General features: G+C 40.7%; 2 protein-coding genes, 1 long non-coding RNA gene and 4 gene segments (V, D, J or C); 5 read left to right on the top strand and 2 right to left on the bottom strand.

Annotated features, from left to right (window-relative positions):
• The first annotated feature begins 478 nt into the window (after positions 1-478).
• LOC101169163 lies at positions 479-3,035 on the top strand. The segment is given in 3 exon segments: positions 479-533; positions 1,518-1,673; positions 2,597-3,035. Coding segments are annotated over 3 exon segments (522 nt in total).
• Positions 3,036-7,283: 4,248 nt separating this feature from the next.
• On the top strand, positions 7,284-9,580 carry LOC111948220. The segment is given in 3 exon segments: positions 7,284-7,302; positions 8,125-8,250; positions 9,136-9,580. Coding segments are annotated over 3 exon segments (474 nt in total).
• Positions 9,581-15,087: 5,507 nt separating this feature from the next.
• LOC101172746 lies at positions 15,088-17,341 on the top strand. The segment is given in 3 exon segments: positions 15,088-15,113; positions 15,883-15,989; positions 16,904-17,341. Coding segments are annotated over 3 exon segments (459 nt in total).
• A 2,017-nt stretch (positions 17,342-19,358) lies between these two features.
• Positions 19,359-26,790, bottom strand: LOC101172255. Its single transcript, XM_020707136.2, has 4 exons — positions 26,370-26,790; positions 25,936-26,264; positions 24,469-24,568; positions 19,359-19,789 (listed from the first exon to the last, which is right to left on the bottom strand). Exons 1-4 carry the CDS (start codon positions 26,419-26,421, stop codon positions 19,458-19,460), a joined length of 813 nt encoding a protein of 270 aa, XP_020562795.1. The 5' UTR covers positions 26,422-26,790; the 3' UTR covers positions 19,359-19,457.
• Positions 26,791-27,543: 753 nt separating this feature from the next.
• LOC101172002 lies at positions 27,544-29,015 on the top strand. The segment is given in 2 exon segments: positions 27,544-27,633; positions 28,588-29,015. A coding segment is annotated over 1 exon segment (273 nt).
• Positions 29,016-41,197: 12,182 nt separating this feature from the next.
• LOC110015842 lies at positions 41,198-41,868 on the bottom strand. Its single transcript, XR_002291102.2, has 3 exons — positions 41,767-41,868; positions 41,469-41,676; positions 41,198-41,340 (listed from the first exon to the last, which is right to left on the bottom strand). It is a non-coding gene; the product is annotated as an uncharacterized LOC110015842 (long non-coding RNA).
• An 11,513-nt stretch (positions 41,869-53,381) lies between these two features.
• LOC111948172 (CD209 antigen-like protein E) overlaps positions 53,382-60,948 on the top strand; it is an 8,493-nt gene continuing 926 nt past the window's right edge. The window contains exons 1-4 of the mRNA XM_023959765.1: positions 53,382-53,685; positions 54,443-54,556; positions 54,737-54,799; positions 60,439-60,581. Of these exons, the coding sequence (XP_023815533.1) occupies positions 53,523-53,685; positions 54,443-54,556; positions 54,737-54,799; positions 60,439-60,581 (483 nt within the window). The 5' untranslated portion in view covers positions 53,382-53,522. The remainder of the gene's footprint in view (positions 53,686-54,442; positions 54,557-54,736; positions 54,800-60,438; positions 60,582-60,948) is intronic.

Here is a 60,948-nt window from a genome sequence, read left to right as displayed (position 1 = left end):
ACTCTGATTCGGGACTTTCATAGGCGTCATCCGGACAAGCCCGGCGGTGCGCCCGGAGGCGCCCGTTGAGGAGGGGGTACTGTGAGGTATAGGAGCCAGGGTGAGAATGGGTTTTGTTTCAGCTTTTATTTTGTTACTTCCTGTATCTCACATGTCCTCTCATTTCAGTTGTCTTGACCTTCCCTCAGTGTGTTCACCTGCCCTCCCTGATGTGCGCACCTGTTTGTAATTGTTTAATCTATCCTCATGCTTATAGTCTGCGTCTCCCCTGCACTTGTTGCCAGATTGTTTTGTGCTGTTCACAGAGTTACATGAATCTTTTGGCTTAAGAGCAAATTGACGATTAAATTCGAGTTCTCATTGGAAGATCCTGCGTCCTGCAATTTTGTGTCTACCTCATATCCTGACACAACCAGAATGAGGGAGGTTTTTGTAAGACTGTTTTTCACTGTGTGAACAGATACTGACTGTTGATTTCATGATAACTCTGACAGTAATAAACTGCTGCATCTTCAGCCTGAATTCCACTGATGGTCAGATTGAAATCAGAGTTTGATCCACTGCCTGTAAAACGACTTGGAATCCCTGATTCTTGATAGGTAGCCCAGTAAATGAGTAGTTTAGGAGATTCTCCATCTTTCTGTTGGTACCAGGATAAAAAGTGATCGCCGCTTATAAGAGAAACATCAACATCCCGACTGGTCCTACATGAGATGGAGACATTTCGTCCTACAGCAGAGCTCAATGCTCCAAGCTGAGTCACTGTGACCTGTCCTCTGGACTCTGAGGAGACAGAGACAGAAACAGAAAGCAGCTTCATGCTTTTGTGGCCTTCATTTCAGAGGGACGGATGTTCATAAAGGAGAGGAGTTGGATTCTCTGGACTTTACCTGTGAAGCAGCAGCAGAGGAGAGTCCAGATGAGGACACACATCACACTCATGTTTTGGAGGAAGATGAGGAGGAGGAGGATTTCTGTGTCTTCTGCTGTGATGAAGGACAGCCGTCATTTTACATTATTCAACATGAAACTTAGCTTTGAACAAATCGCAACAAGAATTGTTCTTATCTTTTGTCTGGATATACAGACGAACATGACAAAGCAGCAGGATATTAAAGATTCACAATACTGAGTTTTTATATGAAAATATGAAACATTTAATCATAAATGCTGAAAGACAGATTGAACTCCAAAGATAATTCTACTTCAATGGACTGACTCAGCTGTTTATTGCATTGAAGTCAGAACTTCTGCTGATTAAATGTTGATTTTTGGAGTTTCTGCAGAGCAACATTTTAAACAAGTTGTTGGTTCAAACAAACTGCAGCCACATTTAAACTCATTCATTACATGCATGCTTTTATTTTGGATTCAGAAGAGATATTTAAACATTTTTGGGGGGATTTCTGTGTTTGTGTCATCATTTAATTTTAATGGAACACTATTTACAAGTTCTTGAGTAAGAACATCATTAAAAGAGTTTAATTACTGAGAACATTTAGAATTCTAAGACTAAGATGTGTTGTTTTCACGTTTTCTGTCATCAGTTGAGTTTGTTTGTTTCAGAGTCAGAGAGCGTGTCTCTGTACAGTCAGAGGTTTTTGTACGACGCTTCCATCAGTTTGGATCACTGTGGTGGACTTTTGGTGGAGGAACCAGACTGGAGTTTGGAAGTAAGTAGATCTTGTGGTTGATTTTTATGTTTTCATGTCTTGTTTCCTTTTTTAATTGATCCTGAGTTAATAGTAGTTCATTAAATGACATACTATTAATTTTGGTAAAATATATTTTCTATAAGCAGACTTAGCGTGAAACTTGAAAATACAAAATTGTGTCGCCTTAATATAAAATAAATCATAATTTCTAGTGGAATCAAGAAATTAGAAATATTTAGTTGATATTAAAACAGTTGGAAAGAGTCTCTGTAGAGTCAGAGGTTTTTGTAAAACAAATTAGTCAGTTTGTGTCAAAGTGGTGAACTTTTGGTGGAGGAACCAGAATGAAATACTTTTTAAAAAGTACCTGAAAAAAAATTTAGGTTAAGTTTCAGTTTCTATTAAGTAAATCGAAACTCTATTTTATTCAAATTAATTTTTTAATAACATAACATCCTATTAGGTGTATTTCTTTATAGCAATTATGTTATGTTAATGTGGTCATCGTGCATTAAAAGGCAGTTTTTACTCACAAAATTGATTTTTGAACATTTGATATTTCTGAACATTAATTGTTATTTCAAAAGTTTTTCTGACAGAAACCTGACATGATTGTTGTGTTTTTGTCCTAATTTGTACATTTCCTTCTTGTATGATCAAGCTTTTTAAAGACATTCAGACCAAACTTGTTTCATGAAAATGCATCTGCTCTTTTTCCAACCCAGTTGGACATTTTTCATTAGAAACTGAAGTTTCTCTTGTTGCTGATCTGCATGAGAGATTTCTTCAAGGAAGTGAAAGAATGTGTGAATCAATGACTGATGGAGCAGAAAAACACCTGAACACAAACCTTCCTACAACTGAAAGCACTCCATCCAATCAGAGCTTTTGGATTGACAGCTGTGTGCTTCCTGTCCTCTAAGCTGATTGGTGTCTCCTAGGTGATGCCCCGCCCTCCCTGACAGTGCTGGCCCCCTCCATGGAGAAGCTGCAGCAGGGGAAGGCCACACTCATGTGTGTGGCCAACAAGGGCTTCCCCTCAGACTGGACTCTGTCCTGGAAGGTGGTCGGCAGCAGCAGCAGGGAGGAGAGCAGGAGCCCCGGGGTGCTGCAGAAGGACGGCCTCTACAGCTGGAGCAGCACCCTGAGGCTCTCTGCAGACCAGTGGGAGAAGGTGACCTGTGAGGCCAAGAGAGGATCCCAGACTCCAGTCTCAGAGACTCTCAGGAGAGACCAGTGCTCCCAGTCCTGAACTCAGACACTGACAGAAATCTGCTTTCTGTGCACTTCTTCTTTATTCTCTTTCTTTAACTCTTCTTGACTTGTTACAGTTTAACTTTAAAGAAAAATCTGCTAATAAAAATGACATTTACCAACTGATTTCCACGAGTCTGTTTTTATGTCAAAAGAAAATTCTTACATTTTTCTCTGATATCACTTTTTCTGAGGAATAACATAAAAACAGCAACAAAAACATGAACTCTGTCAGTGTTTTTTCCTTTCAAGGTGACAGAAAGTAGGAGGAGTCCTGGATCACATGGACATTGTTCATTAACCATTTTCAGCATGAATGGCTCAAATAGTTTGTTACAAAGAACAAATTACATCAAATGTAAAGAAGAAGCTGGTCTTTAAACTCAGGAGGAGTTCAGAGGTTTTGCACTGACAGTAAACAATAAATAGCTGTCAAAAAGTGGGACACACTTGTCCATGAATGAACACACATGAACACACAGAAGAACTACAAAGTCTTCTATGACAGTTTATTAGGACCAACAAATCCTTCTTTTGGAGAGAAGTTTCTCAGGAAAACAGCCTGTCTCACTCTGACAGCATTAACAATTCTCAGCACTGATCTTCAGTCAAATCTGAGCAGCACAGTCCACTCAGGAAATGGTGCCACTTCTTAACTTTGATCTGACTGTGGTCTTCAAAGTCCTTTTTCAGACGGGATGCAAACACAGCTCCACACAGCTCAGATTTCACTGGTTTACCATTTTGATCAACAGGGGTTAATTATTTTTCTTGGTTGATGACTTTTTACAGGTGGCATTCTTTGCAACTCTTTCACTATTTTAATCGCAATAGCAGTTTGGTTCCCAAAGTAGTTCTCTAGAACTCAGAGTATTTCTCCTGCTGTGTTATAGGTATTCAGACGAAGAGTTCTTATGATTCTTTCGTCGAGGCTATCTAACAACTGGTACTTCTTTACTTCCCTTGAACCGGTTGGTTCACCCTGCTTCTGAAGGGCCTCCCATTCTTTCCTCCATCTGTGGAAGTCACGCTGATGTCCTCCAAACCTAGGGAGGTTCATGGGCTTCAATTTGAAACAGGCGTTGGAACATTTGTGGGAAAAACAATCCTTTGCTTTTCAGACTCTCTGATCTTTATTTTTATGAATTCTGCTTTTCTGGAAACTAACTTTGGGATCATCATGTCAAGCGTTTTGAGACGACTTTGGCCGACTCTTGGCCATATGATGGAACCCATCGTTTTCACTGATTGTACATGTCTTTTGCAGATTTGTTGTATCTTGAAGTAGAGCTTTGGTTTCTCTCAGCTTTGACTCACATTTATTTGCAGTTTTCGTTAAGTCGGCTCTTTGCTGTTCTGTTAAAACATCATCTTCAGTTTCCAGCCTTGCCTCTAACTCTGCAATGAGTCCCATCCCCACTTCATCATTTACATTCATGACTTTCTCAGCTTCTAGCATAAACTGATTGAAACTTTCCTTTAATTCCTCTTCAGTCATGTCTTTGTAATTTCGGAGTATAGTGTTGACGAGACTTGAGAAGGATCTTTTGGCTATCATCCTCTCAGCCTTCAGTTGTTCCACAGATTTCACTGTCCCAGACATTTTAGGTTTGCTTGTTGGGCTCTTTTAAGTTATTCAGAACACTTGTCTTCTTTTCACAAATCCAGTTCACAGTTTTTGGACTTCCATAGTTAGGTTTTCCATTGTCATCCGGTTTTTCACTGTCAAGTTATTATGCCCCACTTGAAAGGGGAAAGCATCCAGGAGTTTTACGATCAGGACTTCACACACCATCCAAACACACTTTGTTCTGCTTCATTCAATCCCTTGAAAGATTTCAACAGCAATGGCGAGGTGCTGGTTATGTATATATAGTTAAAAACCTAAACAAGACATAATATTTTATCAATTTACCACAATAAATATATAACATTAATGAACAGTTAAATTCATGATCCCATGATTAATTCAATTTACACAATTAATTTGTTAAAAATGTAACTTCATAATTGCGGGTATTCATTGAAAATACAGCAATAAATATATTTCATAAATAGCAGTGCTCGTATAAATGACATTCAATGATGGACTGAACAAACATTTGCGTTGACGTGGCAGCTGACGCTGAAGCGCAGCCGGAGCATAACGCACAGCAGATCACAATAACTATGCCCCGCATTATGACCGAATCTTACCGGCTGCCTCCGTGGTTTTGATGCCTTTAACCTGGTCTTTGTACTAGTTTTTTTTAGATGGATCGCGAGTTTTCTTATCACTCTTGAGCTCTGCCTGATCTGGCGCTACGCATGCACTTCATCCAAAACGGCTCCAGTGCGCACAGCTTGGATTAACACTGCGCCCACTACAGACTTAAACTTTCCTTTTTCCTCTTATTAATTTTTTAATTACTTATAATTAATTTTCTCTCAAATTTGACAGAACGTACTTTAATGCATTTTTACTTTAGATTTTTAGTTAATTTTTTTTCTGTGGGTTTTTTTTCTGTTTTTCTTTACTTTTAAAATAAAATCACTTGAAAAATCAGTTTCCTCAAGTTTGACTTAACCATTACTTTTGAGTTGTTAATTAACAGAATTATTTAAAAAAAAAAACTAATGAAATAGGGCTGGAGAAAAATGATGGTACCTCCATAAAAGACTGAGAACTAATTGCCCAGGGGGTCATGATGAACTCAGGTATGTCCTTTAAATGACATCACAGCTGTTTTCAAACCCATAATCAGTTTGCCTATTTAAAGGGAGACAAATAGTCACGTTGCTGTTTGGTGAAAAGGTGTGAACCACACTGAACATGGACAACAGAAAGAAGGAGAGAATTGTCCCAGGACATAAGAAACAAAATTATAGACAAACATGGTAAAGGTAAAGGATATAAGACCATCTCTAAGTAGCTTGAAGTTCCTGTGACCACAGTGGCACATATTATTCAGAAGTTTAAGACCCACAGGACAGTAGCCAACCTCCCTGGACGAAGGAAGAGGAACATTGATGACAAATTGAGGAGACGGATAGTTGGAACTGTATGCAACGAGCCCAGAACAACCTCCAAAGACATCACTGTTGAAAGGAAATCATAAAAAAGCCAGACTGGAATTTGCTAAAATGCATGTTGACATACCACAAAGCTTCTGGGAAAATGTCCTTTGGACAAATTAGATTAAACTGGAGCTTTTTGGTAAGAAACATCAGCTCTATGTTGGTAGACTCAAAAATGAAGCATCCAACCAAAAGAACACTGTCCCTACTGTGAAACATGGAGGAGGCTCAGTTCTGTTTTGGGCCTGCTTTGCTGCATCTGACACAGGGTGTCTTGAAGTTGTGAAGGTCAAATGAAATCTCCAGATTATCAAAGCATTCTGGGTAGAAATGTGCTGCGTAGTGTCAGAAAGCTTGGTCTCAGTCGCAGGTCATGGGTCTTCCAACAGGACAACCATCCAAAAAAGTGAAAAGTGCATTATGAATAATATTATTATTATTATGAACCAACAGATCTGATACCAGTTTCATTGATAAAATATGGGCGGGGGGGGGGGGGGGGGGTATTTATTTATGATATATTATGCTCTGATTATTGTGAACTGGATCATACGAATTTACAAATTATACTAAATCTGATTCAACATGGTGTCTATTGTGTTAGAATGGATGTTCAGTGAACTGTTTCAGTGTCTGCAGCATCTTCCAGCTGCAGCAGTCAGTTCAGTTTCTGTTCAGCCAGAATGAGGGAGGTTTTTGTACGACTGTTTTTCACTGTGTGAACACCCGCTGACTGTTGATGAAGTGAAAACTCTGACAGTAATAAACTGCTGCATCTTCAGCCTGAATTCCACTGATGGTCAGAGTGAAATCAGAGTTTGATCCACTGCCTGTAAAACGACTTGGAATCCCTGATTGTTGAGTGCTAGCAGAGTAAATGAGTTGTTTAGGAGATTCTCCATCTTTCTGTTGATACCAGGATAAACGGTGATAGCCGTTATAAACAAAAACATTCTCACTGGTCCTACATGAGATGGAGACAGATTCTCCCACAGCAAATCTCACTACTCCAGGCTGAGTCACTGTGAACTGTCCTCTGGACTCTGAGGAGACAGAGACAGAAACAGAAAGCAGCTTCATGCTTTTGTGGCCTTCATTTCAGAGGGACGGATGTTCATAGAGGAGAGGAGTTGGATTCTCTGGACTTTACCTGTGAAGCAGCAGCAGAGGAGAGTCCAGATGAGGACGCACATCACACTCATGTTTTGGAGGAAGATGAGGAGGAGGATTTCTGCGTCTTCTGCTGTGATGAAGGACAGCTGTTAGTCATCCAGTCTTCAACTGTCAGGACTATAAAGTCTCCCAGAGCACTGGAGCATGGAGCTGCTGATGCAAAGTGTCTCTATGGAAACCACTGACTCCAACAGGAACATGGATCATCATGTCGTTGTTTCTCTTTCGGCTTCTCCCATCAGGGGTCGCCACAGCGAAAGAGTCGCATGGTAAACTTGGCAATGTTTTACGCCGGATGCCCCTCCTGTCACAACCCTCTCAAAGCAACTGGACTTGGGACTGGCACAGAAGTAGAGAAGGGAACAGGGAGCAACCCGGATTCAAACCTTGGTTTCACGGACGGAAGGTGCCGCAAACCAGCTCGAGCTAAACCGGCTCCTTGGATCAACATCATCATCAGGATTATCAATAAACTGAATGTATTTGTTCAGAAAATAAATATTCAGCAGGGATTATTATGGCTTCTTCCTTTATCAATTTTCTAAATCTGCTTTATCTCTTTGGGGCTCATGGGGTTGCTGGAGCCCGTCCCAGCTGCTGCTGGGTAAGGCGGGGTATCCTGGACGGGTCACACGTCTGTTGCAGGACACACAATTACTCCCATACACACATGTAGGGACATTTTTTATTCATTCTGTGAGTCATTTTAGAAAAAATGAAGCTTTTCAATGTGATGTGAGGACATGAAATCATTTTATACTTTTATTTTTTTTATTTTGAAATTCTTCCAGTTTTATTGAGGTGAATAAAGATTTAAAATCCTCACTACTTTAATTTAAAATTTTCCTCTGATCATCAAGAAACTTAGCGTGTAAAGAATAAACACAACAATAACTATTTTTATTTATTATTGTTTATTGTTCTTTGCACCTTTACGAGACATTTCAATGTTTTTCTTGAGATTTGGTTTTTGTTCTGTCATCAGTTGAGTTTGTTTGTTTCAGAGTCAGAGAGCGTGTCTCTGTACAGTCAGAGGTTTTTGTACGACGCTTCCATCAGTTTGTATCACTGTGGTGGACTTTTGGTGGAGGAACCAGACTGGAAGTTGACTGTAAGTACTTTTGATTTCATTGAAAGTAAAAAATAAAAAAGCTGATTAATATTATGAAGAAAATCTTACAGTTTATGTTGATGTTATTAATGTTTTATTATTCTTATTTAAATAAATGTAGGGTTTTTCAACGACATTTTCTGAATGGAAATTAAATCTCAAAAATGTTATTTCTTACTTTAAGGTCCTTTAATATTCAGTCATGATCATAAATTATGAATTTATTTGTGTAAAAATATCATAAAAACGGAAGAAAAATAGTCATAGTTGTAATTATCTGTAACTTCCTCATCGTTCTTCTTTTTGTCTGATAGATCATTTCTGTCTGAATGTGTGAACACCTGAAAACATTTTTGTGTTTGTGTTGCAGAATTTCATGCCAACGCTGAGCCTTGTTGTCAGTTTGTCTGTCAGCATCTTCTAATGAGCTTTTAGTGACAATGATTGAAAATGAACAAAGCTGCACTTTGATGAATGACAGGGATCAGTTGGAACAGATTAGAGTTTCATTTGAATGTTCATTTCATTTGTTCATCACAGCATGAATTTGTAACAGAACTGATCAAGTCCTGCTGAAAACACAGAGAAAACATGTTAGACTGAGATATCTTTGCAGCTGTTAGTGCAGACTTAGGAAGAAGATGCTTTCATGCAAAAGAAAAGAAGATGGAGAAAAATGTTCCTGGAAGAAGAGTTGAAACATCAGACAAGAGTCACAATTGAAGAAAGGACTTTTGGATGGTTTGATCGTTAGCAGAGAAACTTCTGTTTGTGTGCTCCATCAGTGATGCCTGTCTGTTACCATGGTTACTGAGCTCAGAGAGGGAAGTGAAACACTCAGCAGTTTCATGTCAGCTCTAAAATGTTTCCTCTGTTTCTCTGCAGTGGGTCATGTGCCCCCCTCCCTGACAGTGCTGGCCCCCTCCATGGAGGAGCTGCAGCAGGGGGAGGCCACACTCATGTGTGTGGCCAACAAGGGCTTCCCCTCAGACTGGACTCTGTCCTGGAAGGTGGTCGGCAGCAGCAGCAGCAGCAGCAGCAGCAGGGAGGAGAGCAGGAGCCCCGGGGTGCTGCAGAAGGACGGCCTCTACAGCTGGAGCAGCACCCTGAGGCTCTCTGCAGACCAGTGGGAGAAGGTGACCTGTGAGGCCAAGAGAGGATCCCAGACTCCAGTCTCAGAGACTCTCAGGAGAGACCAGTGCTCCCAGTCCTGAACTCAGACATGCTGACAGAAATCTGCTTTCTGTGCACTTCTTCTTTATTCTCTTTCTCTTGTTACAGTTTAACTTTGAAGAAAAATCTACTAATAAAAAAGACATTTGCCAACTGATTTCCATGAGTCTGTGTCTATGTCAAAAGAAAATTCTTATATTTTCCTCTGATATCACTTTTTCTGAGGAATAACATAAAAACAGCAACAAAAACATGAACTCTGTCAGTGTTTTTTCCTTTCAAGGTGACAGAAAGTAGGAGGAGTCCTGGATCACATGGACATTGTTCATTAACCATTTTCAGCATGAATGGCTCAAATAGTTTGTTACAAAGAACAAATGACATCAAATGTAAAGAAGAAGCTGGTCTTTAAACTCAGGAGGAGTTCAGAGGTTTTGCACTGACAGTAAACAATAAATAGCTGTCAAAAAGTTGGACACACTTGTCCATGAATGAACACACATGAACACACACAGAAGAACTACAAAGTCTTCTATGACAGTTTATTAGGACCAACAAATCCTTCTTTTGGAGAGAAGTTTCACAGGAAAACAGCCTGTCTCACTCTGACAGCATCAACAATTCTCAGCACTGATCTTCAGTCAAATCTGAGCGGCACAGTCCACTCAGGAAATGGTGCCACTTCTTAACTTTGATCTGACTGTGGTCTTCAAAGTCCTTTTTCAGACGGGATGCAAACACAGCTCCACACAGCTCAGATTTCACTGGTTTACCATTTTGATCAACAGGGGTTAATTATTTTTCTTGGTTGATGACTTTTTACAGGTGGCATTCTTTGCAACTCTTTCACTATTTTAATCGCAATAGCAGTTTGGTTCCCAAAGTAGTTCTCTAGAACTCAGAGTATTTCTCCTGCTGTGTTATAGGTATTCAGACGAAGAGTTCTTATGATTCTTTCGTCGAGGCTATCTAACAACTGGTACTTCTTTACTTCCCTTGAACCGGTTGGTTCACCCTGCTTCTGAAGGGCCTCCCATTCTTTCCTCCATCTGTGGAAGTCACGCTGATGTCCTCCAAACCTAGGGAGGTTCATGGGCTTCAATTTGAAACAGGCGTTGGAACATTTGTGGGAAAAACAATCCTTTGCTTTTCAGACTCTCTGATCTTTATTTTTATGAATTCTGCTTTTCTGGAAACTAACTTTAGGATCATCATGTCAAGCGTTTTGAGACGACTTTGGCCGACTCTTGGCCATATGATGGAACCCATCGTTTTCACTGATTGTACATGTCTTTTGCAGATTTGTTGTATCTTGAAGTAGAGCTTTGGTTTCTCTCAGCTTTGACTCACATTTATTTGCAGTTTTCGTTAAGTCGGCTCTTTGCTGTTCTGTTAAAACATCATCTTCAGTTTCCAGCCTTGCCTCTAACTCTGCAATGAGTCCCATCCCCACTTCATCATTTACATCCATGACTTTCTCAGCTTCTAGCATAAACTGATTGAAACTTTCCTTTAATTCCTCTTCAGTCATGTCTTTGTAATTTCGGAGTATAGTGTTGACGAGACTTGAGAAGGATCTTTTGGCTATCATCCTCTCAGCCTTCAGTTGTTCCACAGATTTCACTGTCCCAGACATTTTAGGTTTGCTTGTTGGGCTCTTTTAAGTTATTCAGAACACTTGTCTTCTTTTCACAAAACCAGTTCACAGTTTTTGGACTTCCATAGTTAGGTTTTCCATTGTCATCCGGTTTTTCACTGTCAAGTTATTATGCCCCACTTGAAAGGGGAAAGCATCCAGGAGTTTTACGATCAGGACTTCACACACCATCCAAACACACTTTGTTCTGCTTCATTCAATCCCTTGAAAGATTTCAACAGCAATGGCGAGGGGCTGGTTATGTATATATGGTTAAAAACCTAAACAAGACATAATATTTTATCAATTTACCACAATAAATATATAACATTAATGAACAGTTAAATTCATGATCCCATGATTAATTCAATTTACACAATTAAGTTGTTAAAAATGTAACTTCATAATTACGGGTATTCATTGAAAATACAGCAATAAATATATTTCATAAATAGCAGTGCTCGTATAAATGACATTCAATGATGGACTGAACAAACATTTGCGTTGACGTGGCAGCTGACGCTGAAGCGCAGCCGGAGCATAACGCACAGCAGATCACAATAACTATGCCCCGCATTATGACCGAATCTTACCGGCTGCCTCCGTGGTTTTGATGCCTTTAACCTGGTCTTTGTACTAGTTTTTTTTAGATGGATCGCGAGTTTTCTTATCACTCTTGAGCTCTGCCTGATCTGGCGCTACGCATGCACTTCATCCAAAACGGCTCCAGTGCGCACAGCTTGGATTAACACTGCGCCCACTACAGACTTAAACTTTCCTTTTTCCTCTTATTAATTTTTTAATTACTTATAATTAATTTTCTCTCAAATTTGACAGAACGTACTTTAATGCATTTTTACTTTAGATTTTTAGTTAATTTTTTTTCTGTGGGTTTTTTTTCTGTTTTTCTTTACTTTTAAAATAAAATCACTTGAAAAATCAGTTTCCTCAAGTTTGACTTAACCATTACTTTTGAGTTGTTAATTAACAGAATTATTTAAAAAAAAAAACTAATGAAATAGGGCTGGAGAAAAATGATGGTACCTCCATAAAAGACTGAGAACTAATTGCCCAGGGGGTCATGATGAACTCAGGTATGTCCTTTAAATGACATCACAGCTGTTTTCAAACCCATAATCAGTTTGCCTATTTAAAGGGAGACAAATAGTCACGTTGCTGTTTGGTGAAAAGGTGTGAACCACACTGAACATGGACAACAGAAAGAAGGAGAGAATTGTCCCAGGACATAAGAAACAAAATTATAGACAAACAGGGTAAAGGTAAAAGCTAGAAAACCATCTCTGTGCAGCTTGAAGTTCCTGTGACCACAGTGGCACGTATTATTCAGAAGTTTAAGACCCACGGGACAGTAGACAACCTACAAAGAGGAAGAGGAAAATTGATGACGAATTGAGGAGACGGATTGTTGAAACTGTATCCAAAGAGCCCAGAACAACCTCCAAAGACATTAAAGGTGAACTCCTAGATCAAGGTACATCAGTGTCAGATCGCACCATTCGTCGTTGTTTGAGCCAGAGTGGACTTCATGGGAGACTACCAAGGAGGACACCACTGTTGAAAGGAAATCATAAAAAAGCCAAACTGGAATTTGCTAAAATGCATGTTGACAAGCCACAAAGCTTCTGGGAAAATGTCCTTTGGACAGATGAGACTAAACTGGAGCTTTTTGGTAAGAAACATCAGCTCTATGTTGGTAGACTCAAAAATGAAGCATCCAACCAAAAGAACACTGTCCCTACTGTGAAACATGGAGGAGGCTCAGTTCTGTTTTGGGGCTGCTTTGCTGCATCTGACACAGGGCGTCTTGAAGTTGTGCAAGGTAAAATGAAATCTCAAGATTATCAAGGCATTCTGGGTAGAAATGTGCTGCCTAGTGTCAGAAAGCTTGGTCTCAGTCGCAGGTCATGGGTCTTCCAACAGGACAACCATCCAAAACACACCGCCAAACCCCCCCCCCCCCAAGAATGGCTGAGACAAAAGCGTTGGACTATTCTGAAGTGGCCTTCTATGAGCCCAGATCTAAGTCCCATTGAACATCAGTGGAAGGAGCTGAAACATGCCATTTGGAGAAGACACCCATCAAACCTTAGACAACTGGAGCAGTTTGCTCATGAGGAGGGGGCCGAAATACCTGTGGACAGGTGTAGAAGGCTCATTGACAAATACAGAAACCGTTTCATTGAAGGGATTGCCTCAAAAGGTTGGGCAACAAAATATTAAGTTATGGGTACCATCATTTTGAAATAATTCTGTTAATTAACAACTCAAAAGTAATGGCTGATTTTGATTATTTAATTTTCAATACATTTTAATTTAATGTCACTATTCAATGTTTCAAGTCATTTCAGTGAGCATTGTGGACTTTCTTTCTTTAACTGAGGGGTACCAACAATTTGGTCCACCACTGTATCCTGTTGAACTTTGAGGTTTCATTTAATAAAAAATGCATTATAAATAAATGGTGTCATGGCTAGCGAGACTGTGGCAGACCCAGATGCTGGAACCCGGAAAAAATACTCGGCAGGCGAAGAGGATGAGTAGTAATGGATTTAATTTTGAGGAATGACAGAGTTCCAGGAGAGAACGTTTAGAGGATGGTTGGAGGGTCTTGGCGGCAAACACCGTTCTTCCCGGAGGATGTCCAGAGGGGCGACGAGGAGGGACCAGAGAGAAGGTGAGTCTGAGTCCAGAGCGTGACAGACGTGGACGTGATCCTAGGCAGGCAGAGACAAGGCAAGGTTAGGCGAGGCATACGAAGCATGAACAATAATCATGAACAGGGCCAGAGGATGCACCGTGGAGTACAACGAACTAGCGAGTACAGGTCCAGGTTCTCCTTATGAGTCCAGCCGCTGATGAGGAAAAGGCGGCACAGCTGGTGTCCGCAGGTGGACCTATCGAGGAGGAGGAGCTGGTTGGGGGTACCGTGACAAATGGTTTATTATTATTGTGGACAAACAGATCTGATACCAGTGTCATTGATAAAATATAGGGGGGGGGGGGGGGGATATATATATAATATAATATGTTCTGAATATTATAAACTGGATCACTAAAATTTACAAATTATACTAAATCTGATTCAACATGGTGTCTATTGTGTTAGAATGGATGTTCAGTGAACTGTTTCAGTGTCTGCAGCATCTTCCAGCTGCAGCAGTCAGTTCAGTTTCTGTTCAGCCATAATGAGGGAGGTTTTTGTACGACTGTTTTTCACTGTGTGAACACCCACTGACTGTTGATGAAGTGAAAACTCTGACAGTAATAAACTGCTGCATCTTCAGCCTGAATTTCACTGATGGTCAGAGTGAAATCAGAGTTTGATCCACTGCCTGTAAAACGACTTGGAATCCCAGATTCTCGAGTGCTAGCATAGTAAATGAGTAGTTTAGGAGATTCTCCATCTTTCTGTTGGTACCAGGCTAAAAGGTGATTGATTTTCTTATAAGTATTAACACCCCGACTGGTTGCACATGAGATGGAGACATTTCCTCCCACAGCTGAGCTCACTGCTCCAGGTTGAGTCACTGTGACCTGTCCTCTGGACTCTGAGGAGACAGAGACAGAAACAGAAAGCAGCTTCATGCTTTTGTGGCCTTCATTTCAGAGGGACGGATGTTCATAGAGGAGAGGAGTTGGATTCTCTGGACTTTACCTGTGAAGCAGCAGCAGAGGAGAGTCCAGATGAGGACGCACATCACACTCATGTTTTGGAGGAAGATGAGGAGGAGGAGGAGGATTTCTGTGTCTTCTGCTGTGATGAAGGACAGCTGTCAGTCATCCAGTCTTCAACTCTCAGGACTATAAAGTCTCCCAGAGCACTGGAGCATGGAGCTGCTGATGCAAAGTGTCTCTATGGAAACCACTGACTCCAACAGGAACACGGATCATCTTCATCACCATGATTATCAGAAAATTGGAAGTAATAATTTATGAAAAAATACATCTGTAGCATAAAATTTGCTTTCAGATGATAATGGATCCACTATTAGCCTTTTTGAAACATCATGACCATAAAGCTGTTCAATGTGATGTGAGGACATCTGAGTGTTTTACAATTGTTTCTGTTTTTTAGTTTCTGAAGTATTTTTATTTTGTTTTCCATTTTTCTTTAGGCGTATAAAGGTTTAAAATTCAAATCCGAGTGATTTTAAAAATCACCACTTGATATAAAAATAGTATCTAAAGGAAACACGTATTAACAGTTATTTATTGCATTTCTCTTCATGTTTAGAGAAACATGACAGCAGACAGAAGCAGCAGGACACTAGAAACCACAACATTGACTTTTTTACAGACATTTGGAAACATTTAATGATAAATGCTCAAAGGTAGATTTCTCTCTAAAGGAAGTTCCACTTAAACTGACTGACAGCTGTTTATTGTATTAAAGACAGAACTTCTGCTGATCAAAGAGTGGATTTTTATCAATGCATGATGGGAATTATTTGTTATTTAGAGTCAAACTGCTGCTATTATTGAAAAAATGTTTTTGCAGAGCAACATTTGAAACATGGACTTCAGTAAAGTTTTGGATCAATTTAACCTGCAGCCACATTTAAAAACTGTTCAACTTATTTTTACATGAATTCTAAATTTTTAGGAGAAATATTTAAACTTTTTTTTAGGATTTTGGTGGTTTTGCTGTCATTTAGTTTTTATCTGAGTAATAATTACATTAGTTACTGCAGTAAGAATATCAAAAAACAATCACTAGTTTAATTACAACTTAAGAAAATGTAATTTCTAGAACTTAGATGGATTATTTTTAGATGTTCTGTCATCAGTTGAGTTTGTTTCAGAGTCAGAGAGCGTGTCTTTGTACAGTCAGAGGTTTTTGTACGACGCTTCCATCAGTTTGAATCACTGTGGTGGACTTTTGGTGGAGGAACCAGACTGGAAGTTGACTGTAAGTACTTTTGATTCTTTCTAAAAACTAAAACTTTTGGTCTGATTAACATTAAAACATATTTTAATAATATTCAACTACATTTTTTTTTGGTAAGACAAACGAGTTTTAATAATTACTTTAGTTCTTATAAAGGACATCTTTATCTGTAAATGTAATTTAAATGTGATTATTGATGTTTTACTTTAACTTGAAGTTTCTGTTGTTAAACATTAAACTGTGATTCAGTCATGACGTCTGTAAATTATGAATTTAATTGTCTAAAAATGTCACAGAAACAGCAGGAATATATTCATAGTTTAAACATCTGTAACTTCCTCATCTTTCCATATATTTCTCAGAGAAATCATTTCTGTCCTAAAATGTGAATCAGAAGAACTTTTGGTGTTTGTGTTGCAGAATTTCATGCCAACGCTGAGCCTTGTTGTCAGTTTGTCTGTCAGCATCTTCTAATGAGCTTTTAGTGACAATGATTGAAAATGAACAAAGCTGCACTTTGATGAATGACAGGGATCAGTTGGAACAGATTAGAGTTTCATTTGAATGTTCATTTCATTTGTTCATCACAGCATGAATTTGTAACAGAACTGATCAAGTCCTGCTGAAAACACAGAGAAAACATGTTAGATTGAGATGTCTTTGCAGCTGTTAGTGCAGACTTAGGAAGAAGATGCTTTCATGCAAAAGAAAAGAAGATGGAGAAAAATGTTCCTGGAAGAAGAGTTGAAACATCAGACAAGAGTCACAATTGAAGAAAGGACTTTTGGATGGTTTGATCGTTAGCAGAGAAACTTCTGTTTGTGTGCTCCATCAGTGATGCCTGTCTGTTACCATGGTTACTGAGCTCAGAGAGGGAAGTGAAACACTCAGCAGTTTCATGTCAGCTCTAAAATGTTTCCTCTGTTTCTCTGCAGTGGGTCATGTGCCCCCCTCCCTGACAGTGCTGGCCCCCTCCATGGAGGAGCTGCAGCAGGGGGAGGCCACACTCATGTGTGTGGCCAACAAGGGCTTCCCCTCAGACTGGACTCTGTCCTGGAAGGTGGTCGGCAGCAGCAGCAGCAGCAGCAGCAGGGAGGAGAGCAGGAGCCCCGGGGTGCTGCAGAAGGACGGCCTCTACAGCTGGAGCAGCACCCTGAGGCTCTCTGCAGACCAGTGGGAGAAGGTGACCTGTGAGGCCAAGAGAGGATCCCAGACTCCAGTCTCAGAGACTCTCAGGAGAGATCAGTGCTCCCAGTCCTGAACTCACACACTGACAGAAATCTGCTTTCTGTGCACTTCTTCTATTCTCTTTCTCTTGTTAAAGTTTTACTTTGAAGAAAAATCTGCTAATAAAAATGACATTTACCAACTGATTTCCATGAGTCTGTTTTTATGTCAAAGAAATTTCTTACATTTTTCTCTGATATCACTTTTTCTGAGGAATAACATAAAAACAGCAACAACAACATGAACTCTGTCAGTGTTTTTTCCTTTCAAGGTGACAGAAAGTAGGAGGAGTCCTGGATCACATGGACATTGTTCATTAACCATTTTCTGCATGAATGGGTCAAATAGTTTGTTACATTGTTCATATATCAAGTCTCCAAAAACTGAAGAGCTCCACCTGAGGCTGCAAGTGGGCAAGATAGCAAGGAAGGAGTCATGAACCAACAGATCTGATACCAGTCTCATTGATGAAAAGAGGAATAAAAGATTTATTTATGATATAGTTTAATGTGATTTTTTTAAACTGGATCATTAGAATTTACAAATTATACTAAATCTAAATTCCAACAAGGTGGAATGAGAGGTGGGGGAGTCACCGCGGTCTTCAGGAGTCGTCTCCTCTGACGCTCTGTGAGCGTCGTTCACTTTTCTTCGTTCGAGCTTCAGGTTATCAAAGTCGTGGACAAGAACCCTCTGTGCTGTTGTCTACCGTCCACCTGGACCAAACAGCCTCTTTTTAAATGAGTTCAGCCACTTTTTATCCTCCACTATGAAGGTTGGTGATTTTAACATGCACATTAATGACGACTCTGTCATGATACTCAAGGGAGGAGGAACCCAGATGCTGTAACCCAGAAGGAAGACAGGTGAGTGATTTGGTGAGAAAAGATTTATTATTTCTCCTGAGGTGAATGTGGTAGAAGCTGAAGAGGGTCCGGGCTGGAACGTGGCTGTGGCGTGGCTGGAGGGCTTGATGCGGTTAGCGGGTGCCGAGGTCTTCAGGTTTCCAGAGCAGTTGAATGTTAGGTCCAGGCTGCTGTCACTCGTGAGAGGTTGGTTATCCTGAGACAAGGAGCATAAGATTAGCATGAGAACAAAGCTAAGGTCAGAACAACAGAGCATAACTTGGAACCAGGGTAGTCACCATAAGGGGCAACAAACTGGCGTTGAACAGTGGCGTTGGGTCTCCTTGAGTCAGCATAAGAGATGAGATGAGTGAAGGCAGCTGGTGGCAATCAGGATGAGCAGAGCTGAGCTGGAGGGGAGGAGACTGCCAGGCACCGTGACAGACTCTGAAGTCCCTGAGCCTTTCAAGAAACCTGCTGTCCTTCCTCTCCTTAAAAAACCTGGGCTTGACTCCTCCCTCTTGAGCAGTTACAGACCTATTTCTAATCTCCGATTCATGTCCAAAATTTTACAAAAAGTTATGGTTTGATCAGTTTCAGTCAGGTTTTGGCAGAGCTCCCTCCACTGAAACAGCCCTTCTCAGAGTCACTCATGACATCCTGATGCAGCAAGATGCAGGAAAATGCTCTGTGCTACTGTTACTGGACTTGACTGCAGCTTTTGTCACTGTTGACCATTGTGTCATCGTATCATCTTGATTACTGCAACTCCATCTTCACATGTTTGAGCAAAAAATCTCTGGAAAAGCTCCAGGTTGTCCAGAATGCTGCTGCAAGGCTTTTAACTAAATCATCCAAGTTTTCACACGTCCCCCCGTTGTTAATCCAGCTGCACTGGCTCCCCATCCGCTACAGAGTGCAATTTAAAATCCTAGTTTTAACAGACAAAGCTCTTAATAACCAAGCACCGGTCTACTAGAAGACCTTTTCCAGCCGTACACCCCCAGCAGGGCCCTGAGGTCATGGGACCGCAGGGTCTGCTGGTGGTTAAGAGAACCTGGTTAAAAACTAAAGGTGGCAGAGTCTTTGCAGCAGTGGCTCCATCCCTCTGGAACTCCCTTAATCTCAGCCTCAGATCTGCAGACTCTGTTTACTTTAAAAAAGCAGCTAAAAACCTATCTTTTTAAAATAGCTTTTTCTTAATTATTTTTTTTATCTTCTGTGTTTTACCGTGTTTTAACGTGAAGTACTTTGTGATTTTTATCTTGATAGGTGCAATAACAATAAAGTTTATTACTATTATTTGTTAGCATGGATGTTCAGTGAAGTGTTTCAGTGTCTGCAGCATCTTCCAGCTGCAGCAATCAGTTCAGTTTCTGTTCAGCCAGAATGAGGGAGGTTTTTGTACGACTGTTTTTCACTGTGTGAACACCCACTGACTGTTGATTTCATGATAACTCTGACAGTAATAAACTGCTGCATCTTCAGCCTGAATTCCACTGATGGTCAGAGTGAAATCAGACTTTGATCCACTGCCTGTAAAACGACTTGGAATCCCTGAAGCTCGAGTGCTAGCATAGTAAATGAGTAGTTTAGGAGATTCTCCATCTTTCTGTTGGTACCAGGCTAAACAGTGATTGCTTTTATAAACATAAACATCCTGACTGGTTATACATGAGATGGAGACATTTCCTCCCACAGCAGAGCTCACTGCTCCAGGCTGAGTCACTGTGACCTGTCCTCTGGACTCTGAGGAGACAGACAGAAACAGAAACAGCTTCATGCTTTTGTGGCCTTCATTTCAGAGGGACAAATGGACAATGGGTCAAATAGTTTGTTAAAAAAGAATAAATTACATCAAATGTAAAGAAGAAGCTGGTCTTTAAACTCAGGAGGAGTTCAGAGTTTTTGCACTGACAGTAAACAATAAATAGCTGTCAAAAAGTTGGACACACTTGTCCATGAATGAACACACATGAACACACACAGAAGAACTACAAAGTCTTTTATGACAGTTTATTAGGACCAACAAATCCTTCTTTTGGAGAGAAGTTTCTCAGGAAAACAGCCTGTCTTACTCTGACAGCATCAACAATTCTCAGCCCTGATCTTCAGTCAAATCTGAGCAGCACAGTCCACTCAGCCACCAAACTGAATGTATTTCAGTGTTATTGGAAAATACTGCTCCCATCTACACTGAACTATTTGATTTTCCCCAAAACAACGACCTACACAAAAAATATGATATGAAGCAAAATATCTGATACATTTGTATAAAAAAGAAGAAATATTTTCAGGAATTGCAATAATCTTGCAGTAAGTTGTTTGATTTTTTATCTTTCAAAAACCAAAATGATTTTCTATGGGTTTGTGCTGCAGATTGAATGGAATGAGACTTTTTAGGGAATAACAATTCACTTTTTTCTACCTGGACTACATTAAAGGCCTTTTCTCTGGCATCCTGACAATATAAATCTGTTATTAGAGTTTATTTCAGTGTTGTTTTTTTGTCTTACTTAGTCACAATGATCAGATGTATATGTATACATATTTGTGATGAATACATTAATTACAGAAACATGCATTTACTAAAGAAAAACGACAGCAAAACATTTGATCTGGTAACATAAGGTGTGTTGTGACCACAGCAGCCCTGGGGGGGTGGGGGGTCAACTTACATTAAAAACTTGTTGACTTCTCCTTTATCAAAAAAAGGTGTTTTATTCAAACTATAGAATTTTTTTTTTTTTTTTACTGTTTTTAGAAATACTTTTCCTCCTACCTCTCAAAGTCTCCAAAAACTAACAAAAAGCTCCACCTGAGGCTACAGGTGAGCAAGATAACAAGGAAGGAGTCATGAACCAACAGATCTGATACCAGTGTCCTTGATAAAAATAGGATTGATTCATGATATTGTAAGGCATTTACTTCAACATAGAATAACCCCCTTTTTGAGCCTATTCTTATTGGTTAAAGAAGTAACGCGATACTTGGAGTTCAGATTAAGTTGTGGGTAACGTGAAGAGATTTCAGTAGGTGCTCACGGTCATCACATGGACAGATCTCTCTGCTGTTCTGTGCCCGAGCAAGAGCCTGAGCAAATATTGCAAGCCTGTTGCTGTTAGAAGGCATTATCTGTACTTACCTGCTCAAGACGAGTAAAAGTTTACGAGCAAAGAGTTCTTGTCGTGTGCAGTGATTTCCCTCCCCACGCACGTCCTGAAGAGTTGCGCAATTGCCATCACCGGGAAACCACAGCACGACAAATAGTGTCAGAAGTGGGATCTTCAAGCTTTCAAAAATTGTGAGTAAAATACACCTCACCAAAGAAAGTAAAACCGACTGGTCCAACTTCACAAGAAAGAGAAAAGTGTTCCAAATGTTTACCTAAACTGACTTTGGAGTCCTGTCAGCAACGCATTCACTAGCGCCACCTTTTGGCCAGAGGCACAGCGTGGTCAAAGCTTGGTTTAAATGTTAACTTATAAATTGCATCCAAGTCCATTGACTGGGATGTGCACGTGGCCCCGATACGGGACTCTGTTCTTCTGAGACTGGATCTAATGAAGTGTCATGATGTTGCCAGTCATGCACATGGCAAAGTCTTTATTGATAATGAGCTTGTGCTCTCCAAAATAGTGAGGAGGATGGAACAGACTATTATGTTACCAGGGTGATGCTGAGTCAGACTACAGCCATACCACCATCATCTGAATGTGTAGTTTGGGGTGAAGTTGACGACCCAAGACCTGAAATACCAGCCGTATTGGAACCAATGAGCATCACTGAAGCTATAGCTTCAGAGGGTGTATTTACAACTATGAAAAAGAGAGTGCCAGTCAGGCTCTGCAACTTTTCAACTAGAAAATCAGCACTACCAAAAGGAGCTTGTCTTGGACTGCTGGTTGAAGCTGATGCTACATAGCTAGAATGTGCAGGAGAGCATCAAGTAGAACCTGACCTAAACATGGAAAGGAATAGCTCGTCAGTTGTTATGGGGAGAGTAGTCACATCTTCAGACTTCCCAGAGCATCTTCATGGCCTTGCACCAGCTGTCAATGAAACTTAAAGTGAGGAACAACAACAACATTTCATCCAGCTACTGCTGACATATTTATCTCCGTTTGCCAAGAATGACTCGGACTTGGGTTATCTGTCTGCTGTTACACACAGGATTGATACAAGATCTGCCAAGCCTGTTCGTCAACCAGTAAGGCTCTCACCTCTTGGATTTCAAGGTGAAGAGGAGGCACACCTTCAAGCTATGCCAAAAGCTGGAGTCATAACACCATCTTCATCTGAATGGGCTTCCCCTGTAGTGTTGGTACGGAAAAAAGATGGATTTCGGTGGTGTGTAGATTATCACCATCTCAACATGACCACCAAAGACGCATATCCTTTAGATTGAAGAGTGTCTGGATGTGCTTGGAGGAGCCACTGTGTTTTCAAGGCTTGATCTTCAGTCCGGATACTGGCAGATAGCTATGAATGGAAAAGATCGTCAGAAAACAGATTTCATCACTAGATGGGGTCTATATGAATATACACGCATGCCATTTGGCCTCTGTAATGCCCCAAGCACTTTCAGAGGGCAATGGAGTTAGTGCTCCATGGACTCCAGTGGGAAACATTGCTGATCTACCTAGACGATATTATTGTTCTGGGTTGGGGGTATATGAAAGTCTGGACAGGATGGCACAAGTTTGTAAATGTTTACACACCTATGGGCTCAAGTTAAAACCATCTAAGTGCCATTTACTTCAGGATGAGGTGCTTTTCATGGGCCACATTGTGAATGGTCAAAGAATTCAGCCAAACCCAGCACTGGTTAGTGATGTGCAGCTCTGGGAGCCACCCCAGAACCAACAGGTTCTACAAGCTTTTCTTGGGTTGTGTAACCATTATCGAAAGTTTGTTCCAGCTTTTGCAGAGTTAGCCAGTCCCCTTCACTGCCTCTTAAAAAAGGGGTTCCATTTCTTTGGACTGAAGAGCACCAAGATGCATTTGCACAGTTAAAAGTGAAGCTGACCACTGCACCAGTGCTTTGTTACCCCATTTCTGAGGGCAAGTTTATTCTTGATACAGATGCATCAAATCACAGCATTGGAGCTGTACTATCTAAACTCCAGTGGGAAGAAGAGTGAGTCTTGACATATGCCAGCAACCATCTCACAACAGTACAACAGAGATACTGTCTCACCAGAAGACAGCTGCTTGCTATTGTTCGCTACACACTGTAGTTTCGACTGCAGGAACAGTGGGAAAGGTTTAAAGATGATGTCGATGACATTGTACCTTTAGCAGTGAGGTGTTTCAACTCTGTTGTTTCTCTTTTGGCTTTTCCCATCAGGGGTTGACACAGTGAACGAGTCGCATGGTATACTTGGCAATGTTTTACGCCGGATGCCCTTCCTGACGCAACCCTCTCAAAGCAGCCGGGCTCGGGCTTGGGACTGGCACAGAAGTAGAGAAGCGAACAGGGAGCAGCCTGGATTCGAACCCTGGTTTCACAGACGGAAGGCGCCGCAAACCAGCACGAGCTAAACCGGCTCCCTGAGGTGTGTCAAGTCTGATGGCAGTAATTGTGAACAGCCAAGTGCAACATACCAGGTCAGTACAGAGTTTGAAGCTCCAGCAGCTAACTGGTTACAATCAGTCACACCTGAACAACTCCCTTCTCCATAAGTGGAAAGAGTCAGAGACACTACCTACTAAGGAGGAAGGGATGATGGAAAGTCCTGCTGTGAGGAAGTTTTGGCTCCGTTGGCCCCAAGTTCTGTTGTACAAAGGTGTCCTGAACTATGTTTGGGGTAAAACCAGGAACCGGGAAGTCAACCTTTCTAATACTTCTCCCAGCTTTCATGCAGAGAGACATTTTGCAGGGTTGCCATAATTCTGGTCACTTAGGTGAGGCAAAAACCCTGGAACGTGTGCGCCAGAGCTATCACTGGTATGGAATGGGGGGAGATGTCCACCTATTTGTGAAGAAATGTCAGTATTGCAATGCATGCAAGTCAGCACATTCCACAATAAAGGCCAGACTGCAAAATTATCAAGCAGGAGCCCCACTCGATCGGCTGCATCTAGACATTCTTGGCCCATTTCGAGCCTATAGCTCTGGAAACAAGTACATTTTGACCATTATTTCCTATACCAGGTGCAGAAACTACAGCAAAGAAACTGGTGTATGACTTCATTGCTTGTTTTGGGGCACCTCTTGAATTACATACAGATCAAGGCCGGAACTTTGAGAGTTTGCTGTTCCAGAATGTTTGCAAACTTCTGCAAATTACCAAGATGAGGACATCTCCTTACCATCCCGCATCCAATGGCCTAGTAGAAAGGTTCAATCAAACACTGCTCCAGATGATAAGGGGTTATGTGGACCAGAACCAGAAGAGCTGGGATAAGCACTTACCGCTGCTTACTTCGGCCTATCGCAGCTCTTAACATGCTGCCACTGGGTTTACATCTTATAGACTTGTACTTGGCAGAGAAGTCAGCCTCAAGAAGTGCAAACTGGCATCGCTGCAGTCAAATCTGACCGTATGGAAACACTGGAGTTCCTTCATCACCTGGATGAAGGAATTAAAAATGCCCATAACCTTGCAAGAAAACATCTCCGGATGGCACAGAAACGTCAGAAGAAGCTGCATGATGTTCAAGCAAGAGAGAACACATTCCAAGTTGGAGACCAGGTTTATGTAAAGGATGATACCAAAAAGAAAGGTCTGAGCCAAAAGCTTCAAGCCCCATGGAAGGGACCAATGATTGTATCTGCATGTCGTGGTCCTGTTCTTTATGAGATTCAGGGGCTGAAAGGCAGCAAGATAATGCATCATGATTGTCTGAAACCATACAATGGTGTCATCATTCCAGCCTGGGTTAAGCGTAGACGGAGTCAAGTCCTGCAGTGTGAAACAGATACAGGAGTACAAATAAGTAAGAGAAACCACTGGTACCAGAGCATTTTCTAATGGGACAATATGAAGAGGATCAAGTAAAAGGGAAACCACAAAGCATGGTGGATAAAGAGAAGAAAGAGACTCTGCGTGGGGAACAGAAGACCCAAGAGAGGATTTTAAAAAACCTCCAAGGGGCGTATAGTGAATCGTCCAGAAAGATTTAGAGAATAGTTAAAGGATAGAAGTTATAGATGTTCAGGAACCACTCTAGTCTTAGGCTTGCTTAATCTTAAAAGTAAAAGTTGTGTTCAGTAACGTGTTCAATTCAGAGATGTGTTCAGTATTTCCAGATTACATCAGACCAGTGGTAATTCAGTTCTGTATTATTTTATTATTTTTAGGCATTAGTACTGAAGGGACTCAGTACTCCCAAGGGGGGGTTGTTTAAGGCAGTTACTTCAACATAGGATAACCCCCTGTCAGCGTATTCTTATTGGTAAAAGAAGGAACGCGATACTTGGAGTTCAGATTAAGTTGTGGGTAACGTGAAGAGATTTCAGTAGGTGCTCACGCTCATCGCATGGACAGGTCTCTCTGCTGTTCTGTGCCCGAGCAAGAGCCTGAGCAAATATTGCAAGCCTGTTGCTGTTAGAAGGCATTATCTATACTTACCTGCTCAAGACGAGTAAAAGTTTACGAGCAAAGAGTTCTTGTCGTGTGCAGTGATTTCCCTCCCCACGCACGTCCTGAAGAGTTGCGCAATTGCCATCACTGGGAAACCACAGCACGACAATATACTTTCCTCTGATTATTGTGAACTGGATAAGTAAAATTTACAAATTATACTAAACTTGATTCAACATGGTGTCTATTGCATTAGAATGGATGTTCAGTGAACTGTTGCAGTGTCTGCAGCATCTTCCAGCTGCAGCTGTCAGTTCAGTTTCTGTTCAGCCAGAATGAGGGAGGTTTTTGTACGACTGTTTTTCACTGTGTGAACACCCGCGGACTGGGGATGAAGTGAAAACCCAGACAGTAATAAACTGCTGCATCTTCAGCCTGAATTCCACTGATGGTCAGATTGAAATCAGAGTTTGATCCACTGCCTGTAAAACGACTTGGAGTCCCTGAAGCTCGAGTGCTAGCATCGTAAATTAGTAGTTTAGGAGATTCTCCATTTTTCTGTTGGTACCAGGCTAAACGGTGTTTGCCAATATGCCTATAAACATCCCGACTGGTTGTACATGAGATGGAGACATTTCCTCCCACAGCAGAGCTCACTGCTCCAGGCTGAGTCACTGTGAACTGTCCTCTGGACTCTGAGGAGACAGACAGAAACAGAAAGTAGCTTCATGCTTTTGTGGCCTTCATTTCAGAGGGACGGATGTTCATAGAGGAGAGGAGTTGGATTCTCTGGACTTTACCTGTGAAGCAGCAGCAGAGGAGAGTCCAGATGAGGATGCACATCACACTCATGTTTTGGAGGAAGAGGAGGAGGAGGAGGAGGATTTCTGTGTCTTCTGCTGTGATGAAGGACAGCTGTCAGTCATCCAGTCTTCAACTCTCAGGACTATAAAGTCTCCCAGAGCACTGGAGCATGGAGCTGCTGATGCAAAGTGTCTCTATGGAAACCACTCACTCCAACAGGAACATGGATCATCTTCATCGTCATGATTATCAGAAAATTGGAAGTAATAATTTATGAACAAATACATCTGTAGCATGAAAATTTGCTTTCAGATGATAATGGATCCACTATTAGCCTTTTTGAAACATCATGACCATAAAGCTGTTCAATGTGATGTGAGGACATCTGAGTGTTTTACAATTGTTTCTGTTTTTTAGTTTCTGAAGTATTTTTATTTTCTTTCCATTTTTCTCGAGGCATATAAAGGTTTAGAATCCAAATCAGTGATTTTAAAAATCACCACTTAATATAAAAACAGTGTCTAAAGGAAACACATATTAACAGTTATTTATTGCATTTCTCTTCATGTTTAGAGAAACATGACAGCAGACAGAAGCAGCAGGACACTAGAAACCACAACATTGACTTTTTTACTGACATTTGGAAACATTTAATGATAAATGCTCAAAGGTAGATTTCTCTCTAAAGGAAGTTCCACTTAAACTGACTGACAGCTGTTTATTGTATTAAAGACAGAAGTTCTGCTGATCAAAGAGTGGATTTTTATCAATGCATGATGGGAATTATTTGTTATTTAGAGTCAAACTCTGCTGCTATTATTGAAAACATGTTTTGCAGAGCAACATTTGAAACATGGACTTCAGTAAAGTTTTGGATCCATTTAACCTGCAGCCACATTTAAAAACTGTTCAACTGATTTTTGCATGAATTCTAATTTTTTAGAAGAAATATTTAGACTTTTTTTTTAGGATTTTGGTGGTTTTGCTGTCATTTAGTTTTATCTGAGTAATGATGACATTAGTTACTGCAGTTAGAATATCAATAAACAATTACTAGTTTAATTACAACTTACTACATAAGAAAATGTAATTTCTAGAACTTAGATGGATTATTTTAAGATGTTCTGTCATCAGTTGAGTTTGTTTGTTTCAGAGTCAGAGAGCGTGTCTTTGTACAGTCAGAGGTTTTTGTACGACGCTTCCATCAGTTTGTATCACTGTGGTGGACTTTTGGTGGAGGAACCAGACTGGAGTTTGGAAGTAAGTAGATCTTTTTGTTGATTTTTATGTTTTCATGTCTTATTTCCTACTTTAATTGATTCTGAGTTACTAATATTCTTTATAAAATTCAATTAATTTTGGTAAAATACATTTTTATAAGCAGACTTAGTCTGCGTTAAACTTGAAAAAACTAAATTGTGTTGCCTTAATATAGAATAAATCATCATTTCTATGTGAATCAAGAAATCAGAAATATCTAGTTTATATTAAAACAGCTGGAAAGAGTCTCTGTAGAGTCAGAGGTTTTTGTAAAACACATTAGTCAGTTTGTGTCAAAGTGGTGAATTTTTGGTGGAGGAACCAGAGTGAAATGTTTTTTTTAAATTACCTGAAGAAAAATTCAGGTTTAGTTTTAGTTTTTATTGAGTAAATCCAAAGTCTTTTTTAGTCCAAATATTTAAACTTAAAAATATTATTTTGATTACACAATATCCTATTAACAATGTGTTTTGTTATTTTTTTTTTTTTTAGGAATAATGTTATGTTAATGTTGTCACAGTGCATTAAAAGGCAGATTTTACTCACAAAATTGATTTTTGGACATTTGATATTTCAGAACATTTATTTTATTATTTCAAGGATTTTCTGACACAAACCTGAAATGATTGTTGTGTTTTTGTCCTTATTTGTACATTTCTTTCATGATGAAGCATTTTAAAGGCATTCAGTCCAAACTTGTTTCTACATGCAGATGCATCTGCTCTTTTTCTAACCCAGTTGGACATTTTTTAGTAGAAACTTAAGTTTCTCTTGTTGCTGATCTGCATGAGAGATTTCTACAAGGAAGTGAAACAATGTGTGAATCAATGACTGATGGAGCAGAAAAACACCTGAACACAAACCTTCCTACAACTGAAAGCACTCCATCCAATCAGAGCTTTTGGATTGACAGCTGTGTGCTTCCGGTCCTCTAAGCTGATTGGTGTCTCCTAGGTGATGCCCCGCCCTCCCTGACAGTGCTGGCCCCCTCCATGGAGGAGCTGCAGCAGGGGGAGGCCACACTCATGTGTGTGGCCAACAAGGGCTTCCCCTCAGACTGGACTCTGTCCTGGAAGGTGGTCGGCAGCAGCAGCAGGGAGGAGAGCAGGAGCCCCGGGGTGCTGCAGAAGGACGGCCTCTACAGCTGGAGCAGCACCCTGAGGCTCTCTGCAGACCAGTGGGAGAAGGTGACCTGTGAGGCCAAGAGAGGATCCCAGACTCCAGTCTCAGAGACTCTCAGGAGAGACCAGTGCTCCCAGTCCTGAACTCACACACTGACAGAAATCTGCTTTCTGTGCACTTCTTTATTCTCTCTCAAACTTTTTCACATTTTTACAGTTTAACTTGGCATAAATATCTACAAATAAAAATCTTTTTGTCAACTGACTTTTGTTTTTATGACAAAATCAAATTATTGTCTTACTGTTGCATGACATTTTGTGAGGAATAAACCCAAACACAGAAAAAAGTTCAACCCCTTCATCCTGAATAATTATATAAATATAAAGTTCAGTTCTTTTAGTTCCTTTTAAAGGTGATGCTAAATGAGGGTTTTCAGGAAAACAGCTCTCACTTTGACTGCGTCAGACAGTTGTCAATCAGCAATGACCAGGTTTTGTTGCTGCAGTAAACACTGAGCAGCATCCTCCACCCTTTGACAGAACTAAGGAACTACAGAATCAACAAAACTGGTGGAAAAAAAACATGGTCATGTTTGTTTGTGTGTGTTGGTATTTATGCCATTGTGGGTGAAACAATCTATTTACACAGTCACGGAATGGGGACCAATTTTGGAAGGGGGACCAAATCCTGGTCCCCATCAAGAAAACAATTCAAACTGGCTTTAAAATTCTTTTTTAACGTTCCTGTGCATTTTTTTAGCTTAGACACATGTAGAATGCATGTTTTTTCATCTGTGTAAGAGTGTGAGTTTGGCTCACTGGTGCCTCTAGTGTCTTTCCAATGGTACTGCAGCCCCCAGTTCACACACACTTCTTGTAATGATGACTTGTTGTATTTTCAGGCAGGTACTCGGCAGTGTTTACAGGTTACTACCCTAGGGTGGTTCAGTCAATTAACTCACCTGCTCAGCGTCCTATTTAAGCTCAGGTTCGCAGTTGTTCATTCTTTCTTACCTTCAGCGCTCCGTCTTCGCCCCTCCCTCCTCCCCGGCTTCCACCTGTGGGCTCCGTAAAGGGGGGTTTTGTTACCCGAAAGTTTTATGGAAATTTCTCATGGAATTGAACCGAGCCTTATGCCAAACGAAAAAGATGTGAATGCCAACTTAAAGAATGTGAAAATTAAGTATGTCAAATAAATATTTCTTACTGCAAGAGTTGTCTGACTGAAATATAGTCAAGCACTTAATAATCCTTATAATCCCATTTGTGTGAATTAGTGTTTGTCAACTTTTTACTTTACTTATTGAGGAAATGCTATGGAGGAAGGTGTTGGATAAAGCTGGTCCCCATAATGGGCTTGTATTCCTGTCTGTAAAACATTGTCTTAATCACAAACGTGCACATTTTCTCAATTATCCAAAACCAAAATAATTTATATTTTTATTATATCAAGAAGCACCTAATTCTTATTTCATACATTTTTTTTCAAGAAGCAGTTGAGCTTGAAAACCTGTTGTATTTGTTATCAAGCATTTTTGTAAATAGTTCGTGTTTTAATTTCTTTCTTAATTTTAAAAATGTCTTACAGTCACCAACAGTGTTTACATGAATGCAGTGGAAGGCCATTCTTCAACATTGCCAGAGACTCGGACAGATGAAGCCAGAGGACCAAGCATTGCATCGCCATCTGAGGTAAAAGTTTATTTTTTTCCTAATGTAAATTGACTGGTGTGTCTGTATCCAAGTTTATCCTACATCTTAGTTGCATTTATGTATGCTATTCTTGTAAACTAGCTTAGCCAACTTTTCATTTGTGTCCAATTTATAAAAAAAAAGTCCTTTCACAGACAATTTCCTAATTTTCTAGTACTGTAATTTTTTTTAACTTTTGCAATCATTATGCATGTGCTCAGCAGCTTGTGATACACCCTGATGATGAAGAGGTTGTTGTCCCTCGATTAAGAACTAAAAGTGACCATTTTCTTTTGGCTTAAAACTATGTATCAAATGTTTAATTTCACATTGCTAGACATTTATTTCTATTTTACTTTAGTTATACATTTTTAACACTTTACCCTCACATATTGCATAAAGTGGAATACCATTATTTGTATCTATTTACTTTTAGTGCAGCTGTTGCAGAACACACTGTCACTCTTGATCTTTATTTTTTTTCTTTTTTGTTAAAGCTTAAAGACCTGAATCTGGAGGATGCTGATCATCTTTTTGTCTCCACTTCAGAAAGTTCAGATTGTTAAATTCCAGATACCACATCAGAAAGTGATACTGACAGTGATGGCAGGTACAGACCACCTGCACGGGAAGGACTTCCTAGGCTTGATGATTTGCCAAATGTCATAAATCCCTCAAGTGAACAAATCTGCAACTCAACTTGTGACTGTACAACATCCAGGAATAACTACCCACCCAGTTATATGTCTGATGACTTCTACACACTACCCGAAAAGACCTTGCAACTATTTAAAGTCAGCAAAGTCTTGATGGCTCAGGAGCAAGGAAGACTGGCTGAGTTTCACGGAAAAAACTTGGATGAGACTGGAATTTAACCAGATCGTTTGTTCAAATTTTACTCAAACGTTTAACCGCTAGTTTTGGACGCTTGACTAACCTATTCTTTTGTATATCTCTACAGATCAAGTTCCCATCACTGAGGAAGATGGATGCATAAATGAGGAAAAATGACTTGTTTGCTGTTAATTGTATTCATTCTCCTTCAATTATTTGCTCTTGTTACAGTAGCGTATATTAAAGTCCAAATGCTTAGCATTAAAAAACTAATTAGCAAGTGAGGACAATAAGGAATTTTATGTGCACTTTAATATTTTGCAATTGTAAAAAATAAAGATAAACAATGAAAAATAAAAAGCAAAAAATGTTTCTAAAAGTATTGTTTTCCACAGAACCCACTACAGAAGGCTCAGTTACATCAAGTGACAGAAATGAGCTACCATCTCCATCACCAAAGAGATCAAGAGGACCCTTCATGAATGATGAGACGCCTTCAAATGTCACTGCTCCAAAGCCTAATCTGAAAGGTGCATTTAATAGAAATATCCTGTTCAATTTTTGCAACGATTTACTTCATTTTATTTGTATGTATATGTAAAAGTTGTGGTTGATGTGCTTATTGGGTAATGTTCAGCAGATGTGTACAGTACCTGGTGTAAACAGAGGCAACGTGCACATTATGTAGATTTTAATGGCTGCAGCATTAAGATAAGTAGGGTTGGTTCTGAACTTTAACTTGGTTTATAATGCTTCTGTCCATACAAGGATTAGATGTGTTCAGTCAGTGGCGCTGCAAATTTTCACTCATTTTAATTTCACGATTAAATTCTTTCCTTAATTAGTATCCTTTAGGATCTTACTTGCCAAACACACCTGAACCTAGAAACTTGGTTGTTAAGGCAGAAAAGCTAAAAGAAATCAAAAGCAGTAGCTCTTCAGGACCAGAGATTTTCAGATTTTGTGTAGATGCTGAAAATAAGGATAATGAAGGAAAATTAAACAGCATAAAATATAGTGTAAAAACGGCAAATATTGGTACCATGATTATTTTTTATTCAAATGTTGCTATGACATTTCTCTGTAATTTTATTCAGAGAAACTCTGATTTTCAATATCTAAAATCTAACTGTATTTAAGGTAACAAAATCTGACAATTGTCTTTTAATAACAAACGACAGAAGTTAACCATATTTTCCAACGTAAACTAGTTCTTTCTGATTACTGGGTAGAAATTGGGAGCAATTCATTGTATCTGTTTTTTTTTTTTTTTTTTACCTTGTCCTGTCCAACAGCTGGGCAAACAGATGAGAGCTGAGGGCCTCTTGTGTTGGACATATTTTACTTTAACAAGAGGGGTTATTAATCTTCAGACAAACCAAAGGTATGTCTGAATAAACCCCTTTTGTAATTGAGGCCAAACTTTATTAATTTCAAACATGTTTGAAGATCTCTGGTGATGGACTGGACGGAAAAGGAAAGAGGGGAAGAAGAGAGAGGGACGTTAGAGAGAGGGGGGGAAGGAGGGTGATAGTAAGAGGGGGAGGGGGATAAAACCATGATGCAGCATAAAGCAACAAGTTTACTGGTTGTTAATCACCATGGTAAGGCTCAAATGCAGTACAAAAAGGGCGGAGCCTGTCCACACACACACCCAAGTGTCAAACACACCTGCTAGCTGCAAAAATGTCCATCTGTCGACATGTACACAAAACAGATAGTGCTCACACGCATACTTATGCCTTAAAACCAACTAGTGTGAAACATTTCAGTCATTCAGTCACGCAAACCGCCAGTGCAAAGGTGAGCCAACACCCGTGCTCAGGTAAGTGCTCATGTTATTCCAAAATGGATGGTGGAATGTGTAAAGAAGGAGGGAGAGCGCCCAGCCATCCCCACCCCGAGACCCCCACCGCAGCAGCAGCGGCAGCCGGAATCCCCCCCACGCCACACAGAAACCGGCAGGGAACAACCGCCGCCCGGGCGACCAAGCCCGCCACCCAGGCCAGGGCCAGCAGGACCGCCGCAAGGCCCCCAGAGCCAGAGAGCAGGGAGGCACGGAGGGAAAGAGAGGGCCGCCCCAGCCCAACCAGGAGAACAGCCCCCCCGCCGCGCCGGGAGAACCCAACGCAGGGCCCCACCGGAGAGGGACGCCCACAGCCCCAGACGAGCACCCCACCACCACCCAGGAGCTCTGGGCATCCCCCCGCCCCAACCCCAGGTACGAGCCAGGACCCCCCAAGGGAGACCCGCTCCGCACTCCAGGCAGCCATCCGCCCGGCCCACGGTTGGTCCAGGGAGGAGCAAGGCAGGGGCCCGCCGCCCCCGCCCAGGAGGGGGGAACCCCGGGGAAAAAAGAGGACCCACAAGGGGTGTTGTAAATATGGCCCGACCAGGCTCGGCCACAGTTGGAAATTTGGCGGGGCCCAGCGCTCAGGAGCAAGGACCAGAACCCACCCCCCCAGGGACACCAACACCCCCGGCTCAGATGTAATGTGTATTCATTGTAATCAATTCATTGTATCTGTTAACATGAGGTGTCTATTGTGTTTGTGTTTGTTAGAATGGATGTTCAGTGAAGTGTTTCAGTGTCTGCAGCATCTTCCAGCTGCAGCAGTCAGTTCAGTTTCTATTCAGCAGAATGAGGGAGGTTTTTGTACGACTGTTTTTCACTGTGTGAACACATCCTGACTGTTAATGTAGTGATAACTCTGACAGTAATAAACTGCTGCATCTTCAGCCTGAATTCCACTGATGGTCAGATTGAAAGTAGAGTTTGATCCACTGCCTGTAAAACGAGTTGGAATCCCTGATTCTTGATAGGTAGGCCCAGTAAATGAGTAGTTTAGGAGATTCTCCATCTTTCTGTTGGTACCAGGATAAAAAGTCGCCATCAACATCCTGACTGGTCCTGCATGAGATGGAGACATTTCCTCCCACAGCAGAGCTCACTGCTCCAGGCTGAGTCACTGTGAACTGTCCTCTGGACTCTGAGGAGACAGAAACAGAAAGCAGCTTCATGCTTTTGTGGCCTTCATTTCAGAGGGACGGATGTTCATAGAGGAGAGGAGTTGGATTCTCTGGACTTTACCTGTGAAGCAGCAGCAGAGGAGAGTCCAGATGAGGACGCACATCACACTCATGTTTTGGAGGAAGATCAGGAGGAGGAGGAGGATTTCTGTGTCTTCTGCTGTGATGAAGGACAGCTGTCAGTCATCCAGTCTTCAACTGTCAGGACTATAAAGTCTCCCAGAGCACTGGAGCATGGAGCTGCTGATGCAAAGTGTCTATCTAAAAAAAAAAAAAATCATCACTTCAACCGTGCAAAATGACACTCATCTGGAAAAACCCGGACATCCTCAAACAAAAAAAATGATTCACTTCCCATCTTGGCAAGCAGGGGGCGTAACACTAGAGCACTTAATTATTGATTCAAGATTCATAACTCCCCGGGAACTTCAAGACAAATGTGGAATAAATAACTTTTTGGAATATCAGCAACTTAAATCCATTATTACTAAAAAGTTTAAATAAAACAACTATTTAAAGCCACCAGAAGAAGTTACCTCTCTGATTAATTCTTCAATTAACAAAACTCTCTCCAAAATATACAAACTCTTAATCCTTTTCATCCACAGAATTTAATCTGAATGCAGATGCAGTTTTTTATGTTATTTTCTGTCTTTAACCCCAAACTGTGGCCAAATACCAACAGTTTCTTTTTATGGTTTAAAAAAAAATAAATAAAAATCTTCTGATCTTTTAGATGCAAAGAGAACTGGCCAGTGGCTTTAGTGTTGATCCATTTAGACTTGTACAGCTTTAAAACAATGTAGTGTAATTGTTATTTAAAGTTGTTTTCCACCCAAATAGTTTCCTTCCATTTACACTGAAATGAGGCCATCAAGATCCCAAAAGTGTACCAAAGAGCAATGACTGCAGGTTTGGTCCTTACTTTGTTTTTATCTGATAAAATATTATCATTTTAGGGATTAAATGGAGAATGTCAATTAGGCTTCTTAAAGGACAAAGCTTTCCTGCTAGACGACACCAAGTAGTGCCCCACAAACAGTAAAAACAGTTTTTTTATCAATTAACTAAAGTTAATTTAATTCAATCTTTTTGGGAACTCTCTGAATTATGTACTTCAATAAAATGTTTATTAAAAAAATGTAGAAATAATAAACTGAACTAATTCAAAATGAGAATTGTTTTAATTCTATAGTTGATTATACATCTATGCATTAAAATTACTCAATTTTATTTTTGGTAATAAATAGAACTAGACACATTTCTAGTGTGGGGTAATGTGTGTTTTTTTTTTTTTTTATCAAAGCCACATTTTTTTTCTCTGCAAATTTTCAGGAAGGTGATTTGAGAAAAAGAATAAACTCAACACTTCAAAGATTACATTTTAATATATACACACATGGACTCACTTTAATAAGCGCTTTACAGAATTTACTTTATTCACCTTCAGAGGAGCCTGGGTCCCTTATAAATCCATACGCACAAGTTGGGACGACATAGGACTCAAGTAAATTATTTGCACCATGTGAATAGAAGTGTGTGCATTTGTGACTCCGAGTGTGTGCAATTCTGAATTATAAGACCGTTCTGGCCTCCTATAGAAAATACCGGCATTTTGGGATTACATAAAACTAGGAGCATCTTAGGAATAGTTGGGACTTGTAAAAAAAGAAATAGGGGTGTAATAATTTCACCAACAATTTGATTTATATTTGTGATTGATTCAATTCAATTTCGATATGGGTTCACTGATCTAAAATGGATCCAGGACATCTTTAGCCAAAACTTCAACCGTTAGACTCAGACAGAAATACCTGGTCCTGGACAGAGCTGGTGAAGTTTTTTGACTCCTTGGATTTCTTATAGATAAGTATACAATAAACATGTTTACAAACAAACAAGTAAACAATGAGTGTCAAATCCATTCACGTTTGAGTTTCCTAAAGTTCGGTCCACTGGTTTTTTCCACATCCTAAGAATCCAAAGGGAACAGTCTTGGAACGTTCTAGCAAACTGTATGGTCACATGACTTTGCTAAATTCAAAGTCTTTTCACTCATTGGACTGGATTGATGGCCTGATCCATTTTTGCTGCATCACGTGTGTGTTTTCTGATGTGATACACTTGGTTGTTTTTATATTATATTAGTAGGCTGCTAGAAGTTGAAGCTGGGGTAACTATGGTGCACTGGGGTTCTGTCCTCTACTTCTACTCCTCTCCTTTATTCTTGATTATTCATCATTTAGTTCTCCATGCCTCTGTTTGCTGTCCCTCTTTCCCACTCGTGTTTCCAGATTCCAGTTGGCTCATCCGTGCTCCCGTACCTGACCATGTACCTTGTCTCTGGCTCGCCTCTACTGCTGGAGCCTATCCCGGCCACTTGTGGGTGAAGGCAGGGGACATTTTGCACAGGTCGCCATTCTATCCCAGGGCCACAAATCACGCACACTCACATTCACTCCTAGAGTCAATTTAGAGTACCAATTAACCTATAAAGCATATTTTTGAGACTGGGACGGTGAGAGGAAGCTAGATTCCCTGGAGAAAACCCACAGATCCACGGAGAGAACATGCAAACTCCACACAGAAATGTCCATTTGTTTTCTCAGGTCCCCAAAATGATTTTTTTCATAGCTGGAAAGAAATTAAGGCATCAAGGGGTTAACTAACCCAAAATGAAGATTGTTTAACTTATTAGGTTAGCTGCACACTTTAGAACAATTTTATCAGACATGTCGTCCTCTGAGGACTTAATTCTTTTAAGAAGGAAATGTGATTTTATTTCTCCGTTTCCTCGCCCGGATCCATGATTAGATAGGGTTTTTACTCTGTGTGAGAATACTTTTGTATTCATACAGTACATGCACTCAAGTATGTGTGACATGCTTGCATCTATGTTGTCTGGTTACACAATACATTCGGTACACAAACAAAAGAAAGTGTAACATTTAAACATGTAAAAAAGCCTTTTCGGGCTATTTTTCTCTTCCTGTGAACCTAGAACTGTTCTTAAACCTCAACAGTTTCATCTACAAATAGCCTGATTGTTTATTAAAAAGATAATTTTTCCAAACCAACTGAAGTTCAGCCGAATGTCACCAAATTAAAATACACTGTTCCTTAAGGAAAGCACTTAAAAAAAAAAACCTCAGGTCCAGCTGTGGCTTTTGTTACAATTAAAATGTGTTGATGCTAAATACTAAAGTTTTAAAAACCAGATTGTTTTTATATTTGTTTGAATATTCACACAGAGGAATTATAGAACTCTTTCAGATGGATTTTATTCTTTTAGCAGTCGATGACCTCTGGTGTTGGATTTCACTGTTACAGTAGAAAGATAGGGGTCAGCGGCGGTTCTGCAGCAACGCCACAGTGATTTACCGTTTCTGATGGTACGTTGGGTTTGGTTCCGGTTTTACGTGGGATATTCACCCAACAACCCTCTGCATTTACCCGGACTTGGGACCGGCACATGAAAGCACTGGCTTGTGCTCCATGTGGTTGCATTACCCTAACCCAGTGGTTCCCAAACTTTCTGCAGGGCCCCCCCTTTCTGAAGATAATATTTTCAAGCCCCCCCACACTGACAAACATACAAATCCTTTGTTTCTAAACTCCACCGCGCCCCCCCGCAATACCTCCACGCCCCCCAGTTTGGGAACCACTGCCCTAACCAAACCTGCGTTTTGTGGTTCATCTATTTTAGAAACACTTGAATATGTTTACATCAACCAGTAAAATATAAACATTTCTCCAAGGGTATTTGAAAGTATATTCCACTTAACATCTCACATTTCAATACATTTGTGATGGAAAAAAAAAAAAAAAAACACTTTTCAGTGGATGATTATTTCAGCAATTTTGTAAAAGATTTTATTGATCATCAAGTTTGAATAAACACCAACATTGTTTTTTTTTTGTTTTTAGTGAAATTAACTCCCAAATGTATTCTACAGTAAATCTCGTCTCTAAAAAACATTTTTGCTTTGACAGTAAGAAATAAACTAGAACTGTAAATAATTTTGGAATAAAATATTTGTTATGGAATTGAAACAATTTGGCACATTTTGAAACTGATAATTGTTTTTTTTGTTTTTGTTTTTTTTAACGAATAATTGTAAAGTTAAAAAAAATACAAAACTGAAAATGTCAGGATTAATTATCCAAAAGTTTCATTGTTTTCAAAAGCAAACAGATTATGAAAATGCAAAGCCATCTAGAAAAGAAATAATGAAAGTGGATCAGAGACAAAAATGATTTAAATCATAGATGAGATACATTAGAATAGGCAGACAGGAAACAACAACTACACAACTGTCAAACTGAAAACGCTGTGAGATTCAGGGTGGTGGACTAAAATGGACCCAATATAAAAATTATGGCAAAAAGAATAAAAAGGCCTGAAGGCCATGAAGTGCCCCAACCCAATTTAATGCCCGAGGCAATGAAAATGCCCCAAACAAAATCATGGCCATGAAAATGCCCCAACGCAATGAAAATGTTCTAGGCAAGGAAATGCCACAAACATTGTTACAATAAAGATTTTAAAGAAAAGAAAATTCCCCAACGCAAAGAAAGGCCCCACATGGGGAAATGTTCCAAGCAATGAAATGTTCCAGGCAATGAAAATTACCCAACGCAAAGAAATGCCCCACACAATGAAAAGTTCCAGCCAATAAAATGCCCCAAATAGTAAAATTATCGAGGCAAAAAGAATTTCCAAGGCAATGAAAAGCCCCACGCAATGTAATTCCCAAAGTCAAAGAAATGCCCCAATCAAAATCATTATGGCAAGGAAAACGCCCCAACGCAAAGAAATGCCCAAAGTCAAAGAAATGCCCCAATCAAAATCATCATGGCAATGAAAGTCCAACACAAAGGAATTACCCAAGGCAATAAAATGCCCCACATGGGGAAATGATACAGGCACCAAATTCCCCAAACAATAAAATTATTGTAGTAAGAAATATTTTTGAAAAAAGGCAATGAAATGCCCCAACGCAAGGAAAATGCCCCAACGCTAGGAAAATGCCCCACACAAGGAAATGTTCCAGGCAATAAAATGCCCTAACCGAATTTAATGTCCCAGGAAATGAAAATGCCCCCTTAAAAAAAATCATGGCAAAGAAAATGCCCCAACCCAAGGAAAAGCCGCAACACAAGAAAATGCCCCAATGCAATGAAAATGTTCCAGGCACCAAGATGCCCCAAATAATAAAATTACTGTAGGAATAAATGTTTCCAAGGCAATGAAAAGCCCCACACAATGAAATGCCCCAAACAACGAAATGTTCCAGGCAATGACAGGCCTCAAACAAAATCATGGCAATGAAAGTCCAACACATAATAACCCAAGGCAATACAATGCCCTACATAAAGGAAATGATACAGGCACCAAATTCCCCAAACAATAAAATTATTGTAGCAATAAATATTTTTGAAAAAAGGCAATGAAATGCCCCAACGCAAGGAAAATGCCCCAACGCTAGGAAAATGCCCCACACAAGGAAATGTTCCAGGCAATAAAATGCCCCAAATATTGAAATTAGCGAGGCAAAAAGAATTTAAGGCAATGAAATGCCCCACACAAAGTCATCAAGGCAAAACATGCCCAAACGCAAAGAAATGCCCAAAGCCAAAGAAATTCCCAGAAAAATATAATGTTCCAAGCACTGAAATGCCCCAAACGAAATTATGGCAATAAAAATGTCCCAACCCAATAAAAACACCAACGCAAAGAAATGCCCCACAGAAGGAAATGTTCCAGGCAATGACAGGCCTCAAAATCATGGCAATGAAAGTCCAACACAAAGGAATAACCCAAGGCAATACAATGCCCTTCATAAGGAAATGATACAGGCACCAAATGCCCCAAACAATGAAATTATTGTAGCAATAAATATTTTTTAAAAAGGCAATAAAATGTTTTAGGCAATGAAAATGCCAAAAAGCAGAAAAATGCCCCAAGGCAATGAAAATGCTCTACACAAGGAAATGCCCCAGCACAGGGAAATTTTCTAATGCAATAAAAATGTACCAGGTAATAAAATGCCCCAAATAAATCATGGCAATGAAATCCCCCAAACAAAATCATGGCAATGAAAGTACCGCAACACAAACATATGCCCCAAGGCAATGAAAATGCCCTACACAAGGAAATGTTCCAGGCACTAAAATGCCCCAAACAATAAAATTATTGTAACAATAAATATTTTAAAGACAAGAAAATGCCCCAACACGAAGAAATGCCACACATGGGGAAATGTTCCAGGCAATGAAATGCCCCTAACAAAATTCACATGGTAATGAAATGCACAACACAAGGAAATGTGGGGTGAGATGTTCACAAAACATTGTGTCTCAAATAAAATGTTCAAGATGGCAGAAAACATTAAATGAGCGAGCGCATCAACCAACGTCTGAAGACTAAAATCTAAAGATTGTTGGAATGAATCCTAAAGTGTGACACACTTTCTATTCGTGAACTGATTCTACTTTATTCAACAGTGGAAATCCGTTTTTAATCGAAGAACGCCATGAAAGGAGGTCAGAGGAAGACCACCTGAAGACCTGCAGGGGGAAGAATTACCGCATTCATCCTCCCTGTGACCAACACACTAGGCAGAGCGTTCCACTAAACACTAGACCAATGAAGACGCCTTCAAGGCACGCTCAGAAAAAGAGGAAAAGACAATGATCGGCACGGCGGCCAAAGCAAAGAGGGACTTACAGGATGGAGATCATCCTGAGAAGAAAAATAAATCAAAGTTCTTTAAATGTTGATTCTAAAGAGGGTTGAGGATAAAGACAGAGCGTATGGCACCACCATGTTGCTGGAAGAACAGCTTCACATGAGGCCTTTGGGGCAAAAACTTGTCCTCAAACCCCAAAACTCATCTGTCAGTAACAGAGCTGCACCTCCAAAGCCTCCATCTGAACTGGACAGTGTTTTCACAGTTACCTCTTTGTTCTGTGCTTCAGGACCACTTCTCATTTACTTGGACAGACGCCATGTTTCCAGCAAGGAATTCTGGGGAAAAGAAAAGCAAGAAGGAACCTCTAATGTTCTGCCAACAGGAGAACATCTCCATAAAACCTCACATTTGGTTTAAAAGCAGAATCTTCACCAACAAACCTGTAGAATGAGCAATAACTGACCTGAAGCTCCGCCTCCTGCAGACCTGGTTCTGATGACCCTTTTACGCCCTCAGCCATGACAATATGGCAGATTCCCAAAGTGTGTGGAACCTTTTCATTTTAGTGTCCTGTGAGATGACTTGCATGTTCTTCATCCTCCAAAGCCTCAGCGTTGATGAAACGCTCTTATTGATGCAGGACGGCTCTGGAGTTGATGAGTCACTGAAGCCTAGAGTAAAATAAAGTTAATTTCAGTAAAAACTATTCAAACTTCCATTAGTGTAGAGGCACATTTCAGTCAAAACCTAAAAACATTTACCTTATTTGCCGTCAAAAGGTCCAATGGATTCCAGACTCCTCTGTGGAACGCTCCATGGATAAACGTAGCAACATTTTGGCGCAGGCTCATCTAAATGACACCCGTCTGGTACGGGTCAGATGACTGTTACCCGATCTGTACCAGATGAGCTTGTTAAAGCCGTACACGAATCCATTTGTTGTTTCACTACTTGGGGGGGGGGGGGGGGCACACCAGTGTTCTCATTCCATCAGTACAATGAGTGTTACTGTGATATCAGTGCACCTTGCAGTGGTATAAAGGCGTTTTCCCCAGAGGTGGGGTATTTACAGTCACTTCTTCCCACTCTACTCTCAAGCAACACATTAAGTTCTATTCAAATTTTTATAATCATTTTATGAATCTAATGTGACAACTTCTGATGTGATTGTTTTCATTTCCTGATCACTGAAATGGGTTTCAGTGATCAGGAATCAGCACTTTTTTTTTTTTTTTTTTTTTTTTTTTTAAAGGTTCTTACCTGTCGTAGGTCTACCTGAAATACACAAAAAGATGCAACCACAGTGGAAGACTCAAAAGATCAGGAAAGATTCTGTTTGAGCCTCCAAACCAGACCTTCACTGATCCAGCAGAACAACCACAACCTCTGATGCCGGTCAGCAAACAGCCGTCAAACTACCAACCTACAGGAATTCAGTCAAAGAGCAACACTTTCCTCAAATCTGGTCCAAACTGGACTCTTCCAAACCTCAAAGCTCCAAGAACTCCAGAAACACTCAAGCCTAATGTTCAACTTTAGCCAAGCAGAACCTGCTTGAAGGTGACTTCACCACTGATCAGGAACTCATCAGAACCGGATCAACGAGGACAAGATGCCCCATCAGGAAAACAAGTTGTTCATATCAAAAACATCCCAAACAAGTAGTAAACGGCATAGAACAGAAAAGACTGACACGGCGACTGGAGAGAGAAGAATCACAGCACAGAGGACAGAAAAGGTCATAGAGCGGTGACCCAGCATCGTTTGAGGAAGGACACTGCAGCCATTAAAATGCCCCCACACAATAAAGATTTCCATAAAGGTAAATGCCCAACAATAAAATATTCAATGCAATCATATGCCCCAGAGGACAAAACACCCCATGCAATAAAATTTCAAAAAAAAAAAAAAAAAAGGAAAATACCCCAACGCAATGAAATGCCCCACATAATTAAATATTCAATGCAGTGACATGCCCCAGACAATAAGATGTTCAGGGTAATAAAATGCCCCTAACAATGCAAAAGCCCCACACAAAGATTTCAAGCAAATACAAATTTCACTAAAAAGTTAAATGCCCCAGCCTAATGAAATGTTCAATACAATCAAATGCCCCACAGGATAAAACACCCCAGGCAATAACATTTCTATAAAAAGGAAAATGCCCCAATGAAAAAAAAAAAAAACCCACATAAAGAACAGTCAAATACATGAAATGCCCCCCCACAATAAAATGTTCAATGTAATGAAATGCCAGAAAATAAAATGCCCCAATGCAACAAAAATGACCCCGGCAATAAAGAATTCACGCCAATAAAAGTTTCCTTTAAAAAAGGTAAATGCCCCAACACAATAAAATATTCAATGCATTCAAATGCCCCACAGGATAAAACACCCCAGGCAATAAAATTTCAATAAAAAGGAAAATGCCCCAATGCAACAAAAATGCCCCACACAATTAAATGCCCCCTGCAATGACATGCTTGACAGTGAAATGCCCCAGACAATAAAGTGCCCCACACAATGAAATGTTGTGTTATTTACACAACATTGTGTCTCAGATAAAGAGGGTTGAGGATAAAGACAGAGCGTATGGCACCACCATGTTGCTGGAAGAACAGCTTCACGAGGCCTTTGGGGCAAAAACTTCTCCTCAAACCCCAAAACTCATCTGTCAGTAACAGAGCTGCACCTCCAAAGCCTCCATCTGAACTGGACAGTGTTTTCACAGTTACCTCTTTGTTCTGTGCTTCAGGACCACTTCTCATTCACTTGGACAGACGCCATGTTTCCAGCAAGGAATTATGGGGGGAAAAAGCAAGAAGGAACCTCTAAAGTTCTGCCAACAGGAGAACATCTCCATAAAACCTCACATTTGGTTTAAAAGCAGAATCTTCACCAACAAACCGTACACGAATCCATTTGTTGTTTCACTACTGGGGGGGGGGCACACCAGTGTTCTCATCCCATCAGTACAATGAGTGTTACTGTGATATCAGTGCACCTTGCAGTGGTATAAAGGCGTTTTCCCCAGAGGTGGGGTATTTACAGTCACTTCTTCCCACTCTACTCTCAAGCAACACATTAAGTTCTATTAAAATTTTTATAATCATTTTATGAATCTAATGTGACAACTTCTGATGTGATTGTTTTCATTTCCTGATCACTGAAATGGGTTTCAGTGATCAGGAATCACACTTTTTTTTAAGGTTCTTACCTGTCGTAGGTCTACCTGAAATAAATACACAAAAAGATGCAACCACAGTGGAAGAGGAAGACTCAAAAGATCAGGAAAGATTCTGTTTGAACCTCTAAACCAGACCTTCACTGATCCAGATCCAGCAGAACAACCACAACCTCTGATGCCGGTCAGCAAAGAGCCGTCAAACTACCAACCTACAGGAATTCAGTCATTCAAGAGCAACACTTTCCTCAAATCTGGTCCAATCTGGACTTTTTCCAAACCTCAAAGTTCCAAGAACTCCAGAAACACTCAAGCCTAATGCTCAACTTCAGCTTCAGCAAAGCAGAACCTGCTTGAAGGTGACTTCACCACAGATCAGGAACTCATCAGAACCGGATCAACAAGGACAAGATGCCCCATCAGGAAAACAAGTTGTTCATGTCAAAAAAATCCCAAACAAGAAAGTAGTAAACGGCGTAGAACAGAAAAGACTGACACGGCGACTGGAGAGAGAAGAATCACAGCACAGAGGACAGAAAAGGTCAGAGAGCGGTGACCCAGCATCGTTTGAGGAAGGACACTGCAGCCATTAAAATGCCCCCACGCAATAAAGATTTCCATAAAAGGTAAATGCCCAACAATAAAATATTCAATGCAATCAAATGCCCCAGAGGACAAAACACCCCATGCAATAAAATTAAAAAAAAAAAAAAAAAAAAAAAAAAGGAAAATACCCCAACGCAATGAAATGCCCCACATAATTAAATATTCAATGCAGTGACATGCCCCAGACAATAAGATGTTCAGGGTAATAAAATGCCCCTAACAATGCAAAAGCCCCACACAAAGATTTCAAGCAAATAAAAATTTCACTATAAAGTTTAATGCCCCAGCCTAATGAAATGTTCAATACAATCAAATGCCCCACAGGATAAAACACCCCAGGCAATAACATTTCAATAAAAGGAAAATGCCCCAATGAAAAAAAAAACCACATAACAGTCAAATACATGAAATGCCCCCCCACAATAAAATATTCAATGCAATCAAATGCCCCAGAGGACAAAACACCCCATGCAATAAAATTAAAAAAAAAAAAAAAAAAAAAAAAAAAAGGAAAATACCCCAACGCAATGAAATGCCCCACATAATTAAATATTCAATGCAGTGACATGCCCCAGACAATAAGATGTTCAGGGTAATAAAATGCCCCTAACAATGCAAAAGCCCCACACAAAGATTTCAAGCAAATAAAAATTTCACTATAAAGTTTAATGCCCCAGCCTAATGAAATGTTCAATACAATCAAATGCCCCACAGGATAAAACACCCCAGGCAATAACATTTCAATAAAAGGAAAATGCCCCAATGAAAAAAAAAAAAAACCCACATAAAGAACAGTCAAATACATGAAATGCCCCCCCACAATAAAATGTTCAATGAAATGAAATGCCAGAAAATAAAATGCCCCAATGCAACAAGAATGAGCCCGGCAATAAAGAATTCACGCCAATAAAAATTTCCTTTAAAAAAAGGTAAATGCCCCAACACTATAAAATATTCAATGCATTCAAATGCCCCACAGGATAAAACACCCCAGGCAATAAAATTTCAATAAAAAGGAAAATGCCCCAATGCAACAAAAATGCCCCACACAATTAAATGCCCCCTGCAATGACATGTTTGACAGTGAAATGCCCCAGACAATAAAGTGCCCCACACAATGAAATGTTGTGTTATTTACACAACACTGTGTCTCAAATAAAGAGGGTTGAGGATAAAGACAGAGCGTATGGCACCACCATGTTGCTGGAAGAACAGCTTCACATGAGGCCTTTGGGGCAAAAACTTCTCCTCAAACCCCAAAACTCATCTGTCAGTAACAGAGCTGCACCTCCAAAGCCTCCATCTGAACTGGACAGTGTTTTCACAGTTACCTCTTTGTTCTGTGCTTCAGGACCACTTCTCATTCACTTGGACAGACGCCATGTTTCCAGCAAGGAATTATGGGGGGAAAAAGCAAGAAGGAACCTCTAAAGTTCTGCCAACAGGAGAACATCTCCATAAAACCTCACATTTGGTTTAAAAGCAGAATCTTCACCAACAAACCTGTAGAATGAGCAATAACTGACCTGAAGCTCCGCCTCCTGCAGACCTGGTTCTGATGACCCTTTTGCCCTCAGCCGCAGGTGTGGAGAGCATGTGACCAGCACGTCCAATCCCTGTGAAGTACAGACGGTGATGCACTAATGCAGCAGATCTGATCCAATAGAATGACAGGTTCTGTATTTTTGAATTGGATTCTGCAAATGTTCAGTTAAAAAAGAAAAGAGTGGAAGAATGGAGCTGTTTACTTTTTCAACAGTAATAGTAATAATAATAATAATGTTTTAAACTGCTTACTTGGTTGCTGCCTTTCTGACATTTTTTTATGGAACACAAAAATTTTAAATGGTTGGGAAAAAAAGGTTACATCACTAAACAAAGGAAATCGTCATAAAGACATTAAAAGTCAGTAATTTAAGAAATGTATTATTATTACCAAAGGATCCTTTTTCATTCACCAGGTCTGTCCACAGTGGCGCTTCTACACTAACTTACTCCCTGGGCAAGTAACCCCACCAGCCCCCCCCCCCCCCCCCCCCCCCCCCTTCCCCCACCCCACACACACAAAATTTGACTTTTGTGTTCCCAATCTTCTATTTAGCCATTTTGCACTAAAATGCACAGATTTTCTAGACTCATATTACAGGGGGGGTCAAACTCAGTCACACAGGGGCCTAAATGAAAACCATGCTTTAGGTTTGGGGCCGAAGAAGATCAACATTTACTGAACACACTAAAGCTAAACTTTTAAATCTTTAATACTGAACTTTTGTAGCATAAATAGGAATTAAAACAGGAACATTATTCCAGAATAACTCAAGTTAAACCTTAAATAACGTATATTATTTTGCTCTCCGTAAAAATACAGTGAGGTCAATAAGTATTTGATCACCCTGTGATTCAGCAAGTTCTCCCACTTAGAAAACATGGAGGAGTCTAAATGTTTCATCATAGGAGCATTTCCACAGTGAGACACAGAATCTGGAGAAACATTCAGAAATCACTTTGTACAATTTTTTAAAACAATTTATTTGTATATTACTGTGACAAATGAGTATGTGATCACTTGAGTTAAACAACTTTAATATTTGGTACAGAAACCTTTATTAACAATTCCAGAGGTCAAACGGTTCCTGTAGTTCTTCACTAAGTTTCTACAAACTGCAGCAGGGATTTTGGCCCATTCCTCCATACAGATCTTCTCTAGATCTGTCAGGGTTCGGGGCAGTTGCTGTTTTTTGTTGGCTGGAAACAAGAGAGAGGGATGTTTCAATGCAGTTACTCGTGACATTGTGGGATAGTAAAAGGTGTGGGCCGGCCATGGTGCAGTGCTAGGGTGGTCGACCCCTCCATCGTAAGATTGCAGGTTCAATTCCTGCCTGCCTCGCCCATGTGTCGAGTGTGTGTGTGCATGTGTCTTCATGGAATTGTTTCTGTTCAGCCAGAATGAGGGAGGTTTTTGTACGACTGTTTTTCACTGTGTGAACAGATACTGACTGTTGATGTAGTGAAAACTCTGACAGTAATAAACTGCTGCATCTTCAGCCTGAATTCCACTGATGGTCAGAGTGAAATCAGAGTTTGATCCACTGCCTGTAAAACGACTTGGAATCCCTGATTGTCGAGTGCTAGCAGAGTAAATGAGTAGTTTAGGAGATTCTCCATCTCTCTGTTGGTACCAGGATAAAAAGTGTCTGCGTTGCCAATTAACATAAACATCCCGACTGGTCCTACATGAGATGGAGACATTTCCTCCCACAGCAGAGCTCACTGCTCCAGGCTGAGTCACTGTGACCTGTCCTCTGGACTCTGAGGAGACAGAGACAGAAACAGAAAGCAGCTTCATGCTTTTGTGGCCTTCATTTCAGAGGGACGGATGTTCATAGAGGAGAGGAGTTGGATTCTCTGGACTTTACCTGTGAAGCAGCAGCAGAGGAGAGTCCAGATGAGGACGCACATCACACTCATGTTTTGGAGGAAGATGAGGAGGAGGAGGAGGATTTCTGTGTCTTCTGCTGTGATGAAGGACAGCTGTCAGTCTTCCAGTCTTCAACTCTCAGGACTATAAAGTCTCCCAGAGCACTGGAGCATGGAGCTGCTGATGCAAAGTGTCTCTATGGAAACCACTGACTCCAACAGGAACATGGATCATCTTCATCACGTTATGGTAAATAATAAAATGCTAAATGTTTGTCTGAAATGACTCTTCTATTTAACATTTTCTATGTGTTGTTCTTTAATGAACTGATTTAATTAACCTGTTTTTTTAACAGAAGAAGTGACTGAGGAGTGATTTATCTGCTTAAAATAAAATATTCAAATAAAAAAAAAGAGTTTTCAATGTTTTATGAAGAAACAGACTCCAGTGTTCTAGACTTTGTTCAGCATGTGAAGAAACCTCCTGCTGTCATGGTTCATCAGTGAAGCTTGTCTCCTGGGCAAAAACAAGAAAGTCAAAGGTCTTTTTTTATGTCTTCAGCAAACGGAAACAGAAGAAAATTTTTTTTTAGCTTTTTTTATGTTACTCTGCTGCTCTCTGATGGAACCACAGTGGAACATCTGATGGTTTCATGTCTCTGTATTTCTGTGGGTTTATTTAACCCTTGTGCTATCTCAGATGTCCCCACCCTTCCATTGACGTGTTCTCCCTACCATGACAAAGGTGGATAAAGGTGGAAAGATTTCATGTAATCCATGGACACCAGTGAAGATCACAAATCATTGAAGAAAAAAGGTTCAGAGCACTGTCTAGTGGGTCTAGATGACCCAACTCCCAACGTTAAAGGGCCTTGGATAGCACAAGGGTTACATCAGACCAAACGGAAGAAAATATGGATTATTATATTTAGCTTTTGTACTTATGTACTCTTACTCTGTTTGCTTGCAAGAATCTTATATTTTAATTTATATGTTTTACAGTGTCTGAAAGAACATGTAAATTTTCTTTTTTTAATTTAAAATGTTAACTTCTACACTTATTTTCTGTTAGTATATTCTATTGTCATTTAATCCATTCAGTTTTATTTACAATATTACAACAAAAGTCGTCTCAATGGGCTTCTACTGATAATTGTACAACAAACATGAAATCATAAAGAACATAAAGCCCTATTACCCTCCTTCTCTGTAACGAAAAACAAATTTTAGAAAAAGAAGACAACTCTTTAGACTCCTAGATTACAGACTAGTCACAGGTGCTGAGATGCTGCTAATATTGTAGCTCTTTATTTAGCATTGATTTAGTTTCTAAAAGGGAGTTTGTGATTCATTTAAATCTGCTGCAGAAAATTAAAATTTATGCAGAAACTGAAATGGAATTTAGATCCATCAAAGTACAAAGAGTGAAGAAGCTGACCAGCAGCAACAAATCATTGCTGCATTAAGAAAATAAATTGTAGAACACAAAATGTTTGTAAACTTGTATTTATTTCTCAAGTCAAATAAACTTGGATAGCCTTTCAGTCTTTTTCCTGCCTTTTATTTCAAATTCTTCCTCAACACGTTTCCTACTGACAGCTTCCCTGCAGAAGCTCCTGCTGCTTGTGATTGGCTCCTCTAGTGCCAATCACAAGCAGCAGGAACTGATCTTCAGGCCTGGGGAACTGAAGATCAGTTCCCCAGGCCTGAAGAACCAGGCCACAAAGAACCAGGAACCAGTGGAACCTCAGGACCCCTCCTTTGTGTGGAGGAAACACAGATGGCTGCAAACAGCCTCCACCAGGGGGCGCATGAGGCCAGTTTTTGAGAAAAGATCTAATTTCTGCACAAAAGCTCCTTCCTGAGCCAAAACAGAAGAAACCAGCAGTGTATTTCAGGATGACTGCAGTTCCTGTAGTACATCATTGATGACAGCTGTTCACAGCACAGAGAAATACAGACTGATGCTGGCAGAGTGGGTCATGACAGTGAACATATTCAGCTGGTTCAAATCCATGACTGGTCCATGACTGAAATGAAAAACATGATCAGACTTTAGTGGTGTCCGTTAAACAATCTTTAAGGGAAACTTTCACAGATAAAACACCCAGAACAGTGAGTTTATTTTTCCATAAACTCATCTATCTCATTTTGTCAGAATAAATAACTTCTTTACTTTATAAAAACCGGTACTTTAGTTCAATCTGACACAGGCTGCCATGATAGTAAACATCCATCATGGATAACCCCTCCCACCCCTGCACCAAACTCTAGTCTTCAGCACCAGACTGTTACCTCCACGTTATCACGATTCTTCATAAAGTTTCTCCGTAGTTTAGAATTTTTAGCATTACCGGACTCGTTTTCTCCACTTACATGGTGTTTTTTGATTCATTGTTGCAGTTGTTGTTTCTGTGGTTTTTGTTCATATAACAGTTGTTTGGTGTGTTTATTTATTTATTTGGTTCAATTTATTTACTTTGACCTGCAGGTTACAGATGTTCTGTTCTTTTATAATGTTGTACTGTTAAACTTGAAGGTCACTTTGCTTGTATGTCAGTTTTGCTATTGAATGCCACTTTTGCTGTTTAGATGTCTTTTTTGCTGCTGCAAACAAAAATAAATAAAGTCTTATCTTATCTTTACATGTGTATGAGACTGTATAGAAATTGTCGTCGGCAGCCGTCCGTCTGGAGAGACGAGGGTGTAGCTCCTTGTGAATCTACCTGCAGTGCCGGGAATGGCCGTGCAGTCCGGTTCTGGAATGGCAGTCTCTGCCACACTTGGTACAGGTGAAGGGTGATGACTCTTGCAGCTGCTGCTGCTTCGTCCTGGTTCTTTTCTGTGCAGCATTCTCGTTCCGCTTGGCGTCTGCATCTGTTGTATCCTGCCTGACTGCGAGTCTGCAGATGGGGTGATCGTCTGCTCGACTTTTCCATGTGTTGGGGTCAATAGAGCACCACCTCATGATCTTCTTGCAGAAGCGCCGTTTTAGACGACCCTTTTGTTCTATGGCCTTTAACTAGCTTGAGGAGGTCTTTAGGAATGTGGCCTGCATCCATTTTCATGACATGGCCAAGCCACCTCAGACGTCTCTCACTGAGTGCTGTATGCATGCTGCTCATGTTGGCTCGTTCCAGCACCTCAGTGTTTGGGACCTTGTCCTGCCACTTGATCTGCAGCACACGCCCCCCAAGCACCTGAAGTGAGAGGTGCAGAGCTTCTTCTCATGCCTGGCGTAGGTGGTCCACATCTCGCTGTCATAGAGGAGAGGACTGAGCACGCAGGCTTGGCCATGACTGCAGCTGCCTTTACGATTCTGCTGTTGATCTCAGAGTCAGGTTAAGAGTTAGGTTAAGTTCTCCACATCGTCCAGGATGTATCCGTCAATGGCGATTGTAGGCGGGGTCTCAATGCCCTGGGCCATGACATTGGTGTTGTTCAGGCTGGTAAGTCCAAACTCCCTGCAGGCTTGGGAGAGGCGACTGAAAACTGCTGAAGTCTGCCTTCAGTGTGTGATGTTAAGGCTGCGTCATCAGTGAAGAGCAACTCACGGATGAATACCTCTGTGACTTTAGTCTTGGCACGAAGACGGGCTAAACTATAGAGCTTGCCATCCGACTTGGTGTGGATGTAGACACCCTGGCTGCAGTCCTTGAAGGCGTATTGAAGGAGCATGGAGAAGAAGATACAGCTCGAGATGGTGCTCCATCACATCGCTCCATCTGCTTCCCCTGGACGATGATCACCTGGTCCGTTTTGGACTTGAGGGGGGCAGTCTTGGACAGGGTTGGGCCTATTGCCTTCCTAATGCCCTTGTACATTTCTCTTGCATTGCCTGTCTCTGCAGCTTACTGTATACTGCTGCAGAGGTTCAGCCAGCAGGTGTTGCTGCTGGGCTTTGTTGCTCGCAGTCCGTAGGGCTTGTAATGTACTTGGGCTGGGCTTGGCCTTGTAAGCCAGAAGAGCTTTTCTCTTTGCCCAACGGGCTTCATACCAGTCGGTTCTTCCGCTCTTCCTTCCCGTAGGCAGTGATGGTGGTGTTGTATACAGCATCGCAGAGACGGGGCAACTTGGAGTCAATGGTGTCATCTGCTGTTACTCCCTCGCTGAGGGCGTCTCCCTCCCATCATTCCTGTCTGCTGATGAATTGCTGCGTTTTCACAAGGTTGCTGGAGCAACTGGTGTCGATGCGCGGGCAACCTCTCTTCATTGAGCGGTGCAACCTCTTCTGCGTTGTGCGCACCTTGCTTGCCACAAGGGCATGATCCGTGTCACAGTCTGCGCTGTGGTAACTGCGGGTGAGGAGGACGCTGCCAATGTCCACTCTTCTGGTGATGACTAGATCGAGCTGATGCAAGTGGCATGAACGCAGGTGCTTCCATGACACATCTCTTTGCATTTAAAGAGAGCGTTGGTTACCCACAGGTTGTGGAAGCAAGAAAACTCAAGTAGTCTCTGGCCATTCTCATTGATCTTGGCCCTCCCATTGTTTGCGAGGCAGGTGGCCCAGGCCTCGTGGTCGGCTCCAACTCATGCATTGAAGTCTCCTAGAAGGTAAAGGCTGGGGATCCAGGATATCGCTTCATCTATCACAGTCATCTTTCTTCATCTATCTGTCAGTCTGCCCCAGGGCAGCTGTGGCTACAACCGTAGTTGTAGCCACAGCCAAGTATGCTCACCAAGTATGAATGAGGAGTGAATGAATAATGGACATAATGTAAGCGCTTTGGGTGTCTTGAAAAGCGCAGATAAATCCAATCCATTATTATTATTATTATCTAGGGCAGGGGTCAGCAACCCGAAATGTTGAAAGAGCCAAATTGGACGAAAAAAACAAAAAACAAATATTTCTGGAGCTGCAAAATTTTAAAAATTTAATGAAGGCAACGCATGCAATATGTATCTATATTAGCTATATTAGCCTACTATCAAAATGACTAAGTTGTTGCAAATACATAATGAGCATTAATGATTAAATGTTTATTTGCCCTGCAGTGCATTCTGCGGAGAACGACGCATCACATGACTGCTCTGTTGTGCAAGTTTAACTTCATTATAATATCAATGAATTATGTTTCATTGTTTTGATAAAATTAAAGAAATGTAATAAAGAAATCCGATTTTTGATTTTTGAAGTGTGGTGTTTTTACACTTCAGTGCTGCTACTTCCTCAAAGTATGTTCACAGTTAAACAGGAAATCCTGTCCTTAGCACAAATGGAAAACTTTTTCACTTTCTGCAACATCTTCAGTCCACCTCTGAGTGATAACGCAGCTGCAGCACCTCTTCTACTGCATCAGCCTGAAGATGTCCTCAGATATTTATGCCAAACCAGATTTCTCCAAGAAGGTCAGATACAACAGAAAGCAGCAAGAAGACACATCAGACTGGGAGGAGTGTGAGGTGGAAATCTACAACGATGCATATGAATCTGTGGAGGACACCAGAAGGGTTCAGTCACCAGAACAAGGTAAGAATGAACTCAATCTTCTGCATCCAGACATGCTGATCAAGATCTCAGTACCAGTTCAGCAAGAATTAGCATTTAGCATGGCTAGATTTGAACAAGGTTCTAAGTCAGGGGGGTCAGAATCCAGGCCTGGAGGGGCGATATCCAACATGTTTTCCAACCAACCTACCATTAAAGCTCCTCCACCTGATCCAGGTCATCAGGAGCAGATAAGGCAGGATTTCTGGAAAACCAGCAGGAGGTCTGGAGTTTGACACCCCAAGAGCTTCAAACATGGAGAAAGAATCAATGGGAACAAGAGGCTGAACATTTTGAGCTGGAACTTTATTTAAAAAAACAATTTAACTGAAAAATCATCAGGATCCTTTGAAGAATTCAAAATGCCACGTTCAAAGAAATTCAGCTTTTTGCCTTCAAGAGATCCTTACAGAAAGATTTCTTATTAGAAAATAACATGGAATGAAAATTTCAATGTAAATTCTGTCTTTTAAAGGCTATCCTAAACTTTTTCATCAGCTAATGAACAGTCGATTTCATTTAAATTGTTATTTTTAATAAATTGGAATCTAAAAATACGTGTTCTCTAGCTCCTCTTTCTTTTTTGCATTTTGAAGCTCGATGTAGAACCTTGTCAAGGTCCAGCTGCACATTTTTGCATTTTCTTAACTGGTCTTTAGATTTTGATCAGGAGTGTTTGATCAAATAACAAAAGATTCTTCTCTGAAAGACAAGATCCCTTTTTATTTTTATCTCATAGCTCCACAAACAGAGACGTGTCCTAAAGTCCAGAAAAGGTTCTGCAGATGTGAACAATGGTGTCTGTTGGTGCTGTGTACTGTCCTGTCAGCTGGATCCATCATTCTATCCTCATGTGAGATGAAATCTAACACCTCAACATCATAGTTTAGTTAAAAAGTTCAAACTAGCAGCTCAGACTTTTATTTTTTCAATTTAAATGATTTTTCATGGATGTTTAGCCTTAAAGCACAAGTAGACTTGAATTTATTTTACTTTTGTTCGGTTTATTTAACCAAATAATGAAATTTTCCAGTCATGGTGGTCAACATTAACAATCTGCAGATGGAAGTGAAGGAGCTAAAGAAACACCCTGAAGGTGAGAAACACTAAAAACACATAAACCATCTTTATTTTTGACTCTATTTTTGCATTAATTTCATTGATGCTTTGAAAATCTGTTTCTTCATATCTGCTCCAACAGTAACAGTTCTATAAAGTGGTCATCACCAAATGTAACCATTCTTTTTTTTTTTTTTTTTTTTTTTTTTTCTTTTTACCTTGTCCTGTCCAACAGCTAGGCAGACAGATGAGAGCTGAGGGCCTCTTGGGTTGGACATATTTTACTTTAACAAGAGGGGTTATTAATCTTCAGACAAACCAAAGGTATGTCTGAATAAACCCCTTTTGTAATTGAGGCCAAACTTTATTAATTTCAAACATGTCTGAAAATCTTTGGTGTTGGACCGGACGGAAAAGGAAAGAGGGGAAGAAGAGAGAGGGATGTTAAAGAGTGGGGGATAGGAGGGTGATTGGGGGGGGGTGTTGTGAAACCATGAAGCAGCATAAAGCAACAAGTTTTTGGATGATTATAATCATTACAGTGAGGTTCAGATGTAGTACAATTCTATTAGGGCGGGGCCTGTCCACACACACACACACTCAGATGTTATAAACACACCTGTTGGCTCCAAAAATGTTCACATGTCAACATATACGCAAAACAAATAATGTTCACACACACATGCTTATGCTTTCAACCAACCAGTGTGAAATATTTCATTCAATCACGTAAACTATTTATGTAGAGGTGAGCTTAAGTGAGTGTTTATGTTCTTCTAAAATGGATGATGAGATGTAAAAAGAAGGAGGGGGAGTGCCCAGCCATCCCCACACCAAGACCCCCGCCGCAATGGTAGCAGCAGCCAGAACACCCCCCCCCCCACCCCCCCCAACGCCCGCACGGCAGCAGATAGAGAACAACCCCCCCCCCCGGGCGATCCCATCCATCACCCAGGCCAGGGCCAGCAGTACCGCCACAGGGCCCCCAGAGAGGAGGGAGGCATGGGGGGACAGAGAGCGCAGCCCCAGCCCAACCAGGAGAGCAGCCCCCCCGCTGCACCGGGAGGGCCCAACACGGGGCCCCGCCCCAGAGGAGCGCCCACAACCCTAGACGAGCACCTCATCATCACCCAGGAGTTCTGGGAATCCCCCAACCCCAGGTACGATCCAGGACCCGGGAAACCCGCTCCGCGCTCCAGGCAGCCACCCACCTGGCCCACGGTTGGTCCAGGAAGGAGTAAGGCAGGGACAGGCCGCCCCCGCCCAGGAGGAGGACACCCAGGAGAAAAGGGGGTCCACAAGAGGTGTTGTAAACATGGGCCGACCAGGCTCAGCCACAGTTGGAAATTTGGCGAGGCCCGGCGCCCGGGGCACGGACCAGAACCCACACGACAGGGACTTTTTTAGTCGCTGTAAAATGAGCATCAATTACCTGAAAATGATTAACTTACAAACTGGTGAGCAAACTAAAGGAAACTCAAAGGAAACGTATTAATACTAGTGTTTACTGAGTCTTTTTTACAGTCAGGGCTGCACGGTGGCGCAGTGGTTAGCGCTCTTGCCTCACAGCAAGAAGGCCCCCGGTTCAAGTCCCGGCTGGGGGACATGAAAAACACAACATCAATGGGGGACCTTTCTGTGTGGAGTTTGCATGTTCTCCCCATGTATGCGTGGGTTTTCTCCAGGATCTCCGGCTTCCTCCCACCGTCCAAAAACATGCTTCATAGGTTGATTGGCAACTATAAATTGACAATAGGTGTGAGTGTGAGAGTGAATGGATGTGTGATTGAGGATATTCTACCCTGCGACAGACTGGCGACCAGTCCAGGGCCCAAGTGGCCGGGATAGGCTCCGGTGACCCTGAAAGGGAAAAACGGTCAAGAAGATGAATGAATTTTTTACAGTCTTTTTTTTCCTCAGAGTACGGCTGGGAACATCGGTACGGTCATGGACTTTTTTTAGGTGCGTTGTCAAAAAAATCCAGCCGCATGTTTGACCAAAATAGTCACTCTAGAACCCTGTCCAGCATTTACTGGGTAACTTTCTGTCGAAAAAATGCTGGTTTCACCTTTATTATCTTATTTTTTTTAATCAAAAACAAAATCATCATTTTAATATTTTTTTCAGAATTTTCTTTAAACTGGGCTTATTGAGAAAAAGGTCAGACTCCCATTATGTCATGGTTAGGTAAATTGTGTCTTTTGTGTTAGATATCAGTTTGTACATTTTTGAGGTAAACTTTGCATTCTTAAGGTCAATGAAATGTGTTACTGTAGGAGGACGTTCTAGGTCTATTTGGGTCAAGCTGTATTTAGTAATTAAAATTGATTGCATTCCAGAAATTGTTTTTTCTAATCCCAAAAATTAAGGATAACGATGGGAGGGGTATAAATGTTCTATTCTGGATTATATGCTGAAACTGCTGGATCCCTTTGTTCTTCCATGAAGTAAAGTGAATCATGTTTTTGTTTAGTAAGGTGTCAGGGCTGTTCCAGATGGGGGTGAATGTGCATAAAAATATTGTGAAGCTGTTTTTTCGAGAAAATCCCACAAGGCTGTTAGAGATGAGCTGATATTTAAACTTCTGAAGCATTTGTGTTGTTTAATTTTGGGACTAAAAAAATGCAAATTAGAAATATCTATCTTATCACAGAGAGTGTGCTCTATATCTATCCAAGATTAATCTAACACACCAGGTTTAAGCCATTTTAAAACCTCTCCATAGGATTTGGGAGATGAATGAGTCTAATGATTTAAACAACGTAGTTGGAGATTTGGAAGGAATCATTGATAACAGGTAGTTAATTTTGGGAAGAAAAATTATTTTTATGGTTGCAACTCTCCCTATTAGGGAAACGGGTAAAGTTTTCCATTTGGTGAGATCAGCCTTGATTGTTTTAAGGAGTTAGATGTGGTTTAACTAAAATAGATCAGAAAACCTAGAGGAAATATTTATACATAGGTTTTTTATGTTGAATGTTTGTAATTTAATGGATGATGGATTTAGATAGTTACAAGTAATTGGCAGAATTGTGTTTTTAGACCAATTTATGGAGTATAGCGACACTATTTTGTAAATATCAGGACCATTCTTTAGCAAAGAAGTGGATAAAGTTAGGGTCTCTGAGCAACGATGTATTGAACCTCCAGCTCCTTAATGAAGATGTTTGTTTTTTTTAGAGACAATGAAACTCAACAAGGAGCTACTGACCAAAAAATAATCTAGCCTGGAGTATAATTGATGAACTATGGGGAAAAAAAGTGTAGGCTCTCTTTGTGTGGTGGAATGATCGCCAAAAATCACAAAGACCAAAATCCTCCATGTACTGTTTAACAGTGTTTGTGGACTGCCAGGTTCTAAGATTTCCTGTGTTACTGTCCATTTCTGGATCTAAAGACATGTTAAGGTCTCCTGCAGTAATCACCGATTTGTCTGTGTGCTCAGATAGCGCAGAGAAGAAGGAATGAAAGAATGACGGATCATCTTCATTGGGGGTGTAAACGTTGGCTAAGCAAAGCACAAATTTTGAGTGGAAAGAGTAACTATTGTAAGCCTTCCTTCTGGGTCTATGACCGTACTAGTTTCTGTGAATTTAACTTCCTTTTTTATCAAAATTGCTACTCCTCTCTGTCTAGAATTATAACAAGCTGAATATACGTTTGGAAAATCTGCTGTGGCGAAGATATTCATTGATGAACTAGGCATGTGAGTTTCTTGAAGTAATGCAAAGTCAGTTTTGAGGTCTTTAATTTGGTCATTATTTTCAGTCTCTTCTATCTGGTTCCAGCTCTGTGCACATCCCAAGTAACTGACCTAAGGGTGGACATGCTGCTGTTAAGGTGAAAGTTAGATAATGTATCTTATTAATTAATGCAAAAATGAGTATATATGTACACACGCCGGTACACTTATTGTTGCTGTGTGACATTATGTGTGATTTACGGTGTATCTGATGTAATGCTGCACATGTTGAGTGTCTGAGTGTTCAGTGCAGATCAGTACTAATGTAGAGATATGTGGCAGGTTAGATGAAGGGCAGGACAGACTGTGTGCAGAGGGGGAAATGATCATTAAGGCAACGGTGAGGGTAAAAACAGAACAAACCTATAATGAACAGGTCTGCAGCAGCTTGTGAAGGAGACCGGTGGTGACATTTACCTTAAGTGAAAACCTTTATGCCCCGTGAGTTATGCCCAGTGTGTAACATATAAGCATAAACTAACACCTGTGCAGAGAGTGTAAAGAGTGTTGATGCATATCTGATTTAGAAGAGCCAGGGAGTGACGTTTGGGTCGCGGTGGAGCTGTCCGTTTACGTACAGCCGGTCCACAGAGTCACAGCGCGGGCCCCTTCGCTCAGAAATTTCCTTCTGATGGGGAACAGGATACTTCGACGCTCCAATATTTCTTTGGGGAACTGATCATCCATCCTGAAGTCGCTCCCTGCCACGGCGCCTCACCTCTTCCTTCTCTTTGTGGAGCACGAACTCGGCCACGATGGGTCTTGGCCTGCGATTCCCAGGTCTCTCTGCTCCCATTTTTTCCTCTGGCGTATATATCTTGATTGTAGATCCAGAATGGACTATTTGATCTTCTTGTTTTCTTCTGAGAGTCGTCTCATTCCATCAGAAAAGGAATTTACCGACTTTCTCATCGCTGAGTTCTGTGCGCTGAGAACTTTTGTGAAAATTCTAGACTCCTTTGTTTCTTGGAACAACCGATGAAGAACCTCCAGGGGGGACAGACAGCTGTCGAAGCTGGATAGCTTATCGCACACGCTGGATTCAATCTCTGTCTGATGTGGAGACGCTCCCGCTGATTCTTCGGGACGGCTCCACTTGCTGGAGGAAGCTGATTTGCCTGGCTGGATGGTTTTTCCCATGAGAAAGTCCTCAAACTGCTCGTCGATGTAGCACGTCAGGCTATCCAGGTCGTCCCCCCTGCTCTCCAGGACGGTCGCAGTTTACCTTCAGTATATCTGAGGAAAAATAACACTGGAGCGGTGTGTTTATTCCCAAAAATAGAAAAAAAAGGGGGGAGAAAAAGAGATGCTGCTTGCTTTGTTTTAGTTTCTGTTTTTGATTATGTTATTTTCCACCAAGGTCTCTGACAGATCCGCGTCACTGCTTTAAGCAATCCCGAAAGTCGGGGGGGGGGGTCTTTCTGATTGGCAAAGAGTAGTATATAATCACTACTAGACTGTCAATACTGGTAACATTATTGAATAGAAACTGGTCACAAGCACTTTATGAAAAACTGAATTTAAAAAAAAAGTTTTTGGAAGGGTTAATGCTCTGTGAGTTAATATGTGATTTAAAAAAACGTTAACAAAAAGGATTGGTCTTTAAAGGTTTTTTTGTTTTTAGATCAGTGGGTTAAGCCATCTTCTGCCAATCAGGTCATCATTGGTTTGAATTGTTGGATTAATATTCAGTGATTTTCCAGTTTCCTTCTAGAACAACTATTTTTTATAGATTTGACTCCTTTCATCCATTTCCACACACTTTCATGCACCCATGGAAAGAGGAACCTGCAGACAAGATGGTTCCTCACATCATTTGAGGAAGCAGAAATCATACAACTTACCTTCACGATAACCCAAAAGTGTTCAGAATTGTAGAAAAACTTTTAGTAAAGTTAAAAATGGTAATGGTTTTGTATATTATTTCTTTGAAGGGAAACTGTGTCCTGAAGGATGGAGGAGATTTGGATGCAGCTGCTACTTTAAATCCACTGAGCAGAAAACCTGGATAGACAGCAGGAGTTTCTGTCAGTTTGTAGGATTTGATCTGGTGGTGGTAAACAGCAAAGAGGAGCAGGTGGGTGTGTTCACACTAGTTCCTTCCAGCTTCTTGTGTCTTGGATTCTCCACCTGTATGTGTGCTGCTGTTGTCTGGATGCTGATGGATTCCAGCTGAAATTCTCCTCAACAACTCAGATTTCATGTTTGTCTTTCAGCAACATTTCAAAGAAACGCTGTGATGGAACACAGAAACTCTTTTTCCCACTTCTAATGTCTTCAATTCCAAATAGGCTAAACTGGGATTCAGTAGAAATGGACTGTTGGCCCTGAAGACAAAACAAGAAGCAAAAACTAAATGAACAGAAATCTGCATCAAAGAAAGTCAGATTTTGTTCCTCAGATGAACTTTCTCTCAGTTTTTAGGACAATTATCCAGAACAGAT

This window comes from Oryzias latipes, chromosome 11, assembly GCF_002234675.1.
Source record: "Oryzias latipes chromosome 11, ASM223467v1".
In the NCBI taxonomy this organism is placed as follows: domain Eukaryota; kingdom Metazoa; phylum Chordata; class Actinopteri; order Beloniformes; family Adrianichthyidae; genus Oryzias; species Oryzias latipes.
This window is presented reverse-complemented; position numbering and strand designations above follow the sequence as displayed.

Coding starts and splice junctions, on each gene's coding strand:
- LOC101172255 (XM_020707136.2), bottom strand. CDS start 26,421: ATGAGTGTGATGTGCATCCTCATCTGGACTCTCCTCTGCTGCTGCTTC. Junction 26,265..26,369: donor CCTCTGCTGCTGCTTCACAG/GTAAAGTCCAGA, acceptor CTGTCTCCTCAG/AGTCCAGAGGACAGTTCACA. Junction 19,790..24,468: donor AAGAGCTGCGATAGGCCGAA/GTAAGCAGCGGT, acceptor CTGTCTCCTCAG/AGTCCAGAGGACAGGTCACA.